The sequence below is a fragment of the Schistocerca nitens genome, chromosome 7 (genome assembly GCF_023898315.1).
Source record: "Schistocerca nitens isolate TAMUIC-IGC-003100 chromosome 7, iqSchNite1.1, whole genome shotgun sequence".
NCBI lineage: Eukaryota > Metazoa > Arthropoda > Insecta > Orthoptera > Acrididae > Schistocerca > Schistocerca nitens.
The window spans coordinates 49,829,087-49,901,175 of NC_064620.1; positions in this window are offsets into that span (position 1 = coordinate 49,829,087).

Sequence of the window (72,089 nt, forward strand, 5' to 3'; positions counted from 1 at the left end):
TCTTCAGGCCCAAAGAGAAAGTCGTAGCTGGTTATGTTAATCACTGATCAAATATTGTTACAGTGCCAATATTGCCACACGTACGTACAAACCATAGATAGAAATTATAGTTAAAACGTCCATATGTAGAGAGAAATCATTTGTATCATTCATAGCAGCATCAATGAAGTGTCTGTATGGCAGCTGTCAGGCCCCTTAGGAATTCTGAACTTCCTTCAAGCTCATTTTTAGACGCCAGAATTTCCTTTCACAGATACATTTACTGCATTATTACGTTTTCTTCTTTCATTTGTTATCTCACAGTAGATGCGTTCGTATTTTATAGATACTGTATAAGTTGTCTATTTCGCATTCAGCAGATGCATTGACTTCATCTCTTAATCATTGTAAAATTTAAGGTCACAATTTTAAACACGTTCACCTGGTCTAGCAAAGAATTTACGCTGACGCGTTTATAGAAGATATTTGAAAAAGACGCGTACTCTTTTATTACCAGAGGTGATACTGAAGAAGACAAAAAATGCCAGATAAACATATATTTATTTTATTGTCATTATTATTGTTGTGATTATTATTTCGCTGAGACTCTCTAGGGCTACATTATGTCTTGTTACGTTAGTCCTTGAACTTTGCTTTTTTTAAAGCTTGTATTTACATCATTCTTTGAGATTGAGCTTGCTTACATTCTTCCGTCTTGGGGGAACCTTGATTTCTTTTTGAGTACTCGTCACTATGTAGCCTGTTCGTCACTATCTGCTACAGTCATCTTTGAGGTGTATTTGCAGGATTTGGAGGTCTTCTCTCCTATTTCCAAACCAAAGCATTACGGATTTGGGTTTTAATTTAAAAAAAGAGGAAGACCATCTTGACCAACCTGTTTCCGCACATTCGACTGAGGTGACGGTAAACCGTACACGTATTCGCAGGTAGTGATTCTTATTTTCTCTGTTTTGCCATGGTTGGATCTTTCTTAGTGGGTGCCGTTCTTGTAAATGGATCCAGTGACTACACTAACGATTCTGCACAGTTTCTTCTTCAGTACTTCTAGAAGGCCATTATTTGCAATTAAAGACAGGATTTCAGCTGACTATACAAGTACTGGCTACGGAACCTTTTCTTGGTGATTTACGTTAGAGTTCTGTGAAAGACATTTTTTGTTGTAAATTGTGCACGACGTTTGGTAGCCTATTTCCAGTATACGTGTCCGTTTCTTAAGTGCTACTTTTTCCAGCCAGTTTTCCACTATCATCTGTCCCATACATTTTGTATACGCTGCTGATGCCACCAAATTTCATCCGGATTTTTGACAGGGGAGGGGAGGTTAACGTCTTTGATGTTAGTCATAAGTTTTTCTTTTTAAATGATATCTACAGCCTACTTTGTTCGATTTCAGTCCTGGCAGTTCTACATCGTTTGATACGATGGCTACAAGAAATCAGCAATGAACGTCGACAACTTGCAGCAACATCTACATCTTCATCTACATGACTAATCTGCAATTCACATTTAAGTGCTTAGCAGAGGGTTCATCGAACCACAATCATACTCTACCATTCCACTCCCGAACAGCGCGCGGGAAAAACGAACACCTAAACCTATCTGTTCGAGCTCTGATTTCTCTTATTTTATTTTGATGATCATTCCTACCTATGTAGGTTGGGCTCAACAAAATATTTTCGCATTCGGAAGAGAAAGTTGGTGACGGAAATTTCGTAAATAGATCTCGCCGCGACGAAAAACGTCTTTGCTTTAATGACTTCCATCCCCAATCGCGTATCATATCTGCCACACTCTCTCCCCTATTACGTGATAATACAAAACGAGCTGCCCTTTTTTGCACCCTTTCGATGTCCTCTGTCAATCCCACCTGGTAAGGATCCCACATCGCGCAGCAATATTCTAACAGAGGACGAACGAGTGTGGTGTAAGCTGTCTCTTTAGTGGACTTGTTGCATCTTCTAAGTGTCCTGCCAATGAAACGCAACCTTTGGTTCGCCTTCCCCACAATATTATCTATGTGGTCTTTCCAACTGAAGTTGTTCGTGATTTTAACACCCAGATACTTAGTTAAATTGACAGCCTTGAGAATTGTACTATTTATCGAGTAATCGACACACTCTTCGTTATTTAGCGTCAACTGCCACCTGCCACACCATATAGCAATCTTTTCTAAATCGCTTTGCAACTGATACTGGTCTTCGGACAACCTTACTAGTCGGTAAATTACAGCATCATCTGCGAACAACCTAAGAGAACTGCTCAGATTGTCACCCAGGTCATTTATATAGATCAGGAACAGCAGAGTTCCCAGGACGCTTCCCTGGGGAACACCTGATATCACTTCAGTTTTACTCGATGACTTGCTGTCTATTACGACGAACTGCGACCTCCCTGACAGAAAATCACGAATCCAGTCGCACAACTGAGACGATACCCCAAAGGCCCGCAGCTTGATTAGAAGTCGCTTGTGAGGAACGGTGTCAAAAGCTTTCCGGAAATCTAGAAATACGTAATCAACTTGAGATCTCCTGTCGATAGCGGCCATTACTTCGTGCGAATAAAGAGCTAGCTGCGTTGCACAAGAACGATGTTTTCTGAAAGTATGCTGATTACGTATCAATAGATCGTTCCCTTCGAGGTGATTCATAATGTTTGAATACAGTATATGCTCCAAAACCCTACTGCAAACCGACGTCAATGATATAGGTCTGTAGTTAAATGGATTACTCCTACTACCCTTCTTAAACACTGGTGCGACCTGCGCAATTTTCCAATCTGTAGGTACAGATCCGTCGGTGAGCGAGCGGTTGTATATGAGTGCTAAGTAGGGAGCTATTGTATCAGCGTAATCTGAAAGGAACCTAATCGGTATACAATCTCGACCTGAAGACTTGCCCGTATCAAGCGATTTGAGTTGCTTCGCAACCCCTAAGGTATCTACTTCTAAGAAACTCATGCTAGCAGGGGTTCGTGTTTCAAATTCTGGAATATTCCATTCGTCTTCCCTGGTAAAGGAATTTCGGAAAACTGCGTTCAATAACTCCGCTTTAGCGGCACAGTCGTCGGTAACAGTACCATCGGCACTGCGCAGCGAAGGTATTGACTGCGTCTTGCCGCGTGTGTACTTTACATACGACCAGAATTTCTTCTGATTTTCTACCAAATTTCGAGACAATGTTTCGTTGTGGAACCTATTAAAGGCATCTCGCATTGAAGTCCGTGCCAAATTTCGCGCGTCTGTAAATTTTAGCCAATCTTCGGGATTTCGCGTTCTTCTGAACTTCGCATGCGTTTTCCGTTGCCTCTGCAACAGCGTTCGAACCTGTTGTGTGTACCATGGGGGATCAGTTCCATCTCTTACCAATTTATGAGGTATGAATCTCTCAATGGCTATTGCTACTATATCTTTGGATTTGAGCCACATCTCGTCTACATCTGCATAGTTATTTCCGAAGGAATGGAGATTGTCTCTTAGGAAGGCTTCTAGTGACACTTTATCCGCTTTTTTAAATAAAATTATTTTGTGTTTGTTTCTGGTGTATTTGGAAGAAACGGTATTGAGCCTAGCTACAACGACCTTGTGATCACTAATCCCTGTATCAGTCATGATGCTCTCTATTAGCTCTGGATTGTTTGTGGCTAAGAGGTCAAGTGTGTTTTCGCAACCATTTAAAATTCGCGTGGGTTCGTGGACTAACTGCTCGAAATAACTTTCGGAGAAAGCATTTAGGACAATCTCGGATGATGTTTTCTGCCTACCACTGGTTTTGAACAAGTATTTTTGCCAATATATCGAGGGAAGGTTGAAGTCCCCACCAACTATAACCGTATGAGTGGGGTATTTATTTGTTACGAGACTCAAATTTTCTCTGAACTGTTCAGCAACTATATCATCGGAGTCTGGGGGTCGATAGAAGGAGCCAATTGTTAACTTGGTTCGGCTATTAAGTATAACCTCCACCCATACCAATTCGCACGGAGTATCTACTTCGACTTCACTAGAAGATAAACCACTACTGACAGACACAAACACTCCACCACCAATTCTGCCTAATCTATCTTTCCTGAACACCGTCTGAGACTTTGTATAAATTTCTGCAGAACTTATTTCAGGCTTTAGCCAGCTTTCTGTACCTATAACGATTTCACCTTCTGTGCTTTCTATTAGCGCTTGTAGCTGAGGGACTTTCCCAGCACAACTACAACAATTTACAACTACAGTTCCGACTGTTCCTTGATCCAAGCACGTCCTGTATTTGCCATGCACCCTTTGAGATTGCAGCCCACCCCGTACTTTCCCGAGGCCTTCTAACCTAAAAAACCGCCCATTCCACGCCACACAGCCTCCGCTACCTGTGTAGCCGCCAGCTGAGTGTAGTGAACTCCTGACCTATTCAGCGGAACCCGAAACCCCACCACCCTATGGCGCAAGTCAAGGAATCTGCGGCCAACACGGTCGCAAAACCGTCTGAGCCCCTGATTCAGACCCTCCACCCGGCTCTGCACCAAAAGTCCGCAGTCGGTTCTGTCAACGATGCTGCAGATGGTGAGCTCTGCCTTCATCTCGTAAGCAAGACGGGCAGCCTTCACCAAATCAGATAGCCGCTGGAATCCAGAGAGAATTTCCTCAGATCCAAAGCGACACACGTCATTAGTGCCGACATGTGCCACCACCTGCAGCTGGCTGCACCCTGTGCTCTTCATGGCATCCGGAAAAACCCTTTCCACATCAGGAATTACTCCACCCGGAATGCACACGGAGTGCACACTGGATTTCTTCCCCTCCTTAGCCGCCATATCCCTAAGGGGCCCCATTACGCGCCTAACATTGGAGCTCCCAACTACCAATATGCCCACCCTCTGCGATTGCCTGGACCTTGAAGGTTAAGAATGATCCTCTGAAACAGGGCAGGCAGCTGCATCTGGCTCAGCCACAGACAGTCGTGTAGACTATCTAATTTATTGCTGGTGTTGATGGTGTTTGTTCGTCTCCGCAAGTGAGTGGTCAGAGCGGTTGAATGTCACGCGAAGGACCCGAGCTCTATTCCTGATACTGCCAGGTATTTTTCCTTGGTGGGACGATTGATGCAGGGTGCACTCACATCAGGAGGCCATCTGTGGAGTTACTCGACAGATTAGTAGCGGTTCCGAAGACAAGAACCTGACAAAGACCGGGAAAACTGTTCTGATCACATACCAGCCTTTACTGCATCCAATGACGCCGAAGACAGAGGATGACACGGGGTTCGGTCGGGAGCGATTGTCTCCATAATATCTCTCCATAATATGTCCGCTGACTGTGAAGTTAATATCAGACGTAGTAATTACAACCTGTTACTTACAGGTGAGATGAGATTCAGAGATGCTAATAAATAGTATTTACAACCGAACGTGAACAGATAAAATCCTCTACTAGGACGTCAAGTTTGCTTTAGTATAAACTAGAGAACCGCCCCTGGCACTAAGTATCCACGACCGAAATGCGTGCCTAACGTAGCGGTAATTTTATTAGTGTGCCACTGCGTAGAGTTATGAAAAACAATTCAGAGAGCAACGTTGGGTGACTGAATATTCGAATTCTGTACAACGTAAACGGTTAAAACAGCGCACGCTAGGAAACTTGCCAAGAGGAACATACTAATCTCAAGTCACCACCATTGTTAAGCCAAATTGCATGAAATAACGTGATAAACTAGGGGGCCCATACACTGTACTGGACAAGCTAACAGGTACTTTTTATAACCAATTTCGGCTCCGCAGATTACCCACGTTTCTGGAGAGTGTTAGGCTTACATAAAGGCAATAAAAGTAGTTTCGAACGAGAGGTTCTCATACGACACTCTCTACCCCTTATACGACAGTACCTAAAGCAAACGTTTGATGAGTGACGTATTAGTCAAGGAGGTCCAGCAATCATGCCCATCAAATTAGCTTGACCTCTTATCATCAGATTTCTTGTTTTGGGAACATTTAAAGTCACTGCCGTAATCCGTCCCCATCGGCAACTAGCACGCCTTATACTAATATCTGTCCCGTGCTTGAGACCAGATTCAGGGCCAACCAGGGGTGTTCGCATGAGTTTGTTATGCAAATTCAGCACCTCCTGTACTGTCCAGACATACGGCTATCACACAACAGATCATACAAAGTATTTGTCATCCTACATACGTTTCCATTTTGACCTGAACTAACTCCAATACGAATCTGGGACACTTTCCTCCTAACCATCTTACATAGCAATATCAGACCTTCCGTCAAGACAAACATGCGCCGAGCAATTACACCCGTGTATGGAATATGTTTTCCATAATTATCCGTCGTTTTAGGAGTAATGTTTGCTCGCTGCATTTTGAATATTCCGGCTCATACTGTAGCGAAGCTAAATCGCTCTCTTAACGACTGTCGGAATTACCAGCATGGGTCAGCAGGCAGCAGGTGGCCTCGCTAATCAAATATACATCGAGGTAAATTCAAGCTCTCTATCAGCCGTCTAATGGATGGGAAATTGTGTTTATGGACTTAAATAGATAGCGCGACTAGGTGATTTGCGAGTGATGGGAACGGGATCCCCTATATGCCTGCTCAAACATGTTCGTCAACTATTTACGCGAGTGTCTGACAATTAGATTTATGCACATTGGAATTAATTTGATAATTCGATCGTTAACCACACTGCCATTTGCACTTCGATACGGCCACCCGTCATTACACTCTAGGCCTGTTAAATCGCTTGTTTGCATGCTGCGGTTAATGCAGTAGCTCGTTAAAATCTCTATCGTTTGATGGTTCTGGATTTCGCCTCTGACGGTTTAAGCTGTTTTCGTGAAAGCAACATATTGAACTACAAGAAATAAATCTTGTTCTCTATTTACCGAGTCTCATGTGAAATATAAGACGATGTTCCTGAAGACTGGTTTTTAAATCTAATTACTTGAGCCACATACTTGGCTGTCCACTTAATGTCATGTCCATACATCAATGGTTCACGTGTTGAGTTCATTCTGTAATATCTTTCGAAACACTAGACACGAAACTAAAGAAATATGTCACGCTAGTAAACTGCCAATCACGATAATGTTCATAGAAGTAGAATTCAAGAATGAAGACCTACTAGGCAATCAGTTTGGGATCAGGAAGAAGAAGGCCCAGAGAAGTAATTCTGACATTCTGCTTGGTGATCGAAAGCATATTGAAAAAATAAATATGATTCATCTCTAGTATTCATGGACATAGACTAATACTTCGACAGTGTGAGATGGCTTCACAGTACAATCTACATCACTTGCAAAACAGAAGTGCGACTAATAAAAGTGAAAAATCAGGAAAGATACGTCCGTTTAAGAATGACATAAGACAGGGTTGTAATTCATCGCTACTGCCGTTCATCCTGTACTTTACAGAATCACAAAATAAGCGAAAGAACACACCGGAGAGGAATTTGGAGCGTAAGGGGAACGGACATCCAACGCTATGATTCCCAGAGAACTGACTGTAGCAAAACAGAGGTAAGGGCACAAATCACAATTTTTGACTCAAATCTAAAAAAATCAATATGAAATTGATAAAAAAAGTGTAGAGGGTGATAGCGACTTGCCTGGTATCAAAACCTCAGTACTGAAGACGTAGAAGAATTCTCATATAGATGAAACAATAATACACCAAATGACCGAAGCGTGGAAGTTACGAGCAGACGGCGTAGGCGGAGAAAGCTGTCTTCAGTAACGTTCTTGAAAGCCTTCTACTACTGTTTACTTTGAGTTTATAAAAGATTATGATCTACGTTTTTATGCGCTGAAACATTATCACTCTATACAAAAATCTGGTCCATATGGTAACAAACGCAATCTAACTTTGATTTTAAGTTTCATAGTGACAAAAATTTTCGCAAGGCTAAACGAAATAATTAAAGAACATAAGTTAAGCAAGGCAAAAGTGAAACTCTCACAATAGACCTCATGCAGCTCATAACTATGCAAATGGTTTTTATCTTCTGTATCCTACAGCACTTAGTAAATTGAAAAGCCCTGAGCTGCAGTGCTGGCAGAAATTATCTCAATGTCTCTGTCTTCGCCAGCTCCTGTCTCTGAGTTCAACACCAACCTTATTAAATAAGACTCTCATCACTGCTTAAGGTAGCTGATTCGCCCTCGGCTTCATATGCAATTGAAGTGAATGTGCGTATCCGAGAACGCGGATCCTAAGTGAATACCTGTGGGGTTATGTAACACGTGGAAGTTTAACTTAAATATGGACCAAGGGAAATGAAAATAAGTTCTTAAGAATCTTAAATTACCTTCACACTGCTACAAAGTTCAACAACTGATTCCAAGGTTTCATGTTTCATATACAAATCCATTTCAACGGACCATGCGTCTGTATATCACCATTAGTATACGACAGACAAAAGAAAATCGCCACATTAGCACGAACTCACTTAATATTATTTGAAGAGTGGGAGAGCAATGACCTAAGAAACTTGAAACCTAGAAAGACCGGAGTAAAACTAAATATTATATTCTAAAAAGTTGAGTAGATGAACATTTCCCAACATCGACTGCAGAAATGTACCGCAGGAAGATCACTGTGTAACCCCGAAACCACACAACGTACAAAACTCAGGTAAATGCGTCGCTAGCGTGCAAGCCAGCAGCAACCTCAGCTTAATCCAGATTGAAGTCAGTTGAATAAGCCCTTTCAGTATCTGAAGACAAAGCGTCTATACCACGAGGTAGACGCATCATGTCGACATTACAGCAGCAAGCGGAAGGCAGCAGCCTAGAGAAATAGGTGCAAAGTGACCCTTTGTCTCCCAACTGCGCGCCCTCATGAACAGGTTCTGTCGGCAAACTTCGCTATTGGCTGAGTCTCCTCAAAGCACGGACGACTTGCTTAGACGTAACTCGCAGTGTCTGCCCAGAGATGTGCTACCCCAGCAGACGGATAAATGATTATAGATTCTCTGACAGACAAGTGCCAATCGACAAGCGCACGAAAGCGTGCCATGAAAGATGTCTAACAAAAATGTTCAAAAGTGTGTGAAACGTTATGGGACTCAACTGCTAAGGTTACCAGCCCCTAAGCTTAAACACTACTTAACCTAAATGATCCTAAGGACCAACAAACAAACCCATGCCCGAGGGAGGACTCGAACCTCCGCCGGGACCAGCAGCACAATCAATGACTGCAGCGCCTGAGACTGCTCGGCTAATAGATTCTCTAAGACAGACAAGTAAGGACAAACACACACACCCATGCCCGAGGGAGGACTCGAACGTCCGCCGGGACCAGCCGCACAATCAATGACTGCAGCGCCTGAGACTGCTCGGCTAATCCCGCGCGGCGATGTCTAACAACAGGCACCTTTCGACCACTACTGAAAGTAGATACTGATATGTACACAAGGAAAGGTGAACTGACTGAATTCACTGCAAAGCTTTATGACAAGTAAAAGAAAACGTCCGTCGTAAGCTGTATGTTCATATTTTAATTTACTGCGCTGTTAGTCAATTTCGACTACTGTGTCATGATCAAGTGCATATACATTAACAGTATGCGCCATGTTGCACGAAATATGGCATACAATTCAAATTACCAGTCAACATGTGAAGCTACACATGAATACCAGTATGTTCACTATGTAATACGAACGAAATGTCAGTTATATATGTACAAGAATCATTAACAATATGACTCGAGGACGACGATTTCGTCTTTTCACTATGGCACTACACTGCATCATGTGCGAACCACAACTAATCTATTCGTAATACCAGCATACAAACTAAAACTTCCTGGCGGATTAAGGATCTGTACTCGACCGCCCTTAGCCTTTTGCAGGCAAGTACTCACCAACTGAGCTACCCGAGCACGAATCACTACCCGTCCTTACGCCTTCAGTTTTCCCAGTGTCTTATCTCCCACAATCTTCCAGCCTCACAGAGAATATCTCCAGTGTTAGAAGGCGAAATATTAGTCAAAAATGGTTCAAATGGCTCTGAGCACTATGGGACTTAACTTCTAAGGTCATCAGTCCCCTAGAACTTAGAACTACTTAAACCTAACTAACCTAAGAACATCACACACATCCATGCCCGAGGCAGGATTCGAACCTGCGACCGTAGCGGCCGCGCGGTTCCAGACTGTAGCGCCTTTAACCGCTTGGCCACCGCGGCCGGCGAAATATTAGTCACGGTCATCATCATTGTTGTGTTCTGGACACACAACCACATTGCTATTATTGCCCATCCAGTTTCCCACAATCTTCCAGCCTCACAGAGAATATCTCCAGTGTTAGATGGCGAAATATTAGACACGGTCATCACCATTGTTGTTTTCTGGACACACAACCACATTGCCATTATTGCCCATCCAGTTTCAGTTAATACTTTAAACAATTATATTTCATTTCAGATTAGTGTCTCTCTGAATGTTTTAAATGACGACATGCTCACCCATCAACTGTATTACTTATAATTATTTCCACAATTGAAATTTTAAATAATTTTCGATTCGTTAAGGCACTTAAAAGGCAGAATCTGTCAACATAACGTAATAAATAAAAAGGAAGTGTTCCTACATCGCTTTCATCGTATACATCGTATACATCATCGGTATGAAGCATATGAAAATAATCTCGTTACACTGGGTTAGTGTTCACTACACATTGTTTAGTGCTCTTCAACTACCCAGAGGAATTCCTAAACAGACAGCCTTATCCGCATATCCTCTTTTATTTAAAGCCAAGATGTGATCCAAATTCATCTAAGTCCTAGGGACTGTGGATTTCGTCACAAGATGGTCGCACACGGTGGTTGCAGAGGATTAAAGAACGTGATTTCTCTCTACCGGACAATCCACGATGCGGTAGACCATCGACGGCAGTGAGTGATGTGAATAAGGAGACCATTGATCAAATCATCCAAACTAACAGATGTGTGACGACACGACAGCTTGCTGAAATGACTCCTCTGTCATTGGGTAGTGTAGTATCACTGGTACAGTCACTACGGTACAGAAAAATCTGAGCACGTTGGGTGCCTAGATTATTGACAAGAGAAATGAAAACGATGAGGAAGAATGTGTGCGAGGGTCTCATGAAGACCTTTACTGAAGAGTGGAAACAGTGTTTTGACGGAGTCATTACCCAGGATAAAACATGGTTGTTTTTGTCCGAACCGGAGAGAAAAACCCAATCCATGGTGTGGCGTCATCCGGCTTCACCTAAAGGAGGAAACCAAGACTTTCACTAACAGCAGGCCGAAAGGTGATGGCCTCTTTCTTCTGGGATCTGTGTGGTGTCATTTTCATTGGCTTTTTGGAACCTGGCTCCACAATTAACCGAGACTGTTACTGTTTGTCACTGGACGAGCTGCGACATGTCATCAAGATCCACAGACCACAGCTTCAGGGTCAGCTCATCATACTACACCTAAACAATGCCAAACCTCACACAACCGTTATAACGCAAGAAAAAATCAGTAAAATGGGTTGGCTCCGTCTGATTTTTACCTCTTTGGTCGTGTGAAGAGCAACCTACGCAGTAAAATAATTGGAGTATTTAGCAATGAGGTATATATGTTTCAGTGTAGCAGCGTAGCCTGAATCAAAGCCGTGTCAGCACGAAATTCCAGCGGTTATGTATGTTATACTCAGTTTAAAATGCAGCCGCTTTCTTGAACCAAAATCTAATTTTATATCCCACGCAGCCAGTGATAATTGTAGTGAACACCTTGAAAGTTGCTCTCTTACGAAACTCAATTACAGTCTGTTAATATATAGCCATCAATATGAAGTAGATAATTAAACAATAATATACATGTTGCATCGATGAAAATTATCAGTGTCAATTTCTAGAATTTATTTATTGTTACACAAAGACAATCTGCTTGGTTGTTTTGTCTTACCAGTCGAATTATTTGATAACAACAAAATTGTTTGGTTGTAGCTTCGTAGCTCCATCCTTCACTTTTTAAGACTCTCCCCCCCCCCCCCCCCATCTCTCTCTCTCTCTCTCTCTCTCTCTCTCTCTCTACACACACACATACACCAAAAATGCCCCTCTCTTACTACTATGGTATCTCAGTTGCCTCAGTTCGTAATGAACCAGACGATAGAGACCTGACCATCTCCTCACTCCTATCCCTGTCGCTGCCAAACATTCCCCTCTCCCTCCCCACTGTGGGAGACTGTGGTCGGTGCCGGTGAGATACACACAATCCTCCGGGACAACCACGCTATCGTAAGCCAGAATGTTTTTCTACGCTGTTACGAAGAGTGGAAGAGACACGTTACAATACCAGGTGGCCCAGGAAACCTACAGGAAGTGAGGCGCTAACGTGAAACGTACGCGCCCGGGTTTCCGGGTTCGATTCCCGGCGGGGTCAGGGATTTTCTCTGCCTCGTGATGGCTGGGTGTTGTGTGATGGCCTTAGGTTAGTTAGGTTTAAGTAGTTCTAAGTTCTAGGAGACTGATGACCATAGATGTTAAGTCCCATAGTGCTCAGAGCCATTTTTTTTTTCGTGAAATGTCGATGTGCGCTTTGCTAGGGAAACAACGCTTGCTGTGAACGCTTTTTAGCATCTGCGCGTGCTGTTCTGACGACGGAAGAGTGGGAGAGAGTGCAATGAAATAGAAGGTCATTTTTGCAGAGGAGGAGAACGTGACAAAGGAACTGAACACAGGACATCTACACACATTAATAAAAAAAAGTTCTGCGTTACCCCGGTTCCCAGAACTCCTGAGATAGTGCAAGGGGGCTTAATTAAAATAGAATGCAAATAATTTTAATTTTTTTGTTTCAGTAGCTGACTGTTCGATTACGAAGTCTCGTAACGGTTGGCCCTGACTGGTATTATTACGCAATCTGACTGCATAGAACAACAACAAAGAATGAAATGGAAATTTTCATTAACACAATTAATTAATTAAGTCCCCAGCAACTATAAAACCTACGAAACCAAAGCACAAGTGTAACTGTTCTGTGTGTGGAAGTATGACTCAACGTACGCATCTGGCACGGTTCTTCTTCAACAACACAAGAAATTTTAGTATCATTTATACTGAATTAATTAAAGAAAATAGAAATACCATAATTACTCAAGAAAACCAGAATTACACTCTAATACAAGAACACAAGCCAGATGCTTTGTTGACTGAACCTGTAATGACGCATTATTTAAAACATGGAAATAATGAAAAATAAATCAAGTTTCGTTACCTTCATATGTTGACCAAAATCACTCTAATCATTACAATATATCTCCACACCGACTCGCTATTACCACATCTCAACAAGAACTTTTCAGTATCACATCTCAGCAAGCACTCTCTACTAGCACATCTGAACACGAACTGACTACTACGAGTCCTCGACAAGCACTGACTACTACGAGTTCTCAATAATCACTGCCAGTGGAGGCGGCGGAACAATGCTATCTAGCGATCTCTGGCGCTGTGGCTCAGTGTAGCCACCTTTCATATGCCCTTCCTCCACGGCTAGAATCTGATGGTATTTTTGCCAGCATTGGTGGTGAAAATACCACCAAATTCGTCAAAAAAATACAGACAAAAATAAAAGATAATATTAATACGTAAATATCATATAACTAGATAAAATTTTGGCTTTGCACTGACCTTTCAATAACCTATTATATAGAATACAGTAAGCAATACAAATTCTTTCATACATGTGACTTTACATAACAGTTTACACAAGTATTATGTGGTTAAACAATTCAATCAATAGCGTCAGCAATGACGAATATGTGCAGGTAAGAGTCTCATAACTTTTCACAAACAGTAATACACAAAAAATCAGTTTATACAAATATTCACATAAACGCTTTCCATAGCTCAAGAATAAGCAGTTGACAGTTCCAGCAGTAGCACCCAGCAATGGTCAACAGGTGCAAAACCAACAAATGACATTTTTTCAATAGAAACAGTCCATCAGTGGCACCCAGTAATGTTTAATAGGTGCAGACACCAACAAGTAACACCATTTCAGTATAAGCAGTTCCATTAGTGGCACCAGCAATGTTGAGCAGGTGCAGACATCAACAGGTGACATCTTTTCAGTAGAAGCAATCCATCAGTGGCACCCAGCAATGTTGAGCAGGTGCAGACATCAACAAGTAACACCATTTCAGTAGAAGCAGTCCATCAGTGGTACCCAGCAATGTTGAGCAGGTACACACAGCAACAAGTCACATTTCTCAGCAGAAGCAGTTCCATAAAATTCAGTATCACTGATCACACTGTTCATCAGAGTTTATAAGCAGAAATTAAACATGTCCTAGTGGCACCAATCATGTAGAAAAGGTACAAGTAACAGTCCATAATTTTTACAATCACTGATCACACAGTTCATCAGCAGAAATTAAACATGACTAAATGTCACACATCATGTTGAAAAGTGCAGCACCATCACTAATCAGACAGTTCAGGCATGAACAATAGTTTGAATACACATACAATGCTTTTACACTAAACATACAAATCATAACAAACACACAAATGATATCAGATAATTGTCCTATTAACTATTACAATACACAAATACCAGTAAACCTATAACATTTATGGGTGTCAGTGCAAGCCACTACCAACAAATAAAATAATATTTAGGAGATAGGTGGGTAGGATTAGGAAAGGAAAACACACAAAACACACTCACTCATCTTTCATCCACATTAAGTACTACTGTGTAATTGAATAGTGTTAACTGTGTAAATGTAACTCTGTCCAAGATTTGATGTTCATCATGTGTACCAAGTAGTAGTGGCAGCAATGTATAACAGTCAATAATAGTTAAGTCAACGTCATAGTCATCATGTCAAGACCAATGTTTGCCAAGCCAGATCAAAATGTACGGTTGCTGAACAACTGTCAGTGTACCAAGATATGCAAATGCTTCCTCTCTCAAAAAAAGTATATACTGCTTTGTGATTTGACAAAGTGTGTGTGTAGACAATCTTCCTTCTACTTGAGTGTTCTAGTCTGCCATCTTCATCCTCCTTGTTCCATATGGACCAACAAAAAAAAAAAAAAATGCTCCTCACTTACTTTACCTCTTATCCACCAAAACTCCAATAATCATCAGCATAATCTCAATACTTCACTAATACCTCTTCAATACGTCGATACATATAAACCTTATCATCAATATCATTTACCTTACCTCTTGTCCACGAAAACTCCAATAATCATCACTTAATCTTAATACTTCAATAATACCTCTTCACTACGTCGATATATATAAACCTCAGCACCAATATCATTTTACTTCCATAACAACTCTTTCCTCTAGTCAGTCTCCTCGAACAAGTACAGACAAAATTCTAGTGCAAACTTCAATTCATCATCTCATACAATCCGAAGACACAGTGTCTACACACAACCTCTGTGTAATCCATCTGACCCAAATTTTCTACTCATTATAAATTATAAGATACATTTTGGTTCCTTGTCCATCATTAAATAAAAGAAATGCATACATGACCTCTAACAGACTTAGTTCGAATAACTCTCAGTAATTAAGTACGATTACGGAGTGTGAATGATCATAATATTACACAGTGTGTACACCACTTCAAGAATCATAGCAGAAGCAAACATGTGGAGTATTTTTTGTGTCAAGTGTCACTTCCTATTTCAATTGCTCACGAAAAATGCAGTGTAATAACTGTCAATGGTCTAAACCTAGTTTTGGTATGTCATGTCGTTAGCTTCCTTCCTATTAGCATAAATTTATACAGCTTCCATAAAACCTCAGCTCATGTGACTTCTATGAAGTTTCTTGTACTCATGTCGTTCGTCGAATTATAGCAGTTCATTTTCTTATCTTAAAAATATAAGGCACTGAGCATAAGCAAAACATGCAATAGCGAGTAAATATACCAGTCGAGAACTGAATGTCAACAAGTGGATGCAGCACAATTCCTACAACGAGGCTCTGCCAAGCGAACAATCTATAATTAATACCACAGTGTAACCTAAACTCTATATTTGTACACAGTATATCAGCATTTCTATATACTAAATTGAAGAGTAGTTATGACAACAAAACAGAAATGTGTTAATATGCAATCCATACGCACAGCAGCAAACATATATCTTACGTAATAGACAAGTCCTTAGCATCATTCAGCATAAGCAAATAAATGTTCATATGTAATCTTAATAAATAAACATGAAGGCGCAAGCAGATAAATCACAAAGTGTAACCTACATACATAACCATATCAGCACAATTAATCAGGTGACAATTACAATTTAAATAAATAAGCACAGCAGGCACATAATTAAAAAATATGACATCAGTGAAAAAGCAGTGCAGCCAAGCAATGCATAATATATACAAATAACAACCCTGTTCATTAGTCAGTCATTGTCAAAATCAGTTAATGTGCGCAAGCATGTCGCTTCACTAGTAAATTCATAGAACATGAAATTTAGCACAAAGTATGAATCACGTAATTGCGAGCAGCAAATTACGTCTAAAGTACGTACCTAAGTGGAAATATGTTACCTGAAAAATAAACTCAATTAATCGTTACCTTTTTGGTTTTTTTTTTTTTTTTAATTACATTCTTCCTGAAATTTTCTCCATAGCAAGTCCTCTTAACGTCGGACACACATAGAATTTACCTGAAGGTCTTAAATATTTTATACAACCGTATCCTGAAAAATACTGAACGTTAATAACATAATTTATCAAGTCACTATAGCTTTATACTGAATTTAGTCGGAGAAATTAGACTGTGTATTTGTTTACGTCTGTCTGTGCATTCGCACTGAGCGCTCGATCAGCTGTCGACGCGTGACGTAGAAAGTGATTGTTTGCGGTCAACGACAGCCTTGTGCGGCGCGCAGACTTCACTGTTGCTTTGAGTACGTGCCGCCGCCGGAACACGGCGCGGTATCCTTGTATTCTCTGCATGTTTACATGTAGCTATTAGGAAACTACGAACATCACGTTTTGTGGTAGGAACAGCATAATTACGAATCGCGTCTAATTTCTCTGGATCGGGAAGAATACCTTCTGTAGAAATAATGTGACCGAGAAATTTCACCTGAGAATGACCAAATTCAGATTTTTCCAAGGTCACTGTAATGCCAACTCTTGCAAAAATACGTAATAATGAATCCAAAATTTTGTTGTGCTCACTCCAAGAACGTTTAGCAATAAGAATGTCGTCAACATATGAAGTAATATTGTCACGAAGAAAAACAGGTAAAATTTCGTTTAAATTACAAATGAATGCTGCAGACAATATAGTAAGTCCAAACGGTAATTTCCAAAGTCACTTTTGGGTAAAACAGTCAAATCCGGTTATTCTTTACCTACCGTCTAGACAGATGGATAGTAGAAGAGTTGTTTTTTTTAGATGCAAAGAATAGTGAACGAGTAGGCAGCGGCGCAGAAAACTAAAAGAGAAATAGCACCACTACAGCTCGGGGCCCTGTGAGCGCTACGACACATATTCACTTAGTGTAGTGAATCCCCTGAGGACATTAATAGCTGCACATAAATTTCAGTTTGTGACTCAGTGGCAAATCTGGCGGAAGTGCGCACGTAAATCGATCCAACCATGAACATGGACGTATGTCATTCCTAGAATTGCAAAAGATCTTAAATTTCCGAACAGTCAAAAAGTGTTTATAGTCAAAGTTTTCGCCTCGTGGCGACAAAGACCTACCGCGTCTGTCCCAGTTTGAATGTCGATTATTGTCAAGTTCGCGCGCCTGGCGCTCTCTTGTTGCGTCCCGTAAATGAAACAAATTATCTTCTTCAAACCCCTCTGGTATCTGTGATTCTAAATTTCTTTTGCCGTCTTTTCCTACGATTTCGCCTTCAATTTGTTTGACTTGCTTTTTTAATGCCTCAAATTCCCTTTTAACGCGTTCATTAAATTTTCCCTGATTGTCAACATGTTTATTTATGTTCTGGTACTCTTTGGTCTCTGCAAATGGTAATGGAGCTGTATCATCCGAATCTCTGTCCCCATGTAAACTAAGATTTGTCAATTTATCTGAAATCTCCTCAACTCTTTCCGATAAGTAACCTATTTTTTCTTTCTGTTTACTTACGTCTTCCGTAAGTGTCGCGACTCGGGTTTCAGTATTGACACATTTGGTAGTTAACTGTCCATATTGTTGTGTTAGGTTATTTAATCTGTCATTTGGTACGGATTCCTCGATTCTCTCAAATATTTCTTCCTTATCGTGTGCACGTTGTAAATTTAACTCTGAAAATTTTTGTACTATCACGCGATCTCTTTCCTCCTGTTCTCTATCCTGTTCCCTTTGTCTAATCTCTACTGCAATTAATCTATTATTGTGAGCGTTCAAAATCGGTTGTACTTCTTCTCTGATTTCTTTCTCTAATTCATCTTTCATATTTTTGAAAAATGTCCCTATTCGTGAATCTAACCGTGTTTCCATTGTTCCCATCTCAGTTTTAATTGTTCCTATTTCTATTTTAAATTCAGATCGAAACTGCTCCATTGTTCCCATACCAGTTGTAATTATTCCTATTTGTGATCCCTGTGAGTCTAACCGTGTTGCTAAAGTTCCTATCTCTGTTTTAATTGTTTCCATTCGTGCTCCCAAATTTAATATAGCACTCATCAACTGCTCCGTAATAGCCGGTTCGAAATTCTTTTCGCCCCCAACATTTCCCGCGAAACCAACTTCTTTCGTCATGGCTGTAAAGCTATCTGTGTTCGATACTATTTCAGAATCTTCTGTCGTTAATCTCGGATTCTGTGAATTTTCTGATTGAGAAAAGTTTTGAAATGGTTCCGGACTATTTTCCCGACTTATTACATTGTTTTCCACTTCATTATCCATCATACTGTTTTCCTCTGTTGGCGAGCTCGCCATGTTAACAATTTCGTCATTCTCACTATCCATCATTTTCGCCTTTTTCATTGATCGCGTAATCATTTACAAAACATACAAAACTCATCACTGTACGGAAATTATACACAATGACTCTTTATCTCCAACAATACCATTCACTCGAAATGTTTCCCTCAACCAAGATTAACGAACAATTGAAATAATTGCACTAAATCGTCAAACGCGTATACAAGACAACAAATCAAATTCAGAGAAAAAAAATATCACTAGAAGAATGACAATTACCAAATCTACACATGCAAAATAGACTACAATTACTAAACTACAAATTACTACAACAATACTACTGTCTACTATTCTTACAATCAGAAGAATTCCAAGGGACGATCCGAAGCAGCGGTCGCCACGTGCATGGGGGCTTAATTAAAATAGAAAGCAAATAATTTTAATTTCTTTTGTTTCAGTAGCTGACTGTTCGATTACGAAGTCTCGTAACGGTTGGCCCTGACTGGTATTACTACGCAATCTGACTGCATAGAACAACAACAAAGAATGAAATGGAAATTTTCATTAACACAATTAATTAATTAAGTCCCCAGCAACTATAAAACCTACGAAACCAAAGCACAAGTGTAACTGTTCTGTGTGTGGAAGTATGACTCAACGTACGCATCTGGCACGGTTCTTCTTCAACAACACAAGAAATTTTAGTATCATTTATACTGAATTAATTAAAGAAAATAGAAATACCATAATTACTCAAGAAAACCAGAATTACACTCTAATACAAGAACACAAGCCAGATGCTTTGTTGACTGAACCTGTAATGACGCATTATTTAAAACATGGAAATAATGAAAAATAAATCAAGTTTCGTTACCTTCATATGTTGACCAAAATCACTCTAATCATTACAATATATCTCCACACCGACTCGCTATTACCACATCTCAACAAGAACTTTTCAGTATCACATCTCAGCAAGCACTCTCTACTAGCACATCTGAACACGAACTGACTACTACGAGTCCTCGACAAGCACTGACTACTACGAGTTCTCAATAATCACTGCCAGTGGAGGCGGCGGAACAATGCTCTCTAGCGATCTCTGGCGCTGTGGCTCAGTGTAGCCACCTTTCAATAGATGTTGATTGTGGATATCGTATCACAGAGACAGTCCCTTTGACTGTTCAGGGATGTCACTAAACCCGCCCGAAGATGTAAACAACCATGCCTGAGCAGCGCCTATTTGACGGAGGGGGTCCAACAGCTAATCAGTCCCAGTCATTCCACCAGGAAGGAGGTACACGGCTCGAGTTGTCTGTAGTTTAACCATGCGTAGACGGTCAATACCGGCGTTCGATCGCGTCCGCATTGTTACTTTGTGCCAGGAAGGGCTCTTAAGGACAGGCGTCTCGGAGTGAACCAAAGCGATGTTGTTCGGACATGGAGGAGATACAGAGAGACAGGATCTGTCGATGACATGCCTCGCTCAGGCCGTCAAAGGGCTACTACTGCAGTAGATGACCGCTACCTACGGATTATAGCTGGTAAGAATACTGACAGCAAGGCCACCATGTTCAATTATGCTTTTCGTGCAGCCACAGGACTTCGTGTTACGACTCAATTTGTGGACAGTAGGCTGCATGATGCGCAACTTCACTCCCGACGTCCATGGCAACGTCCATCTTTGAAACGACGACACCATGTAACGCCGTACAGATGGGCCCAACAGCATGCCGAATCGACCGCTCAGGACTGGCATCACATTTTCTTCACCGATGAGTATCGCATGTGCCTTCAACCAGACAATCGTCGGAGACGTTTTTGGAGGGAAACCGGTCTGGTTGAACGTCTTACAAGGGGAGGCCGCCAATTGTGAAATTCAGATTCGATACATATTGCGCATAATAAAAGCTCATGGCCAGAGGTGTAATGTGGCAAAGCACCAAGATGCACTTCTCAGCCGTTGTCGAGAAAATCGACAGTTAAAACAAACCGTTGCGGTGAAATACTCTCTACGATTAATAACCTTCTACAGCGTCGTCGTGCAGCAGTAAGCGCTCGGGTTCGTAATCCGAAGGTCGCCAGATTGAATCTCACGCTATGCAACCTTTTTTTTTAGTATTTGTTTTTTGTAATTATATATATAATTCCCGGCAATGAGTTTCAACAATTATGCATATAATAAGTTGTTGAGAGTCGTTTGTCGTGGAAAAACTGGCGACTTCGAACATCATTATGTTTTCCGTAAACAAAGTTGTATTTCACAAATGTTATTAATTGTCTTCATAATGTTAACCACGTATAGTTAACGGAAGACGTAGAAACGATATTCCGAAACGAATACGTATAGCGCAAGTCAAACGTTCGAATTAGAATAGAGACCCCACGAACACAAATTTGCTGTGGTAGGTATGAAATATAAACTCCGTTACTCGCTCGTTACACTTGAAGAACAGTTGCCTGCTAACTTCGAAAGAAGATAGATGTGGTCCCTAGCGCAACTTATAACATCGTCGAAAATCAGTGCGGACGGGAGAGCTTTGGTACACCCTGTTAAACAAACGGAAAAATGGAGGCGGTACAATTGGAGAGCGATCCGCCTTCACCAACACGCATAAGCAAATCATTTATAGTGTATATATATATATATATATATATATATATATATATATATATATATGAATTGCAAAAAACTAATTATAAAAAAAATTGCATGGCGCGAGATTCGGTCCGGCGACCTTTGGATTACGAACCCGAGCGCCACGACGCTACAGAAAACTATTAGTCGTAGAGACTATTTCACCGCAACGGTTCTTTTAACTGTCGATTTTCTCGACAACGGCTGAGAAGTGCATCTTGGTCCTTTGCCACATTACACCTCTGGCCATGAGCTTTTATTATGCGCAGTATGAATCGAATCTGAATTTCACAATTGGCGGCCTCCCCTTGTTAGACACACTGTTCAGCGAGTGCAGCAAGGTGGAGGTTCCCTGCTGTTTTGGGGTGGCATTATGAGGGGCAGACGTACGCCACTGGTGGTCACGGAAGGCGCCGTAACGACTGTACGATACGTGAATGCCATCCTCCGACCGATAGTGCAACCATATCGGCAGCATATTGACGAGGCATTCGTCTTCATGGACGACAATTCGCCCCCCCCCCCACGCCCCCCCATCGTGATGTTGTGAATGACCACCATAAGATTGAAAAGGGCTGTTTATGGACCACTTGACACACCAACCACTCTGAGGGATATACGCTGTATTTCCGTTGAGGAGTGTGACAATCGGGACCAACAGCGCCTTGATGAACTTGTTGATAGTATGCCACGACGAATACAGTCATGCATCAATGCAAGATGACGTGGTATTTGGTAATAGAGGCACCGGTGTGTACAGCAATCAGGACCATCACCTCTGAAGGTCTCGCTGTATGGTGGTACAACATGCAATGTGTGTTTTCATGAGCAATAAAAAGGGCGGTAATGATGTTAATGTTCATTCCAATTTTCTGTGTAGGTTCCAGAACTCTCGGAACTGAGGTGATGCAAAACTTTTTGATGTGTATTTGTTCAAATGGAGACATCGAAGGAATTCCACTCACAATAAAAGCTGTGTGTCCAGCCAAGAGGGTTGTGGATGGCACAGAACGTCTAACAGGGATCGTGAACAATAGTTTGAGTGGTCAGAAGAGAAACATAAGCTAGTAAGTTTTCCTTGATAACGTATACTGTTTTGTCTTAAATCGCAATTTGATGTTCTATAGCTGTCAGTCTTTTTTAATGCAGCTGTTATTTTACCGCAGCTTGTCATGAGTAGTTATGATTTTTCATTAGAATGTTACATATGAAGCTCTAGCCTTGATTCGCTTTGCTAATGTTAGATTATACTGTGACAATGACCAGGGTAATAGCTCTGCAGAACGCAAAGAGATCGTCTTGGAGGGGGATTTGTTGGCGAGACGGGAAAGAAGACACTTGTGACAAAGATATGCGCGCCTCTGTGAGAAACGGGCAGCCGTTTGTAACGTACCCGCCCGCTGCTTACACACTGTCAGCCGCTTGCACCGCAGTGCGTCTTCGCTGAGCTGATAGCAAGCTGTTCACTTCCAGATGTAATGCACTACAGCTTTCATCCAAGTCCCCATGCCAGCTCCGTTTTTCTCAGCAGCCACGATTTAAACGCCCCGGCGAAGACCTTGAGATTCTTACAATTGATAACGGGCAAATTATTATTTACTTTTCTTATGAATAAACGTAATTTCTAGATTTATTTCAATAATGGTGATCCAAAGCCATTTTCTTGCTATAAATAAATTTTATAGCTAATTTCCTTAAGTTCTCCTGGCACTTCTAATCATTTTCATTTAATATTCAAATGACTCAGTCAGGTGTATTTTGAAATATTTTGATTAACTTGATTTAATACGCAAATACCACATAAAGTGCAGTTTAATAGTAAAATTTCGATCATTACAAGTTTCTAGGATCTCTGAACATCCTGTAACACGGTTAATTGAAATTGACACGGGGTGTTCCAAACGAGAACATTTATGTAAAAATAAATCAGATATAATGAACTATGTTTATATTTCTGCAGCTACAGACTGTAATCCATTAATGCCTTAAAGCTATTTTAAACGCCACTCTCAAGTGCTCTTATAACGAATAAGTCATTAACATTAATTAAGCATTGTTGGGGCTTAGCTTAAACAGTTTCATCACTCCAAGCCTCATCAGTTTAATATTTTAGCATGATTGCTGAACCAGTATTACTGAAATTTCTGGGACCTTACGTTCACTTGGTTAACGCCACATATTACTTTCTCTATGAGTTCCGTCAATTGCTACGAGCTGCGACCTACCTGGCAGTCACTCACAAATCCATACGCACAACTTAGACGATACCCTTTTGGAACGATATATGATTAGAAAACTCTTGTGAGGAACGGCCTCGAAAGCCTTCTGAAAATCTAAAAATACTGACTCAATTTGCGAGCCTTTGTCAATAGTGCTGATTACTTCTTGAGAATAGAGAGCTAGTTGCGTTTCACAAGAACGATCTTTCCTGAATTCGTGTTGAGCATTAGTCAATAAATCGTTTTCTTCGAGATAATTTATCATTTCGAAAACAGAATACGTTCCAAAAGCCTACTGCAAATGGACGTTAGTGTTATGGGGCTCTAGTTTACACTTTCTCCATCAACAAGTATTATAAGATCATAGATTTCCCTGGACGGTGTCATTTTTAAAAAACAATTTTGGATATTTTATTCAAAACAACAAATCTGTTTGCAAGGGATCGAAATCACTTTTCGGAAAAATACCCATTCTTGCATACCCCGAGCGCTCGCCATTCCACTTTCAGCAGACGCAATGGAGAACGAGTTACAAACCCTAGAAGTTATCGCCTATAAAATTGATATGAACGAGAAATTGTGAGACAACTCTTTAACAAGAAATCAGGTAGAAAAACTGCACTAGGTGTCGCACCAGAGGATACCTCCACTAGCTTCATTTCTATTCCCTTCGTAGGCAAAGCATCCTATAGAATAGAGCAACTCTTAAAGAGTCACGGCTTTAAGACTGCATATTCTACGAATAACAGCCTCAAAAAGAACTTGTTCCACTCGTTAAAGAATACGAATGATAAATTATCTCTTTCTGGGCTGTACAAAATCACTTGTAGTGACTGCCCGAGTTATCACATCGGCCAGACAGGGAGAGCCCTCTCAGCTAGATATAAAGAACATATACCCACGAAAAGTGGTGATGGCACACGTGGCTCGACTTTTGTCGAGCACCTCGTCCAATTGGCCCATGCTCCTAATCCACGAAATAATACAGAGCTATTAAATTGCGAGGTTAAAGGCACTAGGCTTGACATCCTTGAAGAGTTGCAAATCTTTAAACACCAGTTGCTTGATAAGGAAAACCTACTTAATGACCAGCTACAATTGGGAATAAGAACATTTTCGAAGGTTTTCAGCCATTGCTTAACCGGCCCTGATGCCTGTGCACTCGCCGACGCCTGACTCCACTTTCTTTAGTCGATTAGTTATGCATTCAAAATTGTGGAATAATTTTCCCAAGTAATAGCTTGTCTTTCTTGTTGTTGTTGTTGTTGTGGTCTTCAGTCCTGGGACTGGTTTGATGCAGCTCTCCATGCTACTCTATCCTGTGCAAGCTTCTTCATCTTCCAGTACCTACTGCAAGCTAGTAGTTTCTTACGAGCTCCGAATTCGTTATAGGGTTCTCGTTCTCCTCAGAAGTAAGTTCGGTTACAGATTACGCCATTAAGAGTTTTAATGGTTATATTAATCCAGTTCCTAACGTAAAGGTAGCTACGGTCATGCATCTATATTTCCACGCGCGCATGTGCATGGCCCCCATCGGTTCTCGGTACACAGCTGCTCGCCGCGATTAGTTCCGGCGCGGCTCTCGCGGCCTACCGACATCATTCGCGCAGTGGGGCCTGCTCTTTCTCTTCAGATAAGTAATGTAGATTTATGACTGGGTACTACGGTGCTGTAGTTTTATACTTGCCATGGCCAAACTTTGACATGCAATAGTTTAGTGTCAATAGCTTCTGAAGAAGGCCAAATTATTTTGGCTGAAACCTAGGTAAAGATTGGTTTCTATTGGCAACTGAGGCTGACGTGTTATATGTTTAATTATCACAGTTGATGATTGGGCTGCACCATGTTAAAAATTCTCACATGAGTGTTGTTGCAGTTGATGCTATTGGTAGGTGTGAATACACTACACATGGCTTGCACCTAAATAGGAAGGGGAAATATAAGTTAGCTTCACTATTAGCAGATAGGGGGGCGGGGCACAGACACACAAGGGATAATCCCTGTAGTTAACAGGACCAGCCAGACAGGTATTTTAGGTAAATCCAAAGTCCAGACAGACAGTAATCAAGAAAAATGAAATAAAAGAAGCTTCGTGTACAGTAAATTGGGTTAAAGCTAAGGACAGTATCAATTTACTTCATTAAAATATCGGGGGAATAAAAAATGAAGTTGATTATCTGTTAGTGTGTTTAGATGATCTCAGAAATAAGAATGAGATTGATATACTTTTGTCTGTCTGAACACCATGTAACTGTGGGAATGGAAAGTGTCAATATAAATGGGTACAATTTAGCATCTCACACTTGCAGATCTAGCATGGATAAAGGAGGAGCTGCCATTTACACAATACAAGGGTATAAGTACAATACAGTGGAAGTAATCAAATTTTGTGTCGATCAGCACTCTGAAGTTGGTGCATGTGAACTACAGCTAGATAATGTACTGTTGATATTAGCAACAGTGTGCAGATTCCCATTAGGAGATTGAGCGCTATTCTTAAAAAAAATTGCGTCCCTATTATGGTGTTTGTCAAACAAAAAGAAGTAGTTATTAATCGGTGGTGACTTCAATGTAAACTTTCTAAGAATTCTGATGTGGAAAGTAAAATGGAAGTGTTATTAATGACATATAACTTAGAATCATTCTTCAATTTCCTTGCACATATGGCTCAAAACAGTAGCACTCTAAAGATAATGCATTTGTGCACCAAGAGCATTTAAAACTAACACATGCTTTCCTCGTGTAAACGGATTATCAGACCATGATGCACAACTGATTAACATACAGAGTGTAGCGCGGTGTACAGCTCAGAAACCATTAAGTAAAAATGTAAGGGTGGTCAACCCGGTATCTATAGAGCACTTCAGAGAAAGTTTATGAGCCAAATTCCAGTGATAAATGCAACATATCTCGTGATAAATCTATATCCGTGTTTGAACACTGTTGCCCCCAAAAAATTACTAAATGTAACACCAAACAGTTTTCAAAGAGACCTTGGGTCACTACAGGTATTATTCAAAATAAAAAGCCATGCAGTACATGGAAGAGCCAGTTTTGAGAAATCCTAGTCAGATTAATTTTCATCTAAAGGCCTCTTGTGAAATAAAGAAAAACATTAAATCTGTTGGAGTAGATGACATCTCTAACACGATGTTAAAACGATGTGGAGTCACATTTGTAATGAATCTGTATTTTCCCAGACAGGTTAAAATATGCCACTATCAAGCCTCTCTACAAAAAAAGAGACACCACTGATGTCAATAATTACTGGCCAATATCCTTGCTCACAGAATTTTCAAAAATTGTCGAGAAAGTAATGTACTCAAGGGTGGTTAGTCATCTCAGCAGTATGGGATACTTCGTAAATCACAATTTGGATTTCAGGAATGATGTTCCACTCAGCCAGCAACATACCATTTCACTGTCCACCCAATAGAGTCTTTAAATAGTAAAATGTCACCGATAGGAATTTTCTGTGACTTATCAAAAGCGTTTGATCGTGTGAACCATGACATCGTATTACAGAAATTACAATTCTCTGGTGTAAATGGAACAGCATATGGTTGGTTTAAGTCATTTCCACAGAACAGGAAGCAAAAGGTCTCTTTATATGGTTTAAGTGCTTTAACGAAGTTTCCCACTTGGTCTAACAGGGGTGAAATTACATTAGGTGTTCCACAGGGTTCTATCATGCGTCCCCTTCTGTTCTTGATATATGTGAATGACCTCCTTTCTTACCTGAAACAAGAAGCCAAACTGACACTGTTTGCTGATGATACAAGCGTCATTATTAATCCAGTGAAAAAAATTCCAATAGATGATACAAATAATGTCTTTGGAAAAGGTATTTACTGGTTTTCTGCGAATGGGCTTGTTCTGAACTTTGAAAAAACACAGTACATGCAATTTTCTTCTGCTAGGAGTACAGTTCCTTCAATAAATATAACACATCAACAGAAGTCAGTAGCCAGGGTACAGCATATTAAGTTTTTGGGTGTACATATACGAGGTGCGGCTAGAAAAAAACCGGACTGATGCTGGAAAAAACATTTATTTACAATTATTTACAATTTCATGTTATCTCCTTCAATGTACTCTCCTCCTCGGTCTCTACACCGCTCCATACGAATTTTCCACTGTTCATAGCAATGCTGCAGATCATTTTCGGTAAGTCCATACATTACTTCCGTCGCTTTTTCTTTTACTGCTTGAACAGTCTTAAATCTAGTTCCTTTCAAAGCTGACTTCACTTTAGGGAAAAGAAAAAAGTCACAGGGGGCCAAATCAGGTGAGTAGGGTGGATGATCTAAGATGGGAATGTTGTGTTTTGCCAAAAACGTCTGCACTGACAACGCACTGTGAGCTGGGGCATTGTCTTGGTGAAGGATCCATGACTTTTTTCTCCACAAATCGTTCCGTTTTCTCCGTACTCGCTCACGTAGGGTAGCCAGGACGCTAATGTAGTAATGCTGATTCACTGTTTGTCCCTCTGGTACCCAATCAATGTGCACAATCTCTTTGATGTCAAAAAAAAAATCATCATTGCCTTGAATTTCGATTTTGACATTCGTGCTTTTTTTGTCGTGGAGAACCACGAGTTTTCCAATGCATCGATTGGCGTTTAGTTTCGGGATCGTAAGTAAAAAACCACGATTCATCGCAAGTAATAACATTTTGTAAGAAGGTGGGATCACTTTCAATGTATTCCAGGATGTCAGAACAAATCATTCTTCGGCGTTCCTTCTATTCAGTTGTGAGACACTTTGGAACCATTTTTGAACACACTTTGTTCATGTTGAAACTTTCATGAAGAATCTGCCTAACACTTTCCTTGTCAACTCCTGTTAGACACTGCTCTGATTGTTAAACGGCGATCTTGTCGAAAAAGTTTACCGATTTTTTCAATGTTTGCATCAGTTTTCGCTGACAATGGTCTGCCAGTGCGAGTGTCATCACTGGTCTCTTCGCGGCCATCTTTAAATCGTTTAAACCACTCAAACACTTGTGTTCGAGATAAACAATCATCGCCGTACACTTGTTGTAACATTACAAACGTTTCACTTCCAGATTTTCCTAGTTTGAAACAAAATTTGATGTTAACACGCTGTTCTCTCTGTACACTCAACATTTTGCGACGCACAGACAAAACGTCAACTACTTAAAACAGACGCCAAGGGCAGACTGAGTCCAGGAGGCAGATGAAACTCGAGCAGTAGGCGGAGCGAGTCACGTGACAGGCCACGCGACTTTCAGCCTTATTGCATTCGTTTTATTGTTTCACCAGTACTAGTCCGGTTTTTTTCTAGCCACACCTCGTAGATGAGAATCTTAATTGGAAAATTCTTATTTTGGATCTCCTATAGCGATTAGGTTCAGCAACTACTGCAATCGGACAAATATCAAATTTTTAAGATATAGAAATTAGTAAGCTCACATACTTTGCATTCTTTCACTCTCTGATGTTACACGGAATAATATTTTGGGGTAACTTAACACTTAGGCAAAAAAGTATTCACTGCCCAAAAGAAAGTGGTAAGAATAATGTCTTCCCCCATGAACCATGGACCTTGCCGTTGGTGGGGAGGCTTGCGTGCCTCAGCGATACAGATGGCCGTACCGCAGGTGCAACCACAACGGAGGGGTATCTGTTGAGAGGCCAGACAAACATGTGGTTCCTGAAGAGGGGCAGCAGCCTTTTCAGTAGTTGCAGGGGCAACAGTCTGGATGATTGACTGATCTGGCCTTGTAACATTAACCAAAACGGCCTTGCTGTGCTGGTACTGCGAACGGCTGAAAGCAAGGGGAAACTACAGCCGTAATTTTTCCCGAGGACATGCAGCTTTACTGTATGATTAAATGATGATGGCGTCCTCTTGGGTAAAATATTCCGGAGGTAAAATAGTCCCCCATTCGGATCTCCGGGCGGGGACTACTCAAGAGGACGTCGTTATCAGGAGAAAGAAAACTGGCATTCTACGGATCGGAGCGTGGAATGTCAGATCCCTTAATCGGGCAGGTAGGTTAGAAAATTTAAAAAGGGAAATGGAGAGGTTAAAGTTAGATATAGTGGGAATTAGTGAAGTTCGGTGGCAGGAGGAACAAGACTTTTGGTCAGGTGATTACAGGGTTATAAATACAAAATCAAATAGGGGTAATGCAGGAGTAGGTTTAATAATGAATAAAAAAAAATAGGAGTGCGGGTTAGCTACTACAAACAGCATAGTGAACGCATTATTGTGGCCAAGACAGACACAAAGCCCATGCCTACTACAGTAGTACAAGTTTATATGCCAACTAGCTCTGCAGATGATGAAGAAATTGAAGAAATGTATGACGAGATAAAAGAAATTATTCACGTAGTGAAGGGAGACGAAAATTTATTAGTCATGGGTGACTGGAATTCGTCAGTAGGAAAAGGGAGAGAAGGAAACATAGTAGGTGAATATGGATTGGGGAGAAGAAATGAAAGAGGAAGCCGCCTTGTAGAATTTTGCACAGAGCATAACTTAATCATAGCTAACACTTGGTTCAAGAATCATAAAAAAGGTTGTATACCTGGAAGAATCCTGGAGATACTAATAGGTATCAGATAGATTATATAATGGTAACACAGAGATTTAGGAACCAGGTTTTAAATTGTAAGACATTTCCAGGGGCAGATGTGGATTCTGACCACAATCTATTGGTTATGAACTGCAGATTGAAACTGAAGAAACTGCAAAAAGGTGGGAATTTAAGGAGATGGGACCTGGATAAACTGAAAGAACCAGAGGTTGTACCGAGTTTCAGGGAGAGCATAAGGGAACAATTGACAGGAATGGGGGAAAGAAATACAGTAGAAGAAGAATGGGTAGCTCTGAGGGATGAAGTAGTGAAGGCAGCAGAGGATCAAGTAGGTAAAAAGACGAGGGCTAATAGAAATCCTTGGGTAACAGAAGAAATATTGAATTTAATTGATGAAAGGAGAAAATATAAAAATGCATTAAATGAAGCAGGCCAAAGGGAATACAAACGTCTCAAAAATGAGATCGACAGAAAGTGCAAAATGGCTAAACAGGGATGGCTAGAGGACAAATGTAAGGATGTAGAGGCTTGTCTCACTAGGGGTAAGATAGATACTGCCTACAGGAAAATTAAAGAGACCTTTGGAGAGAAGAGAACCACTTGTATGAATATCAAGAGCTCAGATGGCAACCCAGTTCTAAGCATAGAAGGGAAGGCAGAAAGGTGGAAGGAGTATATAGAGGGTTTATACAAGGGCGATGTACTTGGGGACAGTATTATGGAAATGGAAGAGGATGTAGATGAAGATGAAATGGGAGATAAGATATTGCGTGAAGAGTTTGACAGAGCACTGAAAGACCTGAGTCGAAACGAGGCCCCGGGAGTAGACAACATTCCATTAGAACTACTGATGGCCTTGGGAGAGCCAGTCATGACAAATCTCTACCATCTGGTGAGCAAGATGTATGAGACTGGCGAAATACCCACAGACTTCAAGAAGAATATAATAATTCCAATCCCAAAGAAAGCAGGTGTTGACAGATGTGAAAATTACCGAACTATCAGTTTAATAAGTCACAGCTGCAAAATACTAACGCGAATTCTTTACAGACGAATGGAAAAACTGGTAGAAGCGGACCTCGGGGAAGATCAGTTTGGATTCTGTAGAAATGTTGGAACACGTGAGGCAATACTAACCTTACGACTTATCTTAGAAGAAAGATTAAGAAAAGGCAAACCTACGTTTCTAGCATTTGTAGACTTAGAGAAAGCTTTTGACAACGTTAACTGGAATACTCTCTTTCAAATTCTGAAGGTAGCAGGGGTAAAATACAGGGAGCGAAAGGCTATTTACAATTTGTACAGAAGCCAGATGGCAGTTATAAGAGTCGAGGGGCATGAAAGGGAAGCAGTGGTTGGGAAAGGAGTGAGACAGGGTTGTAGCCTCTCCCCGATGTTATTCAATCTGTATATTGAGCAAGCAGTAAAGGAAACAAAAGAAAAATTCGGAGTAGGTATTAAAATTCATGGAGAAGAAGTAAAAACTTTGAGGTTCGCCGATGACATTGTAATTCTGTCAGAGACAGCAAAGGACTTGGAAGAGCAGTTGAACGGAATGGACAGTGTCTTGAAAGGAGGATATAAGATGAACATCAACAAAAGCAAAACGAGGATAATGGAATGTAGTCAAATTAAATCGGGTGATGCTGAGGGGATTAGATTAGGAAATGAGACACTTAAAGTAGTAAAGGAGTTTTGCTATTTAGGGAGTAAAATAACTGATTATGGTCGAAGTAGAGAGGATATAAAATGTAGACTGGCAATGGCAAGGAAATCGTTTCTGAAGAAGAGAAATTTGTTAACATCGAGTATAGATTTAAGTGTCAGGAAGTCGTTTCTGAAAGTATTTGTATGGAGTGTAGCCATGTATGGAAGTGAAACATGTACGATAACCAGTTTGGACAAGAAGAGAATAGAAGCTTTCGAAATGTGGTGTTACAGAAGAATGCTCAAGATAAGGTGGGTAGATCACGTAACTAATGAGGAGGTATTGAATAGGATTGGGGAGAAGAGAAGTTTGTGGCATAACTTGACTAGAAGAAGGGATCGGTTGGTAGGACATGTTTTGAGGCATCAAGGGATCACAAATTTAGCATTGGAGGGCAGCGTGGAGGGTAAAAATCGTAGAGGGAGACCAAGAGATCAATACACTAAGCAGATTCAGAAGGATGTAGGTTGCAGTAGGTACTGGGAGATGAAGAAGCTTGCACAGGATAGAGTAGCATGGAGAGCTGCATCAAACCAGTCTCAGGACTGAAGACCACAACAACAACAAGAATAATGTGTGGGGTTCATAGACACACGTCTTGTAGCATCTCTTTAAAAGATTAGGAATTCTTACAACTACCTTACAGTACATGATTGTACTCAATAATAAAATTTGTTCTCAACTATATGGACCAGTTTGAGAACAACAGTGACATTCAAGATTATAAGACCAGACGAGAGAAAGACTTACACTATCCTCTACTTAACCTGTTTTTGGCACAGGAAGGGGTGAAATGTGCTGCTGTAAGACTTTTCGGTAAATTACGGGATGAAATAAAATGTCTGACAGACAGCAATAACAGTTTTAAAAATAAATTGAAATAATATCTCTTTGACAACACCTTCTATACCACAGATGAATTTTTGAGTAGGAGTAAATAAATGTATAGGTGTAATATATGTATTTGTTGCCATTTAAGGGCACAGGGTAGGTCAAAATCAAATGTGTGTGAAGTCTTATGGGACTTAACTGCTAAGGTTATCAGTCCCTAAGAGTACGCACTACTTCACCTAAATTTTCCTAAGGACAAACACACACACCCATGCCCGAGGGAGGCCTCGAACCTCCGCCGGGACCAGCCGCACAGTCCATGACTGCAGCACCCAGACCGCTCGGCTAATACCGCGCGGCGTGGGGTAGGTAAAAAAAATTTTGGGCGTTAAGAAAAATTAAAAAAGAACTTCAGTCTTGCGTGCATTTCGTATGCACTTGACACGTTGCACATCATAACCGTTACCGTGAGATTGATCAATGGAACACGTAAATAACTAACTAACCAACTAACTCAGTCAGACTTTTAATTGAACGTCTTAATGCTAAGAGGTGGTGCGTCATGTTTTATTTTTCTTTTTTTTTTACTGTTGGAATGTATTTAGTAATCTTCCAAATATTAACAAAAGGCGAAAATTGATCTATATCAAACTTCCTTAACAATATTTTAGTGAAAGCCCTATCATACACACGTCAGATGTAGTACTAAAACGTGACATTATTCAGTGGTCTAACGGCTGAGCTTTATTCGGTTTGTAACTGCATATTTACAGGTGTTGTGACAACTGTCATAAGAGTACCGCACGGTTACTGATCAGATTTCGTAGAAAGTGCAATGGGCGGTAACTGGGTGCAGCAATGCGTCTGTCGCTAACGGGGTACGTAAGGGGGGTAGGACGTCAAACGTGCCGACTTGGAGCAGGAGAGGCACCACAGGACATTTTAATTTGCACTGTCAATACTTTTACAAATAAATTCATAAAACTTTGTCAGCATGAGCAAGAAGGATTCAGAATTCACACTCATAGCAGTGAAAGTTCGAAAACATAGCGAAATAATTTTTTTTACATGTGAAATTTCATCATTTTTTTCACTTACTAATGGCTGCATTTGTTGCTATAGGTACACTTTTCTTCATAAGTAAGAGAGATTCTTAGATGAATTTTGCACAGCATACAAACCATACTTAAAGGCGTATGAAACTCGAGGACTTTCAAAATCTATTAAAAACTGTTGTTAAAATTGAGGTAATTAACTATACAATTTGTGTTTTTTCTAAACATGAAGTTTAAAATATAACAGCTCATTGGTTTTTTCATAAATTAAATAAATTATGGAGTTTCATACACCTGTAAGTATGGTATGTATGCTGTGCAAAATTCATAGAAGAATCTCTATAACTTATGAAGAAAAGTGTACCAATAGCAACAAATGCTGTCATTAGCAAGTGAAAAAGATGATGAAATTTGACACGTAAAAAAATTTATTTCGTTACGTTTTCGAACTTTCATTCAATGAGTGTGAATCCTGAATCCTTCCTGGTGATTCTGACAAAGTTTTATGAATTTATTTGTGAAAGTATAGACACTGGTTATTTAAATGTACTGTGATGCCTCTCTTGCTCCAAGTCGGCCCGTTTGACGTCCTACCCCCCCTAGGCGGCTGTGCCGGTTATGGTCCTGTAGAGGACAACGTACCGCAGGCCACCCGTCGACCTATAACCGGAGGCTGGAATCATCCCCCAGGCTGTGGCTAAGCCATGTCTCCGCTATATCCTTTCTTTCAGGAGTGCTAGTTCTGCATGGTTCGCAGAAGAGCTTCTGTAAAGCTTGGAAGGTAGGAGACGAGATACTGGCAGAAGTAAAGCTGTGAGTACCGGGCGTGAGTCGTGCTTCGGTAGCTCAGGTGGTAGAGCACTTGCCCGCGAAAGGCAAAGGTCCCGAGTTCGAGTCACCGTCGGGCACACAGTTTTAATCTGCCAGGAAGTTTCATATCAGCGCAGACTCCGCTGCAGAGTGAAAATCTCATTCTGGAAACATCCCCCAGGCTGTGGCTAAGCCATGTCTCCGCTGTATCCTTTCTTTCAGGAGTGCTAGTTCTGCATGGTTCGCAGAAGAGCTTCTGTAAAGCTTGGAAGGTAGGAGACGAGATACTGGCAGAAGTAAAGCTGTGAGTACCGGGCGTGAGTCGTGCTTCGGTAGCTCAGATGGTAGAGCACTTGCCCGCGAAAGGCAAAGGTCCCGAGTTCGAGTCTCGGTCGGGCACACAGTTTTAATCTGCCAGGAAGTTTCATATCAGCGCAGACTCCGCTACAGAGTGAAAATCTCATTCTGGAAACATCCCCCAGGCTGTGGCTAAGCCATGTCTCCGCTGTATCCTTTCTTTCAGGAGTGCCAATTCTGCAAGGTTCGTAGAAGAGCTTCTGTTAAGTTTGGAAGGTAGGAGACGAGATACTGGCAGAAGTAAATCTGTGAGTACCGGGCGTGAGTCGTGCTTCGGTAGCTCAGATGGTAGAGCACTTGCCCGCGAAAGGCAAAGGTCCCGAGTTCGAGTCTCGGTCGGGCACACAGTTTTAATCTGCCAGGAAGTTTCATATCATCGCACACTCCGCTGCAGAGTGAAAATCTCATTCTGTTTAAGTGTTGTTTGACGACCACATACTTCAAGTGGAATGAACAGTTTTATGAGCAAACGGATGGCGTGGCTATGGGAAGACCCCTAAGTCCCGTAATTGCAAACTTCGTTATGGAGAAATTCGAAGAACAGGCCATAGGTACTGCCAGCAAAAAACCAAATGTATGGTTCCGATACGTGGATGACACGTTTGTGCTAAGGAGACATAGTAGGGAGCAGCTAAGCCGGTTCCACGAACATCTGAATACTATTAACTCGAGAATTCAGTTTACAATGGAGGAGGAGGTAGACGGCAAATTACATTTCATCGACGTGCTTGATTTTAGAAACTAAAATGGTAGTTTGGGCCACTCAGTATACCGCAAACCCACGCACACGGACCGTTATTTGCAACGGGATTCGAACCACCACCCGCAACAGAAGCGGGGTGTTATGAAGACGTTAGCGGACAGAGCTAGAAATATTTGTGAACCTGAGTTGCTCGACGCTGAGATGGAACATCTCCACAATGCACTAACGAAGAACGGATACTCGTCCGTCGAAATAAAACGTGCGTTGAGGCAGCCACCCAGAAATCTTAGTGACGTACAGGCTACTGCAAAATCTAAGGTTTTCCTGCCGTTTGTTAAAAATGTAACGGAAAGAATAGGGAGGATCTTGACGAAGCGGAATATTACCGTAATTTACAAGCCCACCAGGAAGATACAGGAAAACCTTAAGCCTGCCAAGGACGCTCGCAAACCATTGGAAAAAGCTGGAGTGTATAGGATCCCATGCAGCTGTGAGGATGTTTATGTGGGTACCACAAAAAGAACTGTTTCTAAACGTTTGGAAGAGCACAAGGGCAATTGTAGAAGAGGAGAAACGGAACGATCAGCTGGTGCGGAGCATGCTTTCCAGCCAGGGAACCACAATATTCGTTTCGAGGAGACGCAAGTGCTAGCGGCCACAAGCGGATATTACGAAAGGCTCTACAGGGAGGCAATCGAAATCGCTAAACACCCTAATAATTTCAATCGAAAGGACGAGGGCGTGAAATTAAACGGTATATGGATGCCGGTGTTAAAGAAGATGTGTACCACCTGTCCACTACTGGGCGATGGCAACGGCGATCGACGGCGACGGACAGCGGCCAATTGCACTAACGTTTTCAAAACACGTGACGTCACGCCGCAGCGCGGGAGCGCGCGGACTCGGAATTTAGCGGCAGTCAGTAGCGAGCCAGTAGGTGTGTTGGACCTTCCATCGAGCTACGGACCCCCTTGAAGATGTTTCCCGCAGTCGGAGACGAAACGTTGGGAATTGACACAGAATTCATCAACCGACCACGGTATAACAGCCCGGATAATTATAATGGACATGAGTAGGAAGAATACAGCATCAACGTCAACTTTGCTGGCAATTTTGGAGTTTAGACTGCGTGGAATTTTAGTTCACGGTCTCGCTGCCCTTGGCGGCAAAAATGGCTCTCCTTCGTCTAGGCGTCGAATCGAACAGAGCCCGGCTGCGATCACAGTGGCACCGACATCGGGGAGACCCGCCGATGGCTGGAAAAGGCCGACCTTTCCAAACCAGCATGCCAGTACGTGTGGCTGTATCAGTGGAACATTCGAAAGTACAGACCGCGGGCGACACTCGGTGGCACTCTTCGGCCAAATCGAGCGATGTACCCACATGCAGAAAATGGATTTGTGATAAACGTAGGCCCAGCGCGAGAAAAGAATTTGCGCCATTTTTAGTATGAGAAATTTCATACCAATAATAAATCTCGCCGGCCGTTGTGGCCGAGCAGTTGTAGACTCTTCAGTCCGGAACCGCGCTGCTGCTACGGTCGCAGATTCGAATCCTGCCTCGTCAGACTATAAAACTTATCTGGAACTGTCTCGGACCCATTTCGCGACCGCGATGCTGTACTGGAACTAGTGTTCGAGAGTGGCAGAGATTGACCTTCTATAGAATCTATGTGTTACACTGAACTAAATGGACATCATCTATATTCAATAAAAGTTCAAACGAAGCATTCACTTGTACCGAATGAAAATTGGCGCGCCTCAATGATCAGAAAGAGTCCCACCATCAAAATCGAAAGCGACTTCCTTGGGTGTTACAAACCGAGCAGGACGCTCAGGTAGGTATCCACTCTTAAATAATGCATATAGTGTCATAATGGTGTAACAGGGTGATGAGAACTAATGGAATGTGATGGCATGCATCCAAAGCAGTCTCTCACGGAGCTTACCGCGAAACTAGAGATCCTTTACGGCGTAGCTGCAGATAGTGCGACGGATGTTTTATAGGCACGGAAAAAACAGGCATCTAGAGGCTGAATTTGTACAGTGGTTCCAGAAGATATGAATTGTAATGTCACACACTTTTTAGGAGGGATATTTTGCTCTGAAGGAGTATGATTTTTATACGCAGACCAGAAATCAAGTAAACAGCAGCTATTTTTACCAGTTATTTGCCAAAAGCCGTGCTCACACAATAGTTTTAGTTCTCTTACACCTGTGTTCCCATTCTTGCTTGCTGCGACGTAAATCTTCCCTACAGCCCGTGCACACGAGAAAGAATCGTAGGCACCTACAACTTCGCGCAGCACAATAAATAAATTCTGCAATAGGATTCACCCAGCCTCGTGAGGGCAAATGAAGAGCTGCTTGGATAAAGAAGCTGTGGCACTTTCAGGATTTGTCTACTGGCAATAACGGCAGGGGGGATTACTAGGCGTTGATTACATGTCCCATGATCATAGATCGCTGCTCGTACTGTCTTGTAGGCCGCAGTTGGCAGTCAGAACTTACGGTCAAGTTCGTAAGTGGTATTTACATTTGGTTTGAGGAATAATAATCGTTAAATCTTCCTTAACTACTTCGCTTTGTGACCAGTTCACTTCGTTAATACGATCAGGCCCCATTGGATCAGTTAATTTAAAGTTGTCTTAAGTTGTCGTTTGTAAGCTACGGAAAAGTAGTGATAGCTCTGCAAATGAGAAATGGTATCCGGAAAACATCTGACACAGTGCCTCACAGCAGGTTGTTAACATAAAAGACGCAAAGCAATTGCGACATGTGGCTGCTAGTGGGCATTGATTGACATCAATGGGAGAAGTTGAAAATTTGGGCCGCCCTGGAATTCGAACCCGGGTCTCCTGCTTACTAGGCCGATACTCCGACCTCTGAGCCATCCGGACACAGTAATGATCGCAAATGCTCGGAATACCGAAGCACGTCTCCCGTCAGACCCAAATTATCAATTTACCCGCACACTACTGACGTAATGCAAGAGCCCATTACCCTCATTACTCACGTCGTTTCGCCGATTCCCGCAAGAGTTCGAGCGTGGTCATGACGTAAAAAGAGACACCCCATGTACTCGTATAATGTTAACAAATACCCGAGCATGCGAAGTAGCTTCTCAGATACATGAGTTGTTCAAAGCTTTTTTTTAAGAAATAGAACGTAGTGCAAATTAATGCAAATGAGTACGAAAGAAAAATTCTATTATGTTTGAATACAGTGTTGATGATGAGTTGCTTCCCACAGTCACGTCGATTAAATATCCAGGATTAACGTTTGAAAGCGACGAGCACGTATGGTCAGCTATAGGGAACACAAAAGGATGACTTCCATTCTTGGGAGAATTCTAGAAAAATATGAGAATTCTCTGTAAAAGAGACCACGAACATAACATTTTTGACCCATTCTTGAGAAATGATTTAGTGTTGTGTATCCCTACCAGGTCTGATTGAAGGTACTGAAGAAATTGAAAGGCATTTGTTACTTCTGCTCCTAATAAACATGCCGTTATTACCTAGGTGCTACATGAAAATAAATGGCAATCCCTGACGGAAGTAATTCTTTTTGCGAAATTCTATTGAAAAATTTTAGAGATCCGAGATTGGCAATCCCCCCATTAACCATGGACCTTGCCGTTGGTGGGGAGGCTTGCGTGCCTCAACGATACAGATAGCCGTACCGTAGGTACAACCACAACGGAGGGGTATCTGTTGAGAGGTCAGACAAACGTGTGGTTCCTGAAGAGGGGCAGCAGCCTTTTCAGTAGTTGCAGGGGCAACAGTCTGGATGATTGACTGATCTGGCCTTGTAACATTAACCAAAACGGCCTTGCTGTTGTGGTATTGCGAACGGCTGAAAGCAAGGGGAAACTACAGCCGTAATTTTTCCCGAGGGCATGCAGCTTTACTGCATGGTTTAATGATGGTGGCGTCCTCTTGGGTAACATATTCCGGAGGTAAAATAGTCCCCCATTCGGATCTCCGGGCGAGGACTACTCAAGAGGACATCGTTATTAGGAGAAAGAAAACTGGCATTCTACGGATAGGAGCGTGGAATGTCAGATCCCTTAATCGGGCAGGTAGGTTAGAAAATTTAAAAAGGGAAATGGATAGGTTAAAGTTAGATATAGTGGGAATTAGTGAAGTTCGGTGGCAGGAGGAAGAAGACTTTTGGGCAGGTGATTACAGGGTTATAAATACAAAATCAAATAGGGGTAATGCAGGAGTAGGTTTAATTATGAATAGAAAAAATAGGAGTGCGGGTAAGCTACTACAAACAGCATGGTGAACGTATTATAGTGGCCGAGATAGACACGAAGCCAATGCCTACTACAGTAGTACAAGTTTATATGCCAACTAGCTCTGCAGATGACGAAGAAATTGAAGAAATGTATGATGAGATAAAAGAAATTATTCAGGTAGTGAAGGGAGACGAAAATTTAATAGTCATGGGTGACTGGAATTCGAGTGTAGGAAAAGGGAGAGAAGGAAACATAGTAGGTGAATATGGATTGGGGCTAAGAAATGAAAGAGGAAGCCGTCTGTTAGAATTTTGCACAGAGCATAACTTAATCATAGCTAACACTTGGTTCAAGAATCATAAAAGAAGGTGGTATACATTGAAGAAACCTGGATATACTAAAAGGTATCAGATAGATTATATAATGGTAAGACAGAGATTTAGGAACCAGGTTTTAAATTGTAGGACATTACCAGGGGCAGATGTGGAATCTGACCACACTCTATTGGTTATGAACTGTAGATTAAAACTGAAGAAATTGCAAAAAGGTGGGAATTTAAGGAGATGGGACCTGGATAAACTGACTAAACCACAGGTTGTACAGAGTTTCAGGAGAGCATAAAGGAACAATTGACAGGAATGGGGGAATGGGTAGCTCTGAGGGATGAAGTAGTGAAGGCAGCAGAGGATGAAGTAGGTAAAAAGACGAGGACTAGTAGAAATCCTTGTGTAACAGAAGAAATATTGAATTTAATTGATGAAAGGAGAAAATATAAAAATGCAGTAAATGAAGCAAGCAAATAGGAATACAAACGTCTCAATAATAAGATCGACAGGAAATGCAAAATGATTAAGCAGGCATTGCTAGAGGACAAATGTAAGGATGTGGAGGCTTATCTCACAAGGGGTAAGATAGATACAGCCTACAAGAGGATTAAAGAGAGGGCCACTTGTATGAATATCAAGAGCTCGGATGGAAACCCAGTTCTAAGCAAAGAGGGGAAATCAGAAAGGTGGAAGGTGTATATAGAGGGTCTATACAAGGGCGATATACTTGCGGACAATATTATGGAAATGGAAGAGGATGTAGATGAAGATGACATGGGAGATACGATGCTGCGTGAAGAGTTTGACAGAGCACTGAAAGACCTGAGTCGAAACAAGGCCCCGGGAGTAGACAACATTCCATTAGAACTAGTGACGACCTTGAGAGAGCCAGTCCTGACAAAACTATTCCATCTGGTGAGCAAGATGTACGAGACAGGCGAAATACCCTCAGACTTCAAGAAGAATATAATAATTCCAAACCAAGAGAAAGCAGGTGTTGACAGATGTGAAAATTACCGAACTATCAGTTTAATAAGTCACAGCTGCAAATTACTAACACGAATTATTTACAGGCGAATGGAAAAACTGATAGAAGCCGACCTCGGGGAAGATCAGTTTGGATTCCGTAGAAATGTTGGAACACGTGAGGCAATACTGACCTTACGACTTATCTTAGAAGAAATATTAAGGAAAGGCAAACCTACGTTTCTAGCATTTGTAGACTTAGATAAAGCTTTTGACAATGTTGACTGGAATATTCTCTTTCAATTTCTAAAGGTGGCAGGGGTAAAATACAGGGAGCGAAAGGCTATTTACAATTTGTACAGAAACCAGATGGCAGTTATAAGAGTCGAGGGACATGAAAGGGAAGCAGTGGTTGGGAAGGGAGTGAGACAGGGTTGTAGCCTCTCCCCGATGTCATTCAATCTGTATATTGAGCAAGCAGTAAAGGAAACAAAAGAAAAAATTGGAGTAGGTATTAAAATCCATGGAGAAGAAATAAAAACTCTGAGGTTCGCGGATGACATTGTAATTCTGTCAGAGACAGCAAAGGACTTGGAAGAACAGTTGAATGGAATGGACAGTGTCTTGAAAGGAGGGAATAAAGTGAGCATCAACAAAAGCTAAACAAGGATAATGGAATGTAGTCGAATTAAGTCGGGTGAAGCTGAGGGAATTAGATTAGGAAATGAGACACTTAAAGTAGTAAAGGAGTTTTGCTATTTGGGGAGCAAAATAACTGATGTTGGTCGAAGTAGAGAGGATATAAAATGTAGAGTGGCAATGGGAAGGAAATCGTTTCTGAAGAAGAGAAATTTGTTAACATTGAGTATAGATTTAAGTGTCAGGATGTCGTTTCTGAAAGTATTTGTATGGAGTGTAGCCATGTATGGAAGTGAAACATGGACAACAAATAGTTTGGACAAGAAGAGAATAGAAGCTTTCGAAATGTGGTGCTACAGAAGAATGTTGAAGATTAGGTGGGTAGATCACGTAACTAATGAGGAGGTATTGAATAGGATTGGGGAGAAGAGAAGTTTGTGGTACAACTTGATTAGAAGAAGGGATCGGCTGGTAGGACAGGAGATATTTGGGGTCGTGGAGTCGTTTTTCCTTCTTTCATTAGCGAGTGGGACAGCGAAAGGTTTGACTAGTAGTTGTTGAACAACTACGAGTCACCTTCCACCACGGACCGTATGACGGCTTCCCGAGTACGCAAGAAAATGTAGAAAACTTTTTGATTCCTTCAGCGTTATCAGTACGCAGTTCTGTTTTTGATACGCGTCGAAATGTCATTTGCAACAAAACTGGTACTACAGTGAAGTATTTAAGTAACTAAAGATGAGAAGATACCACAGAAAAAGGTTCTGAATATAACTGCAAACATTATCGGACGAGTTAAATCAAACGAAGGGATTGTGAACCTGAAAAGCTACAACGGGTGAAGATTACCTTTAAGATAGTGTAACCTGTAAGAAGGCTAATTTGACGTGTTATTCGATATCGATATTTTTACAGCCCGTCATGGATGTGTCTGCAGAAGATGGTTTCAAAAAAGTGACTTCGTTGGTTTCTGTTACTCGGATCGTGATTGAACTGTAAACATATTCTGATGTGGGAGAGGGGAATACAGTAGCAGGAAAATTAACTGGGACAAGCTCTTATTTTACAGTGAATTGAAGTCGGTTAGCTGTTGCCAGTTTTATGCAACCAGTTGTTGTACTCTTGGTGGACTATTGTTTCCTTCACTATGAACAACAGTAGTAGCTTCCCCTCCAGTTCAGTTGAATGCTTCTATGTTGAGCAATAGCGTGTGCTATTTACGTGCTCTCGATACGAAAACTTTGCGTTTGTGTTAAAACGAAGGTATGCTTCATGAAAGTATTTTCAGCTTTGCTTCTTTTTTTATGAAGCACCTTCAGTGGCGTGTAATATGTGTTTGTTTTTATACACATAATAAATGTATTATGTCATAGTTAAAGGTATGTTACTTTGTTACGTTTTCTCGTGTTTTTCGTCGTTTCGCAGGTTATAAACAACTTTTGCATCATAAGTGTCGTGGGGTTAAATTATCGTTTTATGTTACTTTTGATTTCCAGTGTTGTTAGTCCGTGTGTGTCATCCTGGAGATGTGTTTACACGTTCTCCATATTCCAGACGGTGGATTTTCAACGTTTCTTTCACCCAAATTTATGACAACCCTTCACTTGAACTTTATGCTGTGTGATGAACATGTGTGTTTACAGTGCGTATTGTTGGAAACTGTCGGTGAGTGTTAATCTTTCGTCTTTTGTTTGTATTGTGTGTCTGTGAATCGTTTGGTATTCGTTCATTTTGATTTGTATGTATGTGTATGTGTGTGTATGTGTGTGTGTGAGAGAGAGAGGGAGAGAGAGGGAGAGAGAGCGAGAAAGAGGGAGAGAGAGAGGGAGACAGACAGACAGACAGACAGACAGAAGAGAGAGAGGTTGGGTTGAGGGAGGAGGAAGGAAGATGGGGGGAGAGGGGATTGATTAATTGCTTATTCTGGTTATATTTTACATTTATGTTGGTTATTATTTTTAGTTGCTAACATGATCAGTGATTTACTGCTTATACTGATTAGGTCATTATTTTCTGTTTCCTTGCAAGGGCTCTCTGTATATGAAAGTTTTTCTGTAATGTCAGGAGTTTTTTGTTGTGACTGTTCACTCTAGTAACTTTCGTGTCCTCTTCTATGATGGATGCTCCATGCCCACATTTTATTAAGTGCTCAGCAAAAGTAGAATGGCTGTTTTCATATTTCCAACTTCTTATATGCTCTTTATATCTAGTTTTGAAATTCCTGCCTGTCGTTCCCAGGTACACATTCTTGACATTGTAACTGGTATATACCTGCTCCTTGATATGTATTTGGTTTGTCTATTGATGTTTGTAAATGTGGCTGGAGCGTGTAACTTGTTCTGTAAGCAATGTGCAGGCCTTGTTTCTTTTGTATACTTTCTATTCTGTGCCTTGATTTGTGTATGTACTTTAAAGTGTACCATTTCTTTCTGTTTCTCATGTCATGAGAGTTACCGTTTTGTGTTTCTGTGTGTGTTGTAGTGTCTGCATTGCTTGTAGGGTTCTGTAGCGTTTACATTCGCTGCTTGTTTTCATTTTTCTTTCGTTGTGTTTTGAGTTTGTGGTTCAGTCTTTACCCGTATATGGATATTATAATATTTGTTTGTGGCCATGATCTGTATGTTTCTAATTTCTTTACGTAGTTTTCTTTCGTGAGGTGTGATACTATTTAGTCTGTGTAACATGTGTCATAGGACCACTATGTGTCATAGGACCACTAATTTTTGATTTTGTGGATAGTAGGACATGGCATGTACAATTACGTCTCTGGCTGTTGCCTTTCTTAAGATATCTAACGTGTACTTATTGCTGTCTCCCTTTAGTTTTACATCCAAGAAATGTATTTGCTATAATGTTAGTTTTTCCGTGGTGAGTTGAATATTTTTATGTACACTGTTTATCTCGGAATGAAGTTTATCTGTGTTATCTGTTGGTTCATCTGCCATACAGATTCCAAAATCCGCATACCAGTAAACAATTTTGATTGTGTGAAAGACGGTGTTCTCTGTGTAGCGGATGAATATGTTTGCGTATATTACTGATACTCAGGGATCCCACTGGAAGGTGGTCTTTTAAGTATCAAAATTCCTTTTCTAACTGGAAGTAATTAACGGATATGATTTCATAAAGGGTTTTAGTTACTCATCCAATATTATTTGCAGGTTGTTTGTTATAAGTAAGTAGGTTTTCTTCAATTATTTTTATTGTGTCTCCGGTGGGTACATGTACCCTGTGTTGCAAGAAATGACAGATGCTCTTTGTGGAGTCTTATTTATGTTATGCTTTCATTTCTGCAAATACTGAGCTAACATGATAACCAGTGAAGAGAGAAATAAACATAATAATTACCATGTCTAAGAAAGAACAAACCAGGAAACATCAAACTGAAAACAACACCACTAAGACATTAAAAGAACTGCACTCGTGTAACATCAGAGTCGCAAGAGCTGATAAAGCGAACAGCACGGTGATTATCAATAGGGAGCATTACGCAGAAAAAGATCAAAGATGTCACCTTCTATAACAATATCAGAAAACTGAAATCTGATCCAACAGCACATTTTCAGACACCCATAAAAAAACATCCTCAAACACATAAATTAATTCGCACACTGCTGAACAGTTTTCAGTGACCTGCTCTCACGGGACACTAACGGCGAGACAGTTACAATGAGGTGAGTCAATGGATAACATGTTCCACTCAGCATGTCTGTTCCGGCCGCTCGTTCTCATTCATTGCCTACAACGCCGGATGTGACCTCCTGCAGTTTGAATGGATCATTGTAGTAGGGAGCCGACGTGTCCGACATTCCATCGACGAAATTACATCGGTAGTCGCCACTCCACAAGCCACCGGTTAACGCTTTAATGAAAATACTCCTCGTGTTATCGTCTGACAAGGACAGTTATACTCACACAAATACCTCTGGATGGCGACTGTTCAAACAAAATGCTTGAATCACTCGGCAGGAAGACAGGCTTACAGTCTGGTCCAGACTGTATACCAATTAGGTTCCTTTCGGACTATGCTGATGCATTAGCTCCATACTTAACAATCACATACATCTACATCTACATCCATACTCCGCAAGCCACCTGACGGTGTGTGGCGGAGGGAACCCTGAGTACCTCTATCGGTTCTCCCTTCTATTCCAGTCTCTTATTGTTCGTGGAAAGGATTGTCTGTATGCTTCTGTGTGGGCTCTAATCTCTCTGATTTTATCCTCATGGCCTCTTCGCGAGATATACGTAGGAGGGAGTAATATACTGCTGGACTCTTCGGTGAAGGTATGTTCTCGAAACTTTAACAAAAGCCCGTACCGAGCTACTGAGCGTCTCTCCTGCAGAGTCTTCCACTGGAGTTTATCATCTCCGTAACGATTTCGCGATTACTAAATGATCCTGTAACGAAGCGCGCTGCTCTCCGTTGGATCTTCTCTATCTCTTGTATCAACCCTATCTGGTACGGATCCCACACCGCTGAGCAGTATTCAAGCAGTGGGCGAACAAGCGTACTGTAAACTACTTCCTTTGTTTTCGGATTGCATTTCCTTAGGATTCTTCCAATGAATCTCAGTCTGGCATCTGCTTTACCGACGATCAACTTTATATGATCATTCCATTTTAAATCACTCAACACGCGTACTCCCAGATAATTTATGGAATTAACTGCTTCCAGTTGCTGACCTGCAGTTGTAGCTACAGGATGTTTCAAAAATGACCGGTATATTTGAAACGGCAATAAAAACTAAACGAGCAGTGATAGAAATACACCGTTTGTTGCAATATGCTTGGGACAACAGTACATTTTCAGGCAGACAAACTTTCGAAATTACAGTAGTTACAATTTTCAACAACAGATGGCGCTGAGGTCTGGGAAACTCTATAGTACGATATTTTCCACATATCCACCATGCGTAGCAATAATATGGCGTAGTCTCTGAATGAAATTACCCGTAACCTTTGACAACGTGTCTGGCGGAATGGCTTCACATGCAGATGAGATGTACTGCTTCAGCTGTTCAATTGTTTCTGGATTCTGGCGGTACACCTGGTCTTTCAAGTGTCCCCACAGAAAGAAGTCACAGGGGTTCATGTCTGGCGAATAGGGAGGCCAATCCACGCCGCCTCCTGTATGTTTCGGATAGCCCAAAGCAATCACACGATCATAGAAATATTCATTCAGGAAATTAAAGACGTCGGCCGTGCGATGTGGCCGGGCACCATCTTGCATAAACCACGAGGTGTTCGCAGTGTCGTCTAAGGCAGTTTGTACCGCCACAAATTCACAAAGAATGTCCAGATAGCGTGATGCAGTAATCGTTTCGGATCTGAAAAATGGGCCAATGATTCCTTTGGAAGAAATGGCGGCCCAGACCAGTACTTTTTGAGGATGCAGGGACGATGGGACTGCAACATGGGACTTTTCGGTTCCCCATATGCGCCAGTTCTGTTTATTGACGAAGCTGTCCAGGTAAAAATAAGCTTCGTCAGTAAACCAAATGCTGCCCACATGCATATCGCCGTCATCAATCCTGTGCACTATATCGTTAGCGAATGTCTCTCGTGCAGCAATGGTGGCGGCGTTGAGGGGTTGCTGCGTTTGAATTTTGTATGGATAGAGGTGTAAACTCTGGTGCATGAGACGATACGTGGACGTTGGCGTCATTTGGACCGCAGCTGCAACACGGCGAACGGAAACCCGAGGCCGCTGTTGGATCACCTGCTGCACTAGCTGCGCGTTGCCCTCTGTGGTTGCCGTATGCGGTCGCCCTACCTTTCCAGCACGTTCATCCGTCACGTTCCCAGTCCGTTGAAATTTTTCAAGCAGATCCTTTATTGTATCGCGTTTCGTTCCTTTGGTTACATTAAACCCACGTTGAAAACTTCGTCTTGTTGCAACAACACTGTGTTCTAGGCGGTGGAATTCCAACACCAGAAAAATCCTCTGTTCTAAGGAATAAACCATGTTGTCTACAGCACACGTGCACGTTGTGAACAGCACACGCTTACAGCAGAAAGACGACGTACAGAATGGCGCCCCCACAGACTGCGATGTCTTCTATATCTTTCAATCCACTTGCAGCGCCATCTGTTGTTGAAAATTGTAACTACTGTAATTTCGAAAGTTTGTCCGCCTGAAAATGTACTGTTGTCCCAAGCATATTGCAACAAACGGTGTATTTCTATCGCTGCTCGTTTAGGTTTTATTGCCGCTTCCAATATACCGGTCATTTTTGAAACACCCTGTAAATGATAAGGGATCTATCTTTCTATGTATTCGCAGCACATTACACTTGTCTACATTGAGATTCAATTGCCATTCCCTGCACCATGCGTCAATTCGCTGCAGATCCTCCTGCATTTCAGTAAAATTTTCCATTGTTACAACCTCTCGATACACCACAGCATCATCTGCAAAAAGCCTCAGTAAACTTCCGATGTCAACCGTTCACTCGACGAAAGATCCGTACCCAAAGACTGGAAAGTTGCACAGGTCACATAAATATTCAAGAAAGGTAGTAGGAGTTGTTGTTGTTGTGGTCTTCAGTCCTGAGACTGGTTTGATGCAGCTCTCCATGCTACTCTATACTGTGCAAGCTTCTTCATCTCCCAGTACCTACTGCAACCTACATCCTTCTGAATCTGCTTAGTGTATTCATCTCTTGGTCTCCCTCTACGATTTTTACCCTCCACGCTACTCTCCAATACTAAATTGGTGATCCCTCGATGCCTCAGAAAATGTCCTACCAACCGATCCCTTCTTCTGGTCAAGTTGTGCCACAAACTTCTCTTCTCCCCAATCCTATTCAATACTTCCTCATTAGTTATGTGATCTACCCACCTAATCCTCAGCATTCTTCTGTAGCACCACATTTTAAAAGCTTCTATTCTCTTCTTGCCCAAACTGGTTATCGTCCATGTTTCACTTCCATACGTGGCTACACTCCATACAAATACTTTCAGAAATGGCTTCCTGACACTTAAATCTATACTCGATGTTAACAAATTTCTCTTCTTCAGAAACGATTTCCTTCCCATTGACAGTCTACATTTTATATCCTCTCTACTTCGACCATCATCAGTTATTTTTCTCCCCAAATAGCAAAACTCCTTTACTACTTTAAGCCTCTAATTCCCTAATCTAATTCCCGCAGCAATACCCGACTTAATTCGACTACATTCCATTATCCTCGTTTTGCTTTTGTTGATGTTCATCTTATACCCTTGTTTCAACACACAGTCCATTCCGTTCAACTGCTCTTCCAAGTCCTTTGCTGTCTCTGACAGAATTACAATGTCATCGGCGAACCTCAAAGTTTTTATTTCTTCTCCATGGATTTTAATACCTACTCCGAAATTTTCTTTTGTTTCCTTTACTGCTTGCTCAATATACAGATTGAACAACATCGGGGAGAGGCTACAACCCTGTCTCACTCCCTTCCCAAGCACTGCTTCCCTTTCATGCCCCTCGACTCTTATAACTGCCATCTGGTTTCTGTACTAATTGTAAATAGCCTTTCGCTCCCTGTATTTTACCCCTGCCACCTTTCGAATTTGAAAGAGAGTATTCCAGTCAACATTGTCAAAAGCTTTCTTTCAAAATGGTTCAAATGGCTCTAAGCACTATGGGACTCAACTTCTGTGGTCATAAGTCCCCTAGAACTTAGAACTAATTAAACCTAACTAACCTAAGGACATCACACACATCCATGCCCGAGGCAGGATTCGAACCTGCGACCGTAGCAGTCGCACGGTTCCGGACTGCGCGCCTAGAACCGCGAGACAACCGCGGCCGGCTAAAGCTTTCTCTTAGTCTACAAATGCTAGAAACGCAGGTTTGCCTTTCCTTAATCTTTCTTCTAAGATAAGTCTTAAGGCTTTCCCCATGAACCATGGACCTTGCCGTTGGTAGGGAGGCTTGCGTGCCTCAGCGATACAGATGGCCGTAACGTAGGTGCAACCACAACGGAGGGGTATCTGTTGAGAGGCCAGACAAACATGTGGTTCCTGAAGAGGGGAAGCAGCCTTTTCAGTAGTTGCAGGGGCAACAGTCTGGATGATTGACTGATCTGGCCTTGTAACATTAACCAAAACGCCCTTGCTGTGGTGGTACTGTGAACAGCTGAAAGCAAGGGGAAACTACAGCCGTAATTTTTCCCGAGGACATGCAGCTTTACTGTATGATAAAATGATGATGGCGTCCTCTTGGGTAAAATATTCCGGAGGTAAAATAGTCCCCCATTCGGATCTCCGGGCGGGGACTACTCAAGAGGACGTCGTTATCAGGAGAAAGAAAACTGGCATTCTACGGATCGGAGCGTGGAATGTCAGATCCCTTAATCGGGCAGGTAGGTTAGAAAATTTAAAAAGGGATATGGATAGGTTAAAGTTAGATATAGTGGGAATTAGTGAAGTTCGGTGGCAGGAGGAACAAGACTTTTGGTCAGGTGATTACAGGGTTATAAATACAAAATCAAATAGGGGTAATGCAGGAGTAGGTTTAATAATGAATAAAAAAATAGGAGTGCGGGTTAGCTACTACAAACAGCATAGTGAACGCATTATTGTGGCCAAGATAGACACAAAGCCCATGCCTACTACAGTAGTACAAGTTTATATGCCAACTAGCTCTGCAGATGATGAAGAAATTGATGAAATGTATGACGAGATAAAAGCAATTATTCAGGTAGTGAAGGGAGATGAAAATTTAATAGTCATGGGTGACTGGAATTCGCCAGTAGGAAAAGGGAGAGAAGGAAACATACACTCCTGGAAATTGAAATAAGAACACCGTGAATTCATTGTCCCAGGGAGGGGAAACTTTATTGACACATTCCTGGGGTCAGATACATCACATGATCACACTGACAGAACCACAGGCAACAGAGCATGCACAATGTCGGCACTAGTACAGTGTATATCCACCTTTCGCAGCAATGCAGGCTGCTATTCTCCCATGGAGACGATCGTAGAGATGCTGGATGTAGTCCTGTGGAACGGCTTGCCATGCCATTTCCACCTGGCACCTCAGTTGGACCAGCGTTCGTGCTGGACGTGCAGACCGCGTGAGACGACGCTTCATCCAGTCCCAAACATGCTCAATGGGGGACACATCCGGAGATCTTGCTGGCCAGGGTAGTTGACTTACACCTTCTAGAGCACGTTGGGTGGCACGGGATACATGCGGACGTGCATGGTCCTGTTGGAACAGCAAGTTCCCTTGCCGGTCTAGGAATGGTAGAACGATGGGGTCGATGACGGTTTGGATGTACCGTGCACTATTCAGTGTCCCCTCGACGATCACCAGTGGTGTACGGCCAGTGTAGGAGATCGCTCCCCACACCATGATGCCGGGTGTTGGCCCTGTGTGCCTCGGTCGTATGCAGTCCTGATTGTGGCGCTCACCTGCACGGCGCCAAACACGCATACGACCATCATTGGCACCAAGGCAGAAGCGACTCTCATCGCTGAAGATGACACGTCTCCATTCGTCCCTCCATTCACGCCTGTCGCGACACCACTGGATGCGGGCTGCACGATGTTGGGGCGTGAGCGGAAGACGGCCTAACGGTGTGCGGGACCGTAGCCCAGCTTCATGGAGACGGTTGCGAATGGTCCTCGCCGATACCCCAGGAGCAACAGTGTCCCTAATTTGCTGGGAAGTGGCGGTGCGGTCCCCTACGGCACTGCGTAGGATCCTACGGTCTTGGCGTGCATCCGTGCGTCGCTGCGGTCCGGTCTCAGGTCGACGGGCACGTGCACCTTGCGCCGACCACTGGCGACAACATCGATGTACTGTGGAGACCTCACGCCCCACGTGTTGAGCAATTCGGCGGTACGTCCACCCGGCCTCCCGCATGCCCACTATACGCCCTCGCTCAAAGTCCGTCAACTGCACATACGGTTCACGTCCACGCTGTCGCGGCATGCTACCAGTGTTAAAGACTGCGATGGAGCTCCGTATGCCACAGCAAACTGGCGGACACTGACGGCGGCGGTGCACAAATGCTGCGCAGCTAGCGCCATTCGACGGCCAACACCGCGGTTCCTGGTGTGTCCGCTGTGCCGTGCGTGTGATCATTGCTTGTACAGCCCTCTCGCAGTGTCCGGAGCAAGTATGGTGGGTCTGACACACCGGTGTCAATGTGTTCTTTTTTCCATTTCCAGGAGTGTAGATAAGGAACAGCAAAGGGCCTATAACACTAGCTTGGGTAACGCCAGAAATCACTTCTGTTTTATTCGATGACTTTCCGTCAATTACAACGAGCTGAGACCTCTCTGACAGGAAATCACAAATCACATAACTGAGACGATATTCCATAAGCACGCAATTTCTCTACGAGCCGCTTGTGTGGTACAGTGTCAAAAGCCTTCCAGAAATCCAGAAATACGGAATCGATCTGAAATCCCTTGTCAATAGCACTCACCACCTCATGTGAATAAAGAGCTAGTTGTGTTTCACAGGAACGATGGTTTCTAAACCCATATTGACTGTGTGTCAATAGACTGTTTTCTTCGAGGTAATTCATAATGTTCGAGCACAGTACATGTTCTAAAACCCTACTGCTTATCGACTTTAACGATATGGGCCTGTACTTTAGTGGATTATCAGGAACCACAGCCCCCCCCCCTTCCCCCCGCCCCTTTCACCCCGAGAAAAGTACGGTCCTTCAGACAAATCAAATCACTCATAGCCATCACGTCTGATCTTTGCTATGATACAGGTTTTTAATAATTGGGAATTTTCTGCTGCGTGAAATTAACTCATTTAGACTAGAGTAATAATTTAATATTTCTCCAAAATCGCAACGCACCAAGTATTTCTGTAACGTACAAAAAATAACCAACTCCAAGCGAACGGGCCTTGAACGGTGCTGACGGACCAACATGTCGTCTTCAGCTGACAGGTGTAACTGCATGTTCATATGGAGACCCATGTGGTCAGCACACAGCTCTTCTGGCTATTGTCACTTTTCGTGATGGGAAGCGCTGCTTCCGGGTCAAGTAGCTCTTCAGTTTTCCTTACGAGGGCTAAGTTAGCCCCACTTGCAAACAGCGCTTGGACAGTGGCCCTTTCAAGTGCTATCCAAGCCCGACAGCGCTTAATTTGGTGATCTGATGGGAACGGACGTTACCACTGTGGCAAGGGCATTGGCTCTATAACGTGCAACGTATTAGACTGTGTATATTGATGGCTTAAAACTAAGCGTAGCGTTTCGACCAGTCGAATCTACAGTCGTCCAGCCGCAACTGTGGGTTCTTTGAGTAATCTGGGAGATGGTTCATTTTTAACTGAAACAGATGAAATATTAGTACACTTTATTACATGAATGAACAAAAAAAGATTTACTTAACTTGAGACAGTAACTGTGCTCTTGAAGTACAGTGTTCGTCATCAACACAGCTACATGTTCTACTCTTCGACTAACACTGTCCTACTAGATGATGTCGACTACTGAAACAGAGGTCCCAAACTGGGCAGAGCTCTTGCATGCTCGATATTTTCGTGAACTCGGCATGAGGGCGCTGCTATGCTGAGGGAGGGGCGTGGTCATCTGGAGTGCCTCCCACTGGTTGTTGCGGATTGCAGCGAGCTCTCGCTAACGTATCGATTCACACTGACGACTTCGACGTGGCACCGCGACCTCTGGGCGATACCACAGGTAGTTAATCTAAGCATGTTCTTCAGTGTAAAAATTTATTTCAGAATACCTCGATAAAATTAAAGATGTCTCTAAAAGAGCACGAAAAATGCTTTCTGTATAGGAAATACAAATCATCGTTAAATTAAAGCTCTCTAACGCCATTATCTGGTGGTCATAAACACATCGAAGAAACTGCAGTATCCCTAAAAGTATGCATTTAATTGGGAAGAAACTTTACAAAATATGTTACCTAAGTACATTACATTATATTTGCTGAAAAAGCTTTCTTTTGCGGCTCTAAAATGTTTGCTCAACAGGTTGTGACGGCACCGCTACACACTCCGCGTGGGCGACGGACAGGTGGGCTCGTTGTGTGTCTGTAAACTGGTGATGGCTTGAAGAAATTCTCACTTGCTTCCCCACCCCTTGTCGCGCACAATACGTTGGCCTTCGGAGTCAAAAAGCAAGCGTTGACGTATTCGTGTAAAAAGAAACCTTGATTTGCCTACCTGAGTATTTGAGAGGAGAAAGCGATCCCGACATTGCCATGTTTATCTGGCTTAGCGAAAGTGCTACGAAGTTATACGAGTCAGGCTGACCCACCAACCATAAGGTCTTAAATGATTCACAGGGTTAATTATGCTGAAAAAGGCTGTATTGTAAGCGAACTCGGCGAGTAAAATGTGAGTAGAGCTTAACGGAGAAAAATTAGTTTTCCTGTGGTTGTTACGTTACGAGCCAACAGCCCCTGCTGTTGGAAGTTAATTAAGTGGAGGCTGTAGCAGTATGGTGGCCGAGGGGAAGGGGGGGGGGTGGAAAAGGAAGGGAAGGAGGAGGGCAGGCGCGCGGCTAAAACCAAAGGCCGTTCTCGGCGAAGAGTTTGTCTGCACGGTACAGTTTGACTGCCATTCGAAGCAAATGGTGCAAGAAGTTCCGAATTAAATTATCGCGAGCCCGTATCATACGACGGGGAACTGTGGAAGCCGAAGTTAAATAGCAAACGGGGCCATTCAGTTACCTCGGCCGCTTCCAGATCCGGTCTTCACTCATTCCAACAGCGCCTTTGTGATAAACACTAGACTTACTGCTACTGATTTTGTTGGGAATTCCGTTTTAAACCACTGATAAACATCCCAGTGAACAAGCGCTGTTTGTTGTGCTTTTAACACGTAGGAGGCGAGTAACGCTTTATTTGTCCCCTCCCATAAAAGTGCCAAATCTGAGCATATGAAGAGAGGTTTCGTGGAAACTAACAGCGACAAAAAATGGAAGGAACAGATACTGTTCTCGAAAGAACAGATACTGTTGATTGCCGTGCAGCTTTTCCCTGGAATAAATGATTAACTGAAACCCTCAGCTGCCGACAGCTGTTGTTGATATACCTCGATGTGGCTACCCAGCCATTGATCTTCGTCTGTGCGAATGCGCACAGGTTGCCCAAACTCTTACGGGAATCGCCAAAGTGTGCGCGAGTAGTGACTCGATGGGCAAATGTTTATAAGGTACATTACAGATGTAGAATTGTGGACAGTTGGGAATGTGAGTCTCGCGGGAAGCGTGCAAGGGATAAGTCCCTGCAGTCGCGCTATTCATCTGTGTCCTCGGTGGCTCAGATGGATAGAGCGTCTGCCATGTAAGCAGGAGATCCTGGGTTCGAGTCCCGGTCGGGGCACACATTTTCAGCTGTCCACATCGAGGTATATGAACAACACATGTCGGCAGCTGATGGTTTCACTTAATCATCAGTTATAATTAAGCTTCCGCTGCTTGAGAGGGCCTTCATGAAAAACAAGTGATCGTAGGACAATGAAACTTTGTGGAAATATTTTTAAGGACTTGCAGAAGAGAAATATTGAATAAACAGTGAAAAGGAACACACATTAATTTTCAAATGACAGGGTAGTATTTGTTATTTGCGTACTATACTTACGTTAACAGTTACAATGTGACGAACATCTGCATCGACGATAGCCTGGAACCGTACTGGAGATAGCATTTCACAGCAGTTTTGCAGCAGTTTTTCGGTGGTGGATCATGGAATATCCAACTGTCGTGACACACTTCGTGCACTGATTTAGGATCGCACATTACAGCCAGCATACTCATCCATAGCAACAGTTATCTTCGTCAATAACTTGTTGTGCAAATGGCGGCCGGCCTCTCCCAGGAGCGATTCGTAAATCGACAGTTATTTCGGACTCCCGAATCATGTTCTTCTACCTCTTTGGGGAAACAGGACCTCTGATTATTCCTTTAATGCGTCGAGACTCGACAGAAACAGCAGCCCTAGCGCTGCGGTTTTCATAAAACAGTTTGACGAGTAACGCTCTGCCCATTTTGTTCAGAGCCATGATGACTGACAGTATCTGTAATTCACACTGATGGTTGTTTCAAACCTACGTGGCCGTAGCAATACCGACGTCTAACAGCAAGTCGTGACATTGAGGCTACTAACAAGAAAATCCTGTAGCGCAGGGTCTGCATGTCACACCTACAAAATTTGTTATCCATACAGTAAATAGGTTTTTCTACGCTGGCTCCACTATAATCAGCGTGTCCGACGCCTGTTTTGCTGCATCTGCCCCTCGAGTTTGGTGAACGTATTCACAACACTGTCACCCTCACTAAACGAAACCCTAAAGAAACTCTCAGCTCTTCTTTGGATTTTCATTGCGTCCTGTGTTAATCTTAATGGGAAAGGTTCCGCACGATCGAAACAGTATTTCGCCAATGAATCTCATTTTCCTGTGATTCCTACGGTGATTCTCAGCTCGACACCTGATGTTGCGGTAATTAACAAATGTCGATTACTTTAGCAGTCTTGTCATTTAAGTTGTGGTGTCACCGCCAGACACCACACTTGCTAGGTGGTAGCTTAAATCGGCCGCGGTCCATTAGTACATGTCGGACCCGCGTGTCGCCGCTGTCAGGATCGCAGACCGAGCGCCACCACAAGGCAGGTCTCGAGAGACGTACTAGCACTAGCCCCAGTTGTACGGACGACATTGGTAGCGACTACACGTACGAAGCCTTTCTCTCATTTGCCGAGAGACAGTTAGAATTGCCTTCAGCTAAGTCCATGGCTACGACCTAGCAAGGCGCCATTAACCATATCTGGAGAGAGTCTCACTTGTATTATCAAGAGAAATGTACCACAAAGAATTAAAGTTAAGTATACGAGAAGCTCCGTTCTTTTCTTTATAGCTTTCATCACGTATCATGTTTCAGACTTAACGCAAGACGGCTTGAGTTGACGCGTGCCCTTTCGGCTACCTCCCTTGTGTCTAGACTGTCTTGTCTAGACACAGCATAAGTATTTAATGGAAAAGAGCTTGGAAAATAGAAGTTTTATTGCCCAGATCGCAGTTAATACATATCGTGATTACTAGTTTCGGCAAAGTTATATTGCCATCTTGATATATCGGATACGTGAGTTATACAGCTCCTACGTGTGACACATGATCTGAAAATGAGAGTATCGCTTCCCTAAAACTATTAACCAGGATATGTATTAACTACGGTCTGGGCAACGGAACTTCTATTTTGGAAGCCTTTTTGGACCTTGATACAGAGATCGCTCTCCTGCCGACAATGCCAGGTAATTATATTTTAAATATTTTGTACCCTGTCGAGGGGTGGATGGTGAACGATTTTATCGCAATTGTTTTACGTGATCGGTCCAGGTGTTCCTAATGTTTTATGGACATTTTCCCAATGCGTTATCGCTAAAAATGTGATCGAGCAGCAATGGATCATTCCACCTACTTAGGCACAACACAGCACACTTTTTATGTACATCCTTCTGGAATCATCTTGATGTTGTTTGGAGGTTAACTACTAAGTTTTAACATCCTTCTTCACTACATTTTAGTACAGTTTAGGTGCCTCTTGTTCCTTCGCTCTGTACAATACGAGTATGCATTACGATATGCAAAAACCTTTCCTGAGACAGGTACAGGGAATTGAGAAATGGGGGAAAAACGAGATCTGAAGTGTGAGATGGGCAGTTACATACGGAATAATTGCCTTCAGAATCAATTAAATTATCTCTGCAATCCTTCAACCACTGCGTACTTTAGACCAGGAACCGCCAGTTACTGTGAAAGAGCAGTCGATTGGGAGGAATTAATAGAAGCAATAATTCGCCATAGTGGGATGTTTTCTATGCTTATTCAAAGTATCGAATGTCCATAAAGGTATGGAGACAATGTAAACACTCATAGACCTATACCACTACACTACTTGGAATAACACGGAGGGGACGTGAAAAAATTAATATTCTTATTAGAACGTACACAAATTGTACAAAATAAGGAATGTCCATAAAGGTATGGAGACAATGTAATCACTCATAGACCTTTACCACTACACTACTCGGACTAACACGGAGGGGACGTCAAAAAATTAATATTTTTATTAGAACGTACACAAATTGTACAAAATAAGGAAATTAAAACGTTTCTCCCGGTAATATTACTTCACCACTATGTCAAATGCACCCAATAAATTTCTTCTCTAATGAACACAGTGCGCTCTGGAACAGGCAATAGCTCAATTTCCTGAATTACAGGCATGGCGTGTGCATCGACCGAATACAGTTCATGCGTGTCGACATACCGCAGTCTGCTTTCCATTACATTTCACACGTTAATGAAGACAAATTGATGGGCTTGTTCAGGTGAGGCGCCTCTCTTGTAGTGTTGGACATTCTGACCTGCGAGGACGCGCAGTGAATGCCCACGAGTACAGAGGATTCGAATTTCGAATGTAGCTACCACAGAGTGGCAGTGAGCTGAATGGGGTAACTTCATTATTAGACGAACAGCTTGCTTGAAATAGGTTGCTCTTTATTAATGAATTCATAAATTCTAGGATCACAGTTTCATCTACAACAGAGAACAGCAATCAGCTGCATTTCAGCTGAGACTGTAAAAACTGATTTTCACGCGTCTGATTTCTCGTCCTGTGTGTGATATATAACATTTTATTCAGTAAATACGCATACATAAAAGAAACAGAGAAAGGAAACGGCAACAGATGTATAGAATGGAGGATGCTATTGGCTCCTTAAGAAAGAAAAAAATAGTGGAAGATTAGGGCTTATGTCGATGACGAAATCATTAGATACCGAACAGAAGTTGGCAACGATGAAGGATACGTCCTCTTGTTTCTTTGTCCTTAGGGTCGACTAGGCCAACAGTAGGTCATTGCCATGCATACAGCAAAAGGGAATGGAAAGAAACGTATCAATGAGTAGTGTAACAACCCTTTTATCAAAGAGAATATTTCTAAATGAGACATACGGTTCTGTAAAAGTTATACTCTGGATATTATTCACTGTGATCATGAAAGATTGTGCAGAAAAACTAAACTGGGCGGCTAACACTGCCCTGGATGTTAGCGCGCAAGCCCTCACTCAGATAATCATTGCAATACGGCTTAGAGGCAAGAAAATTTTCTCACTCCAACCAGCAGTTCATCTTCAATTTCCTCTTCGATTGCCTCAAACCAATTCTTCTCTTTATTTATTTAGCAGGTAACATAATAATTGCCTTGAAGCGTCCAAAGCAGAAAAACTTGTTGGCTGGTTTGATTACTTCCCTAATTTCTTTCTGATATTTTGGTTACCTGTGCACGTTGTTGTAATTTATTTTCCAAGATAATTTTAAATTAGGTCCGAGCAGCTTCAAGATGATTCCAGAAGGATGGACATAAAAAAAGCACTGTGTTATGCGTAGATAGACAGAATGATACAGTGCTGCTTGATCACATTTTTAGCGATAAATCATTGGAGATATGCCCATGAAATATCTAGGAACACCTAGGCTGATACGGAATGCGACGATCACGTAAAACCAAAATAAAAAAATGGCTCTGAGCACTATGGGACTCAACTGCTGAGGTTATTAGTCCCCTAGAACTTAGAACTAGTTAAACCTAACTAACCTAAGGACATCACAAACATCCATGCCCGAGGCAGGATTCGAACCTGCGACCATAGCGGTCTTGCGGTTCCAGACTGCAGCGCCTTTAACCGCACGGCCACTTCGGCCGGCTAAACCAAAATAGTAGTCGAAGTCATCGCAAAGATCTGTTCAAAACAGTGGGGATTTTAACTGCTCCGTGTGAATCAGTTGTACACATCAAAAATAACGTTGGTAATTACTGCACAAACAGCTCTGTCCATGACTATGGAACAAGAGATAGACTGAACTTAACATTTACCAATAAAAATATAACCTCAAAACAGCGTTCTCTACCTAGTAATAAAACTGTATAGTAAATTACCAAAAGGGATTAAATAAATTGCAAAAATACACTTATTTAAAAAGGCAGCTAAAAAGTACCTGTTATGCAATTCATTTTATACATTGAAGGATTACTTGGACAAAACAGAGTAGGGGTCTGGTTAAAAGAAGTTGTACAAATAAATAATATTAATGATCATAAAACATCCAACATTCCACATAACACCTTAACACTATGTTCTTTCCTTCTTTTTCTCCTTTTCTAGAAAAACGTACCCCCAAGCTATACATAGCACAATAGTAGCACCTCTTCCTCTTTCTGAGCTCAACATCTGACTCATTATACACTCCTGGAAATTGAAATAAGAACACCGTGAATTCATTGTCCCAGGAAGGGGAAACTTTATTGACACATTCCTGGGGGTCAGATACATCACATGATCACACTGACAGAACCACAGGCACATAGACACAGGCAACAGAGCATGCACAATGTCGGCACTAGTGCAGTGTATATCCACCTTTCGCAGCAATGCAGGCTGCTATTCTCCCATGGAGACGATCGTAGAGATGCTGGATGTAGTCCTGTGGAACGGCTTGCCATGCCATTTCCACCTGGCGCCTCAGTTGGACCAGCGTTCGTGCTGGACGTGCAGACCGCGTGAGACGACGCTTCATCCAGTCCCAAACATGCTCAATGGGGGACAGATCCGGAGATCTTGCTGGCCAGGGTAGTTGACTTACACCTTCTAGAGCACGTTGGGTGGCACGGGATACATGCGGACGTGCATTGTCCTGTTGGAACAGCAAGTTCCCTTGCCGGTCTAGGAATGGTAGAACGATGGGTTCGATGACGGTTTGGATGTACCGTGCACTATTCAGTGTCCCCTCGACGATCACCAGTGGTGTACGGCCAGTGTAGGAGATCGCTCCCCACACCATGATGCCGGGTGTTGGCCCTGTGTGCCTCGGTCGTATGCAGTCCTGATTGTGGCGCTCACCTGCACGGCGCCAAACACGCATACGACCATCATTGGCACCAAGGCAGAAGCGACTCTCATCGCTGAAGACGACACGTCTCCATTCGTCCCTCCATTCACGCCTGTCGCGACACCACTGGAGGCGGGCTGCACGATGTTGGGGCGTGAGCGGAAGACGGCCTAACGGTGTGCGGGACCGTAGCCCAGCTTCATGGAGACGGTTGCGAATGGTCCTCGCCGATACCCCAGGAGCAACAGTGTCCCTCATTTGCTGGGAAGTGGCGGTGCGGTCCCCTACGGCACTGCGTAGGATCCTACGGTCTTGGCGTGCATCCGTGCGTCGCTGCGGTCCGGTCCCAGGTCGACGGGCACGTGCACCTTCCGCCGACCACTGGCGACAACATCGATGTACTGTGGAGACCTCACGCCCCACGTGTTGAGCAATTCGGCCGTACGTCCACCCGGCCTCCCGCATGCCCACTATACGCCATCGCTCAAAGTCCGTCAACTCCACATACGGTTCACGTCCACGCTGTCGCGGCATGCTACCAGTGTTAAAGACTGCGATGGAGCTCCGTATGCCACGGCAAACTGGCTGACACTGACGGCGGCGGTGCACAAATGCTGCGCAGCTAGCGCCATTCGACGGCCAACACCGCGGGTCCTGGTGTGTCCGCTGTGCCGTGCGTGTGATCATTGCTTGTACAGCCCTCTCGCAGCGTCCGGAGCAAGTATGGTGGGTCTGACACACCGGTGTCAATGTGTTCTTTTTTCCATTTCCAGGAGTGTAGATGGAGGCTGACTCAGTTTTTCAGGATAGCAAATGGGAAGTTGCGGTACAGAAAATGGCACAGAGATCGCCAGTGTATGTGTGTGTGTGTGTGTGTGTGTGTGTGTGTGTGTGTGTGTGTAGTGAGTGGAGGGTTATGAAACAATGTGAGTATAGTGTGTGGAGTGACTGGTAGTGAGATGTGAGTGAACGGTGTGGCATTACATTATGTAATAAGTTATTTGTTAAAAAGAGTATTGTATACCAGGAGTAAATCTAATGATTGTCTCTAACTAGAAGTCTGTAAGTGTATGTGTATACGAATTAGCTTATTTTAAATTGGTCTAAACTTGTTACTACTTTGACATGTCATAAATCCTCGTAAAAAGAGATCTACAGATCTACAGATGAATAAAGCTACTACTACTACTACCACCACTACTAACTGTTATAAAGTCGTTCTCCATCCAGCACCACGACGCGGTACAAAATTTTTATAATTACCTGGTACTGTCAGTAGGATAGTGATCTTTCTATCAATGTAAAAAGGCTTCCAAAACAGAAGTTTTGTTGCCCAGATAGTAGTTTATACAAATCCTGGTTACTAGTTTTCGCGAAGTTCCTTCATTCGTTGTTGAAGTTCATCTACACTACAGGCAAATAACACGATGTCATTAGCAAACCGAAGATGGTTGAGGCGAGTTCCACAAACATGTATTCCTTCTTCGCCATCACAGGTCCTACAGCTGTATACTTTCTCTAGAACCAGTATCAGGACATCTTTGTTTTGGACAAGTCACTTTGATGATGATGTGTAATGTAAGATGTATTGCTTATATACAGGATATGACAGGTATAAGTGTAAATGTTTTTGTGTGGTATCTTAATATGTACACGTATCAGAGTGTTGGTAGTTTTTTGTCTGCGTCGAATAGTGTTTCACAAATACATCACATAATTTACTACCTGATGTTTCCTGCATGGTCGTAACTCCATCTCCAAGTGTACCAGCCTCTCAGTACTGACTAACAGTTCTGTGTCCACGTCTCCACACTTCAACACCTGACCTGATGCCCAGGGGAAAACGAGCATTATTAATAGCTTGCTGTTGTCATATGTACTTGGAGGTGCTACTCAAACTAAAAACATATGACTCGTGAGAGACATAATTGTAACCCGAAAATTACGTAAAGGCTGGTGCAATGTTGTCCAGTGCACCGTGTATATACAGTTTCAAACTCTATGCATCAAACGTCAAGACGTGATAAATCACGTCAGATGTACCACTTTTGATAGAGACAAAATGTTTGCTGATGCTTTCCAGGGACGCTAGGCCTCCTTTTGCGTTAGTTATGCTTCTCAGAGGAGGCAGGGTGTAGGCATTCTGTAGTGTGCAGATGCCTTTTATGTTTCCTACAATCCAGTCATAAGCTCAGGATGAAAGGAGTTAGGCCCAGCAAAATTAAAATCGTTATTCGCTTCTAAAATATCTTTCTCAGAGTCAAGCATTCTTTAGACTTTCTTGTGGAAAATTGGTCTAGCAATGTACGAGGGTAGGTGGTGTGCAGCACACCTGATTTGCAGACCCTGCCGGTTCGGGGAATTCATCTCATTCCCAACGAGTACTAGAGGACTCCTAGCACCGCCGAAAAGCGTGTCTATCAATAGTTATTCCCCACAGCCCAATACGTTTGATTCAAAGATTTGAAACACCCTGCACATGCTTCAGTATGATAATCTGTGTCGACCGGCGCGACGTACTGCTTTGTCGGTATGCCTGCCGGCTGTTGTCAATGCCCGACCACCCCTCTTATCAGTCCTTCTTCGCCGATTCTCTCGACCGTCAGTATGGGTTGTATGTGTCTGCCCTGCTGCCCCCTGGAGTCCGCTTTCGTCGCCTGCTTCGACAATTGGATTTTGCCCTCCCTACCACCTTCAGAGAGGGTGAGAGCCCGACACCACCGTGGCTCCAGGCTCCGGTTCATATTTATCTCGACCTCAGCTCTCTTCCGAAGGAGAGTACTCTGGCTGCAGTGTATTGCTCACGGTTTGTCGAACTTCGTGCGCGACTTGCCAGTCACACCTTTATTTACACTGATGGCTCCAAAACTGACGATGGTGTCGGCTGTGCCTTTGTCGTCGGGGCCGGCACCTTTAAATACCGGCTCCTCGACCAGTGTTCCAGCTTTACGACCGACCTTTTTGCTCTCCATCAGGTCGTTCAGTATGCCCGCCGCCACCGCCATTCATCGTATGTACTCTGCTCCGATTCACTCAGTGCTCTTCAGAGCCTTGGAGCTCCATATCCGGTCCATCCCTTGGTGCAACGGATCCAGCAGTCCCTCCATTCTTCTGCTGCTGATGGCTCTCCTGTCAGCTTTCTGTGGGTTCCCAACCATGTAGGAGTGACTGGGAATGAGGCTGCTGATGCTGCAGCCAAGGCTGCAGTCCTCCTGCCTCGGCCAGCCTCCCATTGTTTCCCGTCATCTGACGTTAGTGGGGTTGTTTGTAAGAGGCTTGTGTCTTTGTGGTGGGATACTTGGTCATCACTTCAAGGAAACAAGCTCCGGGCAGTAAAACCGGTCCCAACTGCTTGGACAACCTCCTCCCGACCATCTCGGCGAGAAGAGGTCCTTCTGACCAGGTTGCGGATTGGGAATTGCCGGTTTAGCCACCGCTACCTGCTCTCCGGTGACCCAGCCCCGCAGTGCCCTTGTAATCATGCGTTAACAGTGCGCCATGTTTTATTGTCGTGTCCCCGTTTTACTCAATCTCGTGTTGTCCTGTCTCTGCCATCTACTTTACCGGATATTTTAGCTGATGACGCTCGAGCAGCTGCTCGTGTTCTTCGTTTCATTACTTTGACTGGCTTGTCCAAAGACATCTAACTCCTTCACTTATTTTATCTGCATCTTTGTAAGAACTTTCTGGTGTCCCCCCCCCCCCCCCCTTGAGTTTTACTAGATTCTATGTGCTCTAAAAATTGTGACTGGGCGCTAATGACCTCAATAGTTGAGCGCCCTTAAAGGCAAAAAAAAAAAAAAAAAAAACTGTGTCGAGTCAGTGCTAGGTAATCTACTACAATGTGTTCATTTATGGAGCATGATGTAAGTTTTCTTCGTATTATTTTTATTAATATTACTGTCATTTTGTAATCAGGGTTGCTGCTCTTCACTTTAGCCTGGATGTCGATCGGACACTAGCGTGTGATACAGAAGTGGACTGTTTTCGGGTTTAGTTACCTCCAGCTTTCATTGTGGCTGTTATCTGGTCTCCTGGCCCTACGAACTTTGTAGTTTCTGCTCCTCCGGAGAGCCTGCGGCCTCTGTAAACCAGTTATCGCAGCCGGTCCATCTGTCGGCGTCCCGTCCCTCGCCACTGGACAGATTGGACCTGAGCGGACGAACCGCCGTCTCGCCGGCAATAAAACTCAGAGCCCACTCCGGGCCAGCTCCGCCGATGCCGCTGTAGCTGCTATTTGACTCTCCGCAGGCGAGGGAGCCCCTCACAATGCCTGTAACTCGGCACTGCTACCCAACTCTCTCTCTTTCTCACTCTCCCTCTCTCACTCACTCTCTCACTCACTCCGTGGCTCATACCAGTTTTAGCAAAGGTACGAGCATCCCTTTATCTGCTACAAGTGCTGACGACACCGCGTTCCTTATCATTCGCTCCACTCTAAATTCACTGCGGTTATCCCACCAGGTCTGTTTCAACAACTTCACCTCTGGGTGGAACCAGTAGTACTCTCCATCACCCCTGCAAAAACTCGATGAGTATAGGAAAACACAGCAGCCTTCCATCCCCAAAGCCTCGATTTACTATATACATCAGTCCTATCCAGTTATCTTACCAGGTGTACCAGAATGAAATGAGCGTTAAAATACAAATGTGTCGATAGGGAACATTTGTTGTCAACGAGCCTTAATTTTTTTGTTTGTTTGGTATGACATCTGTCAAAGATATTTAGTATACATCAAGTCATGGAACAAACAACATCATGTGTTTTCATCGTGTTTACAATATATAATTTGTACCAGAAAGTGATGATTTGCGGAAGGCATTAATTTTTTGGTTTCATTTGAAAAACAGTGCTGCAGAGTCGCATCGAATGCTTGTAGAGGCATATGGTGATCATGCTCTATCAGAAGCAACATGCAAAAGATGGTTTCAATGGTTCAGAAATAATGATTTTGATGTAAGAAATGAAGAACGTGGAAGACCACCAAAAAAGTTCGAAGACGCCGAATTGCAAGCAATATTGAATGAAGATGATACTTTGAGTCAGAAGCAAATGGCAGCAATGCTAAATGTTGCACAACAAACAACTTCTGACCGTTTGAAAGCTACGGGAAAGATCCAAAAGTGTGTAAAATGGGTGCCACGTGAATTGAATGAAAGACAGATGGAAAACCGCAAAACTATTTGTCAAATCTTGCTTCAAAGACATGAAAGAAAAACAATTTTGCATGGAATTGTTACTGGTGATGAAAAATAGATTTAGTTTAAGAATCCTAAACGGGAAAAATCGTGGGTTAATCCGGGACAACCATCAACATCGACTGCAGAGTCGCATCGAATGCTTGTCGAGGCATATGGTGATCATGCTCTATCAGAAGCAACATGCAAAAGATGGTTTCAATGGTTCAGAAATAATGATTTTGATGTAAGAAATGAAGAACGTGGAAGACCACCAAAAAAGTTCGAAGACGCCGAATTGCAAGCAATATTGAATGAAGATGATACTTTGAGTCAGAAGCAAATGGCAGCAATGCTAAATGTTGCACAACAAACAACTTCTGACCGTTTGAAAGCTACGGAAAAGATCCAAAAGTGTGTAAAATGGGTGCCACATGAATTGAATGAAAGACAGATGGAAAACCGCAAAACTATTTGTCAAATCTTGCTTCAAAGACATGAAAGAAAAACAATTTTGCATGGAATTGTTACTGGTGATGAAAAATAGATTTAGTTTAAGAATCCTAAACGGGAAAAATCGTGGGTTAATCCGGGACAGCCATCAACATCGACTGCAAAACCAGATCGATTCGGCAAGAAGACAATGCTCTGTGTTTGGTGGGATCAGAAAGGTGTGGAGTATCATGAGCTTCTAAAACCCGGTGAAACTGAATACTAATCCCTACAGACAACAAATGATCAATTTTAAGTATGCATTGATCGAAAAAAGACCAGAATGGGCCAGAAGACATGGCAAAGTAATTTTTTACACAACAATGCACTTGAACACAAAGCAAAACTGGTTCAGGATACAATCAAAATACTTGGCTTGGAGCTGCTACCCCACCCGCCGTATTCACCAGACTTGGCCTCTTCCGACTACCATTTGTTTTCATCAATGGGACACCCATTGGCTGAGGAACACTTCGATTCCTACGGAGAAATCAAAAATTGGGTGACTGATTGGTTTGCTTCAAAATACGAACATTTCTATTGGCGTGATGTTCACAAATTGTCAGAAAGGTGGTCAAAATGTATAGAAACCAATGGTCAGTACTTTGAACAAAATGTTTTTTAATTTTCAATTCAAAATTAGTGTTTCATTTTAACAAAAAAAAACGCTCATTTCATACCGGTACATCTGGTAATTAGCAGTATATCTCAGGCTTACACGTTCAAAAACAGCCCGAAATCTCTATGTATCAATGAGCCAATAGAAATCCCCAGTTGGCTAAGACTATATGTCCCAAAATGGTCTCGACAATCATTCGCACATAAAGACCCACATCTGATCTGCTATGAGGATGGGGCATGATCATCGGTAAATGTAAATGTCGTGTGACTAGGGCCTGCCGTCGGGTAGACAGTTCGCAGGATGCAATGCTTTCGATTTGACGCCACTTCGGTGACTTGCACGTCGATGGGGATGAAATGATGATGATTAGGACAACACAACACCCAGTCCCTGAGCGGAGAAAATCTCCGACCCAGCCGGGAATCAAACCCGGGTACTTAGGATTGACATTCTGTCGCGCTGACCACTCGGCTACCGGGGGCGGATATGATCATCGGTCTTCTGACTTCCTACAGCCACTATTTTCTCTTCTGTGTCAGCCTCTTCATACCAGAGTAGCAGCTACACTCAACAGCTTCAACAATTTGTCACATGAAGAGCACTGAATAGACTACGAACAGGAGTCGAAAAATGTAAAGTAAACATGATTGACTGGTGCTACAGGAAAGATGTCCGCTGTGAATGTGGAGAAATACAGATGACTGACCATTTGCTCATGTGCTCGCGAATGGTGTTTGTTTGCACAGCGGAAGACATATTTTTGTGCAGTGACCTAGCCATTAAAGCTGCAAACTTCGAAGAGAGTTTATATCTTCTCGCCCTGACTCAGAAAGTAAAGGCGAAGTGTGTATTTGTCCAATATATTTCAAACTCCTTCTAGCGTTACAGTTGTTACCATTTGCGTCTGCCTCTAGGACCGTGGAAGTTATTCGCTGACGTCTTAACTTACGTCAGTTCGGCTTGTCCCATGTTGTAGTGTGTTTTCCACATTACCCTCTGCACACCAGTTCTACAGAGAACTTCCTAATTTCTTGTGCTGTCAATGTATGTCCTGTTTTATCAACGTATTACACTGTCAGCACGCCAACATTTATGATATCTTCTTTTGCCGTTTCCAATTGTCCATGAATCACTTCCATAAAATATTTTGTTCCAGAAGTACATTCATTTCCTATATTAAGGGCCACGTGTGGTGCTACTAGACTTATTTTGCAAAGGAATACTCTTTTTTGCTTATGGTAACCCGCTTCTTGTATCCTCCATTCGGCCGGCCGAAGTGGCCGTGCGGTTAAAGGCGCTGCAGTCTGGAACCGCAAGACCGCTACGGTCGCAGGTTCGAATCCTGCCTCGGGCATGGATGTTTGTGATGTCCTTAGGTTAGTTAGGTTTAACTAGTTCTAAGTTCTAGGGGACTAATGACCTCAGCAGTTGAGTCCCATAGTGCTCAGAGCCATTTGAACCATTTTTATCCTCCATTCTTTGTCCTAAATGCATATATCGCGAGTAACTCCACTCCTCCCAAATCATAATAGTCCCTTTAAATCGTGGAACGACACGCTTTATGGCTTGATATCCATATCCGACTACTTTATCCATGCATGTCAACCCACAAATTTTCCACAACTCAAACACAGAGAAAGTCTTCGCCATGTCCTACATCAACGGTGCACTCTAGTCCCTACGCCTTGTTAGCGAACCATGGCCTGTTGCCATTCTTCCATCAAATCGTCCCCCCATCACCAAACAATCCATATCAATTGACAGAGCAACATTAATCGCTTCATCCACACATACCATGAAATAGTCTCCGAGACGTACCTTTTCCGTTAACCATAAAACCCCTACTCCTGACATTCTAATTAAAGACCCATCTTATCATTTTGTCATGAGTTGCAATCACGCCTATCTATCGACATCTGCATTTCATACAATAGTTATTTCCCATATACACATCCAACACCTATCGTATAATATATATATATATATATATATATATATATATATATATATATATATAATGTCTTTTGGACATGTTGCGGCGTGGCGGGTTCGGTCATCTGTGTTGCTGTTAACACTATCGTTCAGTCGACCTGCCTCGATAGGATTCTTGCCGATGTCCCTTCACTCTGTGGTAACAGATAAGTGTTAGGCAGTGTAAAGCAGCGTTAATGAAACCAGCCACGTAATACCCACCACACACAGGCCGCGTAACTCTAGTTGAAAGTCAGTTCCTGAAAGTACGTGACTAAAAAATCGGGCGTTCGGGATAATCAGTCCACCTGCGGAAAAGCGTTTAACATTAGATTAACTGTGCTTTTTATTTATACTGAAACACATTAAATGGCTATCATGTCCGTATTTAATATGGTGAAACGTTATCATTGAAAGTTCACTGTCTGTGTAACAAATATTCACTCCAAAAGTAGGCAGAATTTTAGCAAGTCCTACCGGACTAATTTTCACGTTCTACCAGTCACAGACCCACAACTATTTGCGAGTTAAACATTCGGTCGTTTCAGTGGTCTTCTTCCTAAGAAGTACCCGCCGAAACATTCCATATTGAGCACGAAACACGCCACGCGGAGTTGTTACTATGACCAGAAAGTTCACACGCTCATATCTCTCAAACTATTTAACTTAGAAACACCAGACTTTCGTTAAAATGTTAATAACTCCAGTCGTGTCAGTCACGGTATGTTCGAACCGAAGTTAGCTCACTGTTTCCGCATCTTACAGAGTATTTTTAACGAGCGATCGGACATCGTGTTATCCGTAGACCGACTAGCAAGCGACTCCCTCGTTGTACTCTCCTCTCTGCACGCTCCTCTATTCGCGCGGGAACAGCTTAATTCTGATTGGCTGTTGATCTAAACGACCAATCAGAACCTTCCTTTCTGATCATTCTCACGGCAAATCTTGCATTGTCCAATCACTAATTAAATAGTAATTAATGTCAGCAAAACTTCAATTTGTTGTGTTATGTTTAATCAATATAAGCAAAGTGAGAAATGTTCTTCAAATTGATAAATAAACTTACTCCTCCTCTAGCTGCCATTCTGGCTGCTTTTATACAAAAGCATGCTCACACAGACATACGTCATCTGAATTGTGTTTGCAACGTAACTTTCCCACAGTTCGTTTATACAAGGTTTTACGTAAAATGAAATATTAAATTTTAACGTATGTCCCACATACGATCTCTCACTCATTCACACGCACTCACACAACAAAATATAAACAAATAATAATTTTGACTGATTTTTGTATTACGTAATTCAAAGTGACTAAATTTTTAAAAAGAAAAATCCAATTAATTGATTTTTATGTACTGACAGCTTTGTAATGGCTTCAAATGATAATGAAAGTCAGTCTATTATTTCTCCTAACTTTGTTTTAAACAACAAGCTTAGGTCTTAGGACTTTTAGGTCATTCTCTTTATCTCCGGAACTATAATAAATAAAAGTCTGAAATTTTGACAGCATCGTTCCACTGATAACAAAAGGCCGTTTACCAAATTTGAACAAAATCGGATAATAACTAATACGGATTATTTAGATTCGTAGAGGGTATGAATCTTCGTATCGACTAAATGTTACGCTGTGCAGTTCTCACAGCAGTCACAGCAGGCCCCTTGAACAGAGCGAAGGGGGGGGGGGGGGCGAAGTAGCCATCCTTCCACCGTACTAGACGGCTGCCTGCCTTACTACACCGAATGTTATCTCGTAATAACTTGCTGCATTACAATGTCCGAAAGAAGAGACACCATTTTTCAAGAACAAGCACTTAATTCTCTATAAACACGTTCCATATTCCAAAAAGAAGCTATTTTTTCTTGTGGTCGATATCGACCACTAGCGCAGGGCTCACGTTCCCTATCGAACAGTAGCCACAAGAAATGTTAACTTCGTGAAATGTTATTGTCTGTAGGTGGAAGATTCATAAAATTTCCAACGGTGGACCTATGGTCTAGGGTTGACAGCACGGTAGTTCAGCGTGCTTGGTCAGACGGCTCACTGCCCTTTGACATAAAATAAAAACTGAGTAAATGAATCAAAGATGAATCTGAAAGGGTGTCAAGGGACGTCCACCCAGACCAAATGCAATGAAAAAAAAAGTGGAGTAGCATCTTCGATTACTAATCAAAGTGTCCTCGGCCCCGGGCTCTATCCCCGCTACCGTTTAAATTTTGCATAAAAGTCATCAACATTGGCGACCGAAGACTTCCTGCATAAGAAGTCAGCCTTATTCTTCCAACGGCCTTGTCAAAGAGGGCGGAGGAGTGGACAGAGGTTCAGGGCATTCTCTTGTCCTTCGGTGGGAAACGGCCCCAAAGAGGTGGAAGAATCAGCGATGGCCAACGGCGTGAGGATGCAGAAGGCAATGGAAACCACTGCATTAAAGACATGTAATGTATATCCACATGACATGTGGCCTGTAATTGAAGAAGCATTATGATTATCTCTCCGTAGGCAAAATATTCCGGAATAGACCCCCATTCGAACCTCCAGGAGGGGATAGCCAAATGCTAGGTAACCATGAGAAAAGTATTAAATAACGAACGACAGGATAAAGTTATAGGTGTAGGGGTGTGGAATGTCAGAAGCTTGGACGTAGTAGGGAAGCTAGAAAAATCTGAAAAGGGAAATGAAAAGGCTAAATGTAGATACATTGGGGGTCAGTGAAGTGAAAGGGAAAGAAGGCAAGGATTTCTTGCAAGATAAGTTTAGGGTAAAATCAACAGCAGCAGAAAGTGGTATGACTGGAGTAGGATTCGTTGTGAATGGGAAGGCAGGGCAGAGAGTGAATTACTGTGAACAGCTGAGTGATAGGGATGTTCTCATCAGAATCGACAGCAAACACCGACAGAGATAGTTCAGGTATACTTGCCGACGTCTCAAGCTAAACATGGTGAGGTAGAAAAAGTATATCAGGATACTGAACAGGTAATTCGGTATGTAAGGAGAGATGAAAATCTAAC